Source organism: Medicago sativa, chromosome 7, assembly GCF_051527215.1.
Source record: "Medicago sativa cultivar Bolivia chromosome 7, Bolivia_mono, whole genome shotgun sequence".
NCBI classification, from domain to species: domain Eukaryota; kingdom Viridiplantae; phylum Streptophyta; class Magnoliopsida; order Fabales; family Fabaceae; genus Medicago; species Medicago sativa.
Genome location: NC_140755.1, coordinates 28,757,178 through 28,828,297, shown reverse-complemented (window position 1 = coordinate 28,828,297; position 71,120 = coordinate 28,757,178). Strand labels below are relative to the sequence as shown.

At 34.2% G+C, this 71,120-nt stretch overlaps 7 protein-coding genes and 3 pseudogenes across 19 annotated transcripts in view; 1 reads left to right on the top strand and 9 right to left on the bottom strand.

Moving 5' to 3' along the window:
- LOC146905398 (plant/protein) overlaps window positions 1–8,360 on the top strand; it is an 8,617-nt gene extending 257 nt beyond the window's left edge. Inside the window, exons 2-7 of the mRNA XM_085723569.1 lie at window positions 1–37; window positions 743–800; window positions 2,202–2,295; window positions 3,531–3,615; window positions 3,722–3,787; window positions 8,041–8,360. The exon at window positions 1–37 is cut by the window's left edge and continues 4 nt beyond it. Coding sequence (XP_085579695.1) covers window positions 1–37; window positions 743–800; window positions 2,202–2,295; window positions 3,531–3,615; window positions 3,722–3,787; window positions 8,041–8,154 — 454 coding nt within the window. The 3' untranslated portion in view covers window positions 8,155–8,360. The remainder of the gene's footprint in view (window positions 38–742; window positions 801–2,201; window positions 2,296–3,530; window positions 3,616–3,721; window positions 3,788–8,040) is intronic.
- Window positions 8,361–9,274: 914 nt separating this feature from the next.
- Window positions 9,275–10,292, bottom strand: LOC146905397 (arabinogalactan O-methyltransferase 1 pseudogene; annotated as a pseudogene).
- A 3,435-nt stretch (window positions 10,293–13,727) lies between these two features.
- LOC146905396 (uncharacterized) lies at window positions 13,728–17,021 on the bottom strand. Its single transcript, XM_085726821.1, has 4 exons — window positions 16,682–17,021; window positions 16,505–16,572; window positions 15,387–15,585; window positions 13,728–14,472 (listed from the first exon to the last, which is right to left on the bottom strand). Exons 1-4 carry the CDS (start codon window positions 16,805–16,807, stop codon window positions 14,104–14,106), a joined length of 762 nt encoding a protein of 253 aa, XP_085582947.1. The 5' UTR covers window positions 16,808–17,021; the 3' UTR covers window positions 13,728–14,103.
- A 5,120-nt stretch (window positions 17,022–22,141) lies between these two features.
- On the bottom strand, window positions 22,142–28,767 carry LOC146905394 (protein TRANSPORT INHIBITOR RESPONSE 1-like). Of its 6 annotated transcripts, XR_015019180.1 has the most exons (4): window positions 26,851–28,767; window positions 24,517–24,714; window positions 23,467–23,889; window positions 22,142–23,147 (listed from the first exon to the last, which is right to left on the bottom strand). XR_015019180.1 is itself a non-coding variant. In XM_085726799.1 (2 exons), exon 1 carries the CDS (start codon window positions 28,647–28,649, stop codon window positions 26,886–26,888), a length of 1,764 nt encoding a protein of 587 aa, XP_085582925.1. In that variant the 5' UTR covers window positions 28,650–28,767; the 3' UTR covers window positions 23,338–23,889; window positions 26,851–26,885. The 6 variants fall into 6 exon arrangements, 4 of the variants coding, with proteins under 4 accessions (XP_085582925.1, XP_085582924.1, XP_085582923.1 ...); XR_015019179.1 differs by lacking the exon at window positions 22,142–23,147 and having other exon boundaries at window positions 23,338–23,889; XM_085726799.1 differs by lacking the exons at window positions 22,142–23,147; window positions 24,517–24,714 and having other exon boundaries at window positions 23,338–23,889.
- LOC146905395 (uncharacterized) lies at window positions 23,338–25,865 on the bottom strand (annotated as a pseudogene). The gene is made up of 3 exons (XR_015019192.1): window positions 25,758–25,865; window positions 24,517–24,770; window positions 23,338–23,889 (listed from the first exon to the last, which is right to left on the bottom strand). The product of XR_015019192.1 is annotated as an uncharacterized LOC146905395 (transcript).
- Window positions 28,768–31,955: 3,188 nt separating the features above from the next.
- LOC146905393 (F-box protein At1g47056-like) lies at window positions 31,956–36,134 on the bottom strand. 4 transcript variants are annotated; one of them, XM_085726808.1, is made up of 2 exons: window positions 34,193–36,134; window positions 31,956–34,027 (listed from the first exon to the last, which is right to left on the bottom strand). In XM_085726808.1, exon 1 carries the CDS (start codon window positions 35,863–35,865, stop codon window positions 34,198–34,200), a length of 1,668 nt encoding a protein of 555 aa, XP_085582934.1. In that variant the 5' UTR covers window positions 35,866–36,134; the 3' UTR covers window positions 31,956–34,027; window positions 34,193–34,197. The 4 variants fall into 4 exon arrangements, with proteins under 4 accessions (XP_085582934.1, XP_085582933.1, XP_085582936.1 ...); XM_085726807.1 differs by having other exon boundaries at window positions 31,956–32,219; XM_085726810.1 differs by having other exon boundaries at window positions 32,523–32,880.
- LOC146905390 (F-box/LRR-repeat protein 14-like) lies at window positions 31,956–55,595 on the bottom strand. The gene is made up of 2 exons (XM_085726819.1): window positions 53,747–55,595; window positions 31,956–32,219 (listed from the first exon to the last, which is right to left on the bottom strand). The coding sequence occupies exon 1, from the start codon at window positions 55,411–55,413 to the stop codon at window positions 53,782–53,784; it is 1,632 nt and encodes a 543-aa protein (XP_085582945.1). The 5' UTR covers window positions 55,414–55,595; the 3' UTR covers window positions 31,956–32,219; window positions 53,747–53,781.
- Window positions 42,279–45,660, bottom strand: LOC146905392 (uncharacterized). 3 transcript variants are annotated; one of them, XR_015019190.1, is made up of 2 exons: window positions 43,306–45,660; window positions 42,279–42,688 (listed from the first exon to the last, which is right to left on the bottom strand). XR_015019190.1 is itself a non-coding variant. In XM_085726816.1 (2 exons), exon 1 carries the CDS (start codon window positions 45,506–45,508, stop codon window positions 43,877–43,879), a length of 1,632 nt encoding a protein of 543 aa, XP_085582942.1. In that variant the 5' UTR covers window positions 45,509–45,660; the 3' UTR covers window positions 42,279–42,688; window positions 43,856–43,876. The 3 variants fall into 3 exon arrangements, 2 of the variants coding, with proteins under 2 accessions (XP_085582942.1, XP_085582943.1); XM_085726816.1 differs by having other exon boundaries at window positions 43,856–45,660; XM_085726817.1 differs by having other exon boundaries at window positions 44,524–45,660.
- Window positions 47,115–70,699, bottom strand: LOC146905389 (uncharacterized; annotated as a pseudogene). Its single transcript, XR_015019191.1, has 6 exons — window positions 70,336–70,699; window positions 68,846–70,225; window positions 50,879–51,964; window positions 49,614–49,783; window positions 48,017–48,957; window positions 47,115–47,607 (listed from the first exon to the last, which is right to left on the bottom strand). The product of XR_015019191.1 is annotated as an uncharacterized LOC146905389 (transcript).
- LOC146905391 (uncharacterized) lies at window positions 48,582–50,980 on the bottom strand. The gene is made up of 4 exons (XM_085728528.1): window positions 50,908–50,980; window positions 49,614–49,783; window positions 48,934–48,957; window positions 48,582–48,818 (listed from the first exon to the last, which is right to left on the bottom strand). The coding sequence occupies exons 1-4, from the start codon at window positions 50,978–50,980 to the stop codon at window positions 48,582–48,584; spliced, it is 504 nt and encodes a 167-aa protein (XP_085584654.1).
- Window positions 70,700–71,120: the final 421 nt, after the last annotated feature.

Here is a 71,120-nt window from a genome sequence, read left to right as displayed (position 1 = left end):
GAAGAAAAGGATTGTTGATGCTGTTCTGGATAAGCAGGTAAATTTCTTCTGGGTATTTTGTCTTTTGTTGTTCTTCATTTTTTCTGTGTTCTTCTTCAATGTTAGGTAAAATTTCTATTTGAGTTAGCATATATTCCAGTTTCCAGAAAGATTCTTCATTTTTGTTTATGGGAGGTGATAAAAATATGCACTTTTGAGTAACTAGAACACTCTGTGTGTTTCCAGATCTGAGTCTGTATTTGAAAATAATTGGCAATAGTCATAAACCAAACAGGGCAATGGTGTTAAGTGCTTGTTTACTCAAAAACATTTTAAGTTTTTAATTGGTAATGGTAATAAACCAAACAGGGCATAGTGTTAAGTGGTTGTTTTTGGCTAAAATGTGTTTTTTTTAATTGCTAATGAGATGGAAGACTCTTATGTAGTGAATAATTGTGATAGAGAGAAAATAGAAGTATAAATAAAGAGAAAAGTGTTGAATCTGAATCTATATTTTATCATGTTTATTAGTTGAAGTGAAAATGAAAATACGAAACATGGAAAAGAATAGTTTTGGCTAGCATCTTTGTGTTTTGGTTGGCCGTAGTTTTACGGATAGACTATCTGAATGCTTTTCTTGACAAGTCTATTTGAATTTAAGGTATCAGATAAATGTGCAAGTCGGTTTCACATTATACTTATGTTATGAAAGTCAATTTGTAATGTGTGGTGTTGACATTTCTCTGGAAGTACTGATGAGCAGGAAGCTGTTGCTGTGACCACTGCAATACAGGAAGAAATATTTTTGGAGATGGGTGTTGGTATGTTTTTTGTATTGAAATATATAAGTTATTGGTTGTACTTTGGGTTTGGAGTATTGGTGCTTTATTTTTCATATAATTTATCTGTGTGGAATCATGATAAACTAATTGTTTAATTTCAACATAGCTGCCTGCTATGCTTGTCTCACAATGCATTCTTTCCTGAAAGTTCATCTCTACAGTGTGTGTGTGTGTGTGTAGATAGGATATTTCTTTTTTAGCAGTTGAAGAGATGCACAAATGATAAAATTTTGAACTAGTCATTGATGGATTATGATGTAGTATTAGGTTTTTGAGGCCACGGGCTGAGTTATAGCAGCCTCTTAAAGGCGTACAAACCTCCCTTTTTGTTGTATCTACATCGACTGAAAGTTCAAACCCTGTATGAGGTTTTATTTTCTCAACTGAATCTTTGGTTTTCCATGTATTCTTTGCTTCAAAAAAATTTTCTATCCCCCCCCAATATTTCTGTCATTTCGAAGCTTGAGCTTGTTGTATTGGGGTACTCTGCATTAGTGTAGAAGCTCAAATTTATTTATGTGAAGCTTTATTGTAGTTCAAGTATTAGTTTATTTTCTTACATGAATTTTAGTTTTGGGGATTTTTGGTTCTGCACAAATTACCCTTGACAACACTTGAAATAAAGGGTGGTTTCAGTTATCTACAGTTTAGTTCTGAACCTGTGAGTTTCAGTGGATTTAAATGGTGTTTTTATCAAAAGTTATTGTATTGAGATGAGCTGCGCTGGCTTGAGTTTTGGAAACAGAATTTGATTTTGAATAAGTAAAGCATTTAAAGATAAAAATGATGAAAAACAAGCGAAGTGCAAAAGATCCAGTCACTAATTATGTGATTTATGGTTTTCTGATTTTTCTTTGTCAGTTATAATTTCCTATTTACCATCAAACACCATCAGGTTAGAAGTTCGGTAACAGATGAGTTAGAATTCCTTGCTCCTGTTATTAGGATGTCGGGACATCAAATTTCATTAAGTTCCATGTTGCAGTGATTGCAACAGATGCAGTTTATAAAAAATTGAAATACCGGATTATGTACTACTACTGGTATAAGGTTATAGAACATATATCAAGAGAGTACAGTTAATTGAATTCTTTCACTGGAAAGATAAGGGATAAACTTCCCTAGATCTGTTTCAATTCCCTCAAGTTCCCTCCCAGTTTACTTTTATTGACTTGTTTCCTTCATCTATGTAACTAACACCTAACTATCACCAACAACCTCCCAGCTATGGGTTATGGGAGCGACTAACACTTCGGCCCCGTTTCCATTAGTGGAGCTCTACCTATTTTGATACACAGATTGTTATATGCAGAATCTATGTTATCTTCTATTTAATATGTCTATTTATATTTATTTTTCTATTATTTGTTTATACAACAGACCCAGGATTTGGTATTTCATGTCTGGGAAAAATCAGTACTGTATATGAGAATGACCAAGATTTGGTGATTCAATTCTATAAATTCCTTGCCCAGTAAGTTCTCTATCTTTTTGTGTAGCATTAACTCATTTTTATCCTGTTTACATTTTGTCTTCATTTCTTTGAGCAATTCATGAAAGTACATACCATGCCAATATATTTTCTAGCTGAGTGGAAAAATGAAAGGTACTTACTCACAAAGGTTTTTGTTTGGAAGAAGTTAAATAAAAAACGCAGGGAATCATCTCCCTAGTCCCTAAGCAAATATGACTAAAGTTATGTTGAGTGGAAGTGGGGAAGAGAGTTTTAGAATAAATTTATGCACTAATTTATGTCTTTTTTAAACATACAGTGGGAGTTTCTTATGCTTAGGTTACATATCAGGACAGCACTTTCATTATTTGACACCACAGATTCCTCATATTGGTTGGAATAAGTTTAATGTTTTTTTTTTTCTTCATGTTTGAGGGCTTTCGAAGATGGTCGTGTGCAGTTATGCTTATCTTTTATTTATGGGTTAATTATGTTTCTAGTCCCTATAAAATAGCGACCTTGTAAGTTTAGTCCCTACTTAATTTTAATAGCATTTTTAGTCCCTATAAAAAAAAAATTACTTATAATTTTAGTCCCTGCTAAAACAAAGTTTGATTAATTATCCTTAAACTCTTAAATTTTTGAACGATTTTTTTGAGACAAGATTAGAACACTATGAAAGGTTCGTTTACTAAAATTTAGAATTTTCTGACATGAAATGAATTAAATATGAATTTTTTAAAACGACAAAAGTTAAAGATAAAAAGTAATAAAATCTGGATGTAGAAATCAAATTTTGCAATAATTTTTTGCGGACGAACTTTTAGTAATGTTCTAAACATGTCTGCAAAAAATTGTTCAAAAATTTAAGAGTTTAAGCATAAATTAAACAAATTTGAATTGAGTAGGGACTAATACTCAGTGCAGAAAAACAAAATTAGGGACTAAAAATGCTATTAAAATTAAGTAGGGACTAAACTTACAAGGTCGCTATTTTATAGGGACTAGAAACATAATTAACCCTTTATTTATTTTAGTATTCTGGATCAGTCTGTGTTCTAAACAACTAATCTGGAGTTTTTTTTTCCAAAAAAAAAAAAAAAAATCAATCTAAAGAGAAAGCGCCTAAACTTTTCGAAGTTATCTATATTCTCTTCAGTCATTCTATACTTTTTCTCTTATCTCTACACAAAAAAGGATTAGCAAACAGTTTTTTATGCAAAAAGGGCCTTATACTAAGAATTGTGAAATGTCAGAGAAGAGATGGCCTGCGATGAAGCAGAGCTTGGAGAAGAAGAATTTGCAGAAAAAATGCGCCATCAACAAAACTTACAGGAACATGTAAGACTTTCAACTTTATGTTGAACTTTTCTGACTTACATGTGTACACTTAGATAGAGATGCTGCAGCAAAATTGTCACTAATAACGAGAGAGTAATCTTGACAGCAACTAGAGATGCTGAAGCACATGCGCAACTTTAACTTGGATGATCAATCTGCCATCCTTGAGAAGGTGAACACTAGTCTTCAAATTACAAGCACTGTTTTTATTGAATTATATGGATTATCCAACGGAGTAAATCTTCATAGTCAATTAACGCAGAAATCTGTCTTTTGGTTGCTGTCATTTTATATCATATTATTGCATGGTATTTGATTTTGGTCCATAAATATCAAATGCATCTGATGGTTTACAAATTACAAGTATTTCTGTGAATGGGTCTTAAAATATTATTTAAATAAATGTAAGAGCGATTGGTGATGGGACAAGTAGTTATAAATAGTCTACTAGGATTTGTTCATTTGGGCTTTCATAGTTCAGTTAGGGTCTGTTTGGATTGATTTATTTAGCTTATCTAGTGCCGTAAGAACTTGTGGGACTCTTTGGGAGAACTTATGCAATAGCTTACATCCTATGCATATTCTTCACTTCAAACTTAAAAGCTTGAAGCCAAAGCTGAGATTATGGAACAAAAGGGTGGTGGGGGATTTTCATCAGAGGGTGCACCTGGCCCAACAACAACTTGCTGAAGCTCAACTGGCAATTGACCAATTGGGATTTAGTGAGAGATCTTTGGAGGAGTTAGCCTGTTTAACCAGTTACAGTCAGGCCCTGACTTTACTGAATAGTTTCTGGAAGGATAAAAACAAAAACACTAGATTCCTTGAGGGGGATAGAAACACTGCCTTTTTTTCATAGAAATGCTAAAGTTAGAGAAGCCAAAAACTTTATCAGCCTTCTGAAGCATGGGGAGGAAACTTACACCAGTACCACTGACATTGAAGCACATGTTCTCAGCTATTTCACCAACATTTTTGCTGCCCCTGTCCAGTATGAGGAAAATGACCTCCCTAATAGATACATTCCACAGATTGTAACTGCTACAGAGAATGACACACTCATTGCTGTGCCTCAGTATGAAGAAATCAAGAAGGCAGTCTTTGATTTGAGTGGTGATGCTGCTCCTGGTCCTGATGGTTATCCAGGACACTTCTACCATCAGTTTTGGCATATAATTGGTACAGATGTAGTGAATTCCACCCAATACTTCTTTATGCACAACTACATAATGCCAAACTTAAATTCCAATCTCTTGAACCTCATTCCTAAGGTGCCTGGTGCCAACAAACTGGATAACTTCAGGCCAATTGCCCTTGCAAACTTTCAGTTCAAAATTGTTACCAAGATAATGGCTGATAGGCTGGGATTGATAGCTGCTAGAATTATCTCTATCTATCAAAGGGGATTCATACCTGGCAGACACATACAAGACTGCATCCTTATAGCATCTGAAGCAACTAACTTGTTACATAAGAAAGCTTATGGAGGCAATATTGCTTTAAAAATTGATATAAGGAAGGCTTTTGACACTTTGAATTGGAAATTTCTTGTTCATGTGTTACAGTGCTTTGGCTTTCATAAGGTCTTTTGTGACTGGATTGTAACCATCTTACACTCAGCAAAGCTCTCTATAAGTGTCAATGGAAAAGCAGTTGGGTTCTTCAGCTGCACCAGAGGTGTGAGGCAGGGGGACCCCCTCTCACCCCTTCTATTTTGTCTGGCTGAAGAAGTCATCAGCAGAGGTCTTGAAGCTATGGTGATAGAGGGACAATTGTCTCAGATAAGGGCTACTAAAAACCTTTACATTCCTAGTCACTGCTTGTATGCAGATGACATCCTCATTTTCTGCAAAGGCACTCTTGCCAACATAAGGAACATCATGAATCTCTTTGAGGCCTATGGCAGTTACTCTGGCCAAATTGTAAATGCTCAAAAAAGCAAATTCTACACTGGGGTTCTAACGCTATCCAGAATTCATGCCATCACATCTATAACTGGTTTCAGCCATGGTAGTTTGCCTTTCAATTATCTAGGCATTCTTCTGTTTAAGGGGAAACCCAAAGCTTTGCATCTTAGACCTGTTGTGGACAGAATTCAAGTGAAACTCAATGCCTGGAAAGGAAGACTGCTCACAATAATGGGCAGGGTTCAGTTGGTTAATGCTGTGATCAGCAGTATGTTAACTTACTCTTTCCATGTTTATAAATGGCCTGCAAGTTTGTTATCTGAAATAGCAAGGTGCATGAGAAATTTCATTTGGAGTGGTGTTGGCTCTCAGCAAAAAATATGCACCGTTGCTTGGTTGAAGGTTTGTCAACCCAAAGATTGTGGGGGGCTAGCTGTGAGGGACCCTGCTACTGTTAACAAAGCTGTTCTTCTGCTCACGTGGAAGCTCATTACTTCAGAGGAGCAATGGGCTTTAATCTGCAGAGATAGGTTTCTTCATAAACACAAACCTAAAACCCATCATATAACTTCATCTGTGTGGCCTGGAATGAAAAACCACATTAGTTTCATTTTTGAACATGCTACTTGGTCTATTGGAAATGGTCAGAACATTAGTTTCTGGTCTGATAGGTGGATGGACACCTCTATAGCTGATCAATGGAGTATCCCTTCTGACTTTCTTCCTGCCATAGAGTTAAAAGTTGCTGATTTGCTTGAACAATGGAACCTGGTGTCTGCCTGATTATATTGTGCAAAAGGATCCTGATTTGGCTGCTAGAATTCAAAGACTCACCCTGCCAGCTGAGGAGATTCCTGATCAGCTCAACTGGATTATGTCAACTGATGGTCAATTGACCAGCAAAATTGCTTATTCTTGCTTCTCTGGCCATCACCAGAGAGTTCCTTGGGCTGACCTGCTATGGAACTCATATATTCCACCCTCTAGGGCCTTTATTACCTGGAGGCTTATCCACAACAAAATACCTACTGATGAAAATCTTAGAAAAAGAGGATGTTATATTGTGTCAATTTTCTGTTTCTGTTGGGAACATGCAGAATCCTCCCAGCATATTTTCTTTGAATGTAGGGTCACCACCAGATTGTGGGAATGGCTTGGCAAAGGCACTGATGTTCCTATAGATCATACAGACTGTATTAGCCTGCTTTTGGGAGTTACTGGTAGAGGCAGCAAAATGGTGCAACAGGTTCTCAATTCAGCAATTATTCACACTATTTGGGCTATATGGATTGAAAGGAATCTTAGATACTTTCATGATAAATCCAATACCCTCACCACCATGTTTAATTCCATTTTATCTGAAGTCAAACTCAGCTATAGTTTGGTCTTGGCAAAAGGCAACTCTAACATGCTTGACTACAAGGTCTCAAGGCTTTTCAACATTCCTATTCACACTAAGAGAGTCACTATCAGACAGGAAGTCAAATGGTGCCCACCTTCCTCTACTGCGGTCAAAATTAACTTTGATGGTTCTGCTATAGGAACTCACCCTTGTGGTTCTGTTGGAATTGTGTTTAGATATTCCAATGCAAATTTTTTGGGTGTTATATCTAGTAACATTGGGCATGCTTCAGCTTCTGAAGCTGAATTCTCAGCCTGCATGATGGCTATTGAGAGGGCCAAAGAGATGCAGCTGAATAATATTTGTTTGGAATCTGATTCTTTGCTGGTTGTGAATGCTTTTTATAAGAACGCAAAGATTCCTTGGAAGATGCGTGCAAGATGGTTCAATTGCAGAAAGTTTTGCAATGGCATTTATTGTTCCTGTTTGCATGTGCTAAGGGAAGGCAATCAAGTGGCTGATGCCTTAGCCAAGAATGGTCAGGGCTTAGCTATGTTCTCCTCCCAATGGTGGGAGGCCCCCCCATCTTTTCTGCTCCCTCTGCTTGTTAGGGATAGCACAGGGTTACTTTACTCTAGATTGGCCATTGATTGAACCATGCCTAGTCTGTTTCTTTGTATGTCTGTTAGTTTTGGCTTCTGTTTGTTTTGTTCTGGATTTTTGATGTAATATGGTTCAGGCATCTCCTGGTTGATTAATAAATTTTTAGCTTAATCAAAAAAAAAAAAAAAAAAAAAAAATTTGTGGGACTCTTTTGTAAAACAGTTTGACTTTATTTTTATCTTGCAATAGACATAACTTGTACATTAGCACTTACATGATAAACGCTAATTAAACCGTTTATCTAAACAAGGGTTTAGTTCATCTGAATTACATTACTTATATTCTCATCGAAATGATTAATATCCTTGATTGTTGAATCGTCAATGGTCAGTCTACGTTGCTTTTTCTAAAAGTTCTGTATAATATTCAAATATTTCAACTTGGTTTAGTTTACTTACTTTGCAGATAGTTTCACAGCTTGACAATATTTATGCATGAGTTTTTCTTGTTGAAAAGTATGTACAAAGTTAAAGTAGTTGAAATGAAAACAAATTATTTCGATGAATTTTCCAGTTGCACCAGATGATGGAAAATGGGAATTATGAAAGTGAGACATCTATTTTGTCAGCTGAGGAGATTGAAGAGATAGTTCAAAGGAAGGTTACCCCTCTGTTTAGCCCAAGTTAGACCCAGAATCCGCCCTTTGGTTATATCATGTTAAGAGTTTGTATTCCAAGTGTAATTAAGTATCATGTGTTAACTGTTTTGTATTGGACAAATCCATAATCCATGATATGTATTGTTTACTTCACCTATCAGCCAGATGCATATTATTCCATGATGGGTTGTTGTATTATTCACTTCACTTCATTTAGACTTCTTACATTATTCAATCTTTTGTTCGTTTTTTTTCCTGTATGGTCTTTTACACGCTTTGCAGACATTGCAGTAATCATCTTGAGGACATGTTTGGATGTCTTCAGTTTTTCTATTTTGAGAACAAAAACTTGAAAGTTAGAGATTGACTTAATAGACAAATTCTTCCATTCTTCGTCATAATCGCTAGAACATGAATGGTTTTCATTTACCTAAACCACGCCTCATTTTTAAGATTTGTCTTATCCTATCAACTTATCAAGTATCAATGGCTGAACGATGCATTTACCAAATAAGCTGATTTACAGAAACTTGTTAATTTATTTTATTTTAAAGGAGTTTTGACGACACGAGTCTCAAACTCATAATGAAATCAGTTTCAAGAGATTCAATTTACATTCTTAAACAATTAATTTATTTTATTTATTGATGAAGATTTTGCAATGGAACTCAAATTTGTTATCCTATGATTTGTGGACAAATTTTTTAATCCATCCAATCATGTTTGGCATTTATAGTTTAGACAGTTTCCAAAGCAAACATTCATTACATGATTTACGAAACACTCATAAGAAGTAAATTTAACTTTGTATCAAACATTTGGTGGCGTTGGAGCTGCAGGATTCAAAACAGAAAAATAAAGTACTCCCATAGTAAACAAATATGAGTTTATCCACTCTTTACATTAGATCTCACTTCTAGAATCTGAGGAAAAGAAGAGTTTGTAGTATGTGATTTCTTTTGCATCGATTTAGCCCAATTTCTGATGATACTATGAGGTCGTTGCACTCAATCTTGGTGCTTGTCATAATATGATATATCTCGATATTTGTATTGTCGTAAGAAATTGTATAAACATCGCTTTGTTTTTCACAGATACTTTAGAAGACACAGCAAATGTTAGAACAAACTCTTCAAAGAAAAAAAGAAATTAACAACATAACTATTCATGCACAAAATCCAAGTGCAGTATCAGTAACATTTACAGCAGGTGGTATAACAAAATGCCAAAGTCTCCTAATACCACCAACTCTATATTTCATGCACAAAAACTCTTTAGCATAAAGTTTCTCAACCTCCCTATCCACATCATGAAGAAACACGTGTGTCACACCGGCTTTTTTCCTCCCACGTGCCATCACTGCCGCGGAATATATCACCCCCATCCTCCCTGGAGCCGAGGGAAAATATCCCCTTGGTGCATCGATCATAATCACATCCCAATCCCGATCGTACACCTCTTTTGGTAGCTCGCCCAATGCAAGCTTACACCGACGATCATCTTTCAGAGGGTGACTGTCTGCGGTGATGCCACCACAATCCTTCTTGTAGGATGAGAGAAGTGCTTTAGCCTCACTGAGGCGGGTGTTATAACGCACGGTATGTGCACGTAGGACAGGAAAGCGTTTGAAGGCAGAAATGGTCCACTTAGGATCTTCTTCGAGATATAGCGTGATGCCACGTGGATTAAACGAATCCCACATGAGCGCGTCGTGACCAATTCCAAACACGAGAAAGTTGCATGGCGCTAGGGATTGTAAAACGTCGAATGGTCTTCGGATCTCGCCTTTAGACAGTTGGGGAATGTCACGCGTCGTTGCATAGTGGAAGATTGTCACGAGAGGGATCGACGTGGTGTGGAATTCCTCGGCAATGATAGTTTGGGCTGTCGTGAGGGATCCGGCCGTGGAGCATAAGTGTGTGGAATCTGAATGCCATGAATAGAATAAGAAGAGGATGGTGGCTGCTGCAGTTATTGCTATGACGTAGAGATACCATTGGTTGTTGGAATGGGATGTGTTTGGGTGTTTCTTTTTATAGAATGATTTTGGAATTAAAGATTGCATAATGTTGATGAGTGTGTTGTGTTGGATGAATATTTGAGTATGGTGAGGTTTGAATGAGTGAGTAATGTGATGATGGAGAAACAATGCATGGAGATGAAAACCGATTTCTTAGGTGTTAAGAGTTAGAAGTGGCAATTTTTGTTGATGGTTATGACTTTTTCTAAAATTAGCTTCATTTAGACATTGTCACCTTAATTTGTGGGATGAACAATTTTTTTAAAATGTGAAACTTAATTTTATAATTTAGTTTAAATATGTTTATAATCCTATAAATTTTTTAATTAATTTCTATTCTCTATGTTTATGCACGGCCTAAAAGTATCAAATTTTTGTAAAATATGAAGGCAAATAATTTGATAATTTTTAGACTAAACTCAAAATGTTCTTCAGATCAAGTTCTGTTGCTTAAAATGTTCTTCATTAGTATGTTAATAGTTCAAACTCTTTCAAATAACATAGCACAACTACTTGAACTATGCCTATAAGAACAATTAGTCCACTCAAAAGATGTAAGAGACACGAAAGTGATAGTTGAACAAAGCCAAAGAAAACTGTATAACAGATGATATAACTCTTCAACAAAAACTGTAATACATACATTTTCATTTTCATTCCTCTTTACGTGATAATTCATTTTTATCCCAACGCTAAATTTGATCATTAGACGTATAAATAAATAAATAAGATAAAGAAAAAATATTACCGTTGATGGCTTGGGCGGTTTTCACTTGAATGCGAAATCAGGTTCGTATATGAATTTCAAATTTGATCTAGCATTGCTGGTCACAAAGGGCAAAGTTGAACCAATGGCATCATACTTGAATCTTATATGCAAATGCAACGAAATGTTGCACTCAAACCTAGAAAAACCCTAGGTTTGCCTATGACTTTTTTTACTAAAATGCTCCCACATGCACGCCAAAATGCAAGTTCATATGACATTTCTAACCATCGATGATATCCAACAATCAAACCATATTTGAAATTCAAATGTAAATCTTATTATTATCCAAATCTTTGATGCATTCTTAAGCAGCCCTAAAAAGATTTTGTTAGCCTAGATAAGAAAACTATGATTTCGTTGTCACCCTATACATAAAGGCTACATTTAGATATAGTTAGGTCCATTGTTCTATGCACCTTTATAACCACCCTATACATAAAAGCTACATGGTAGACTTTCATTTTAGTTAGAAAAATCACAATATTTCAAGTTTAAAAAAAGGCTATACATCTAGACAGCCAGGGGCGGAGCTACAGCAAGCATTCTGTGGGCACATGCCTGCACTAAAATTTTCATTCTAGTTCTAGTATATATGGTATTGTGTTATGCCAACTAACTGCCGCCATTACTTGAGTATAAAAAAAATACCCATCGTATCAAAACTAGTCCAAATTCTTTTTCTTGAGTAATCTATTCCAATTACTTAATATCTAATAGATCAATTAATCATAATATATATTTCTTCCATCTTATAATGAGTGATTATTTGTAATAAAAAATTTGTTACAAATTGAATAATCTTTTCAATGCAATCTTAATTACTTCGACTGTCTTAAAATGTCTAGTCTAGTTGAAGGTTTCAAATATGTCAGTCAATACATAATTTTGATCTTTAATAATTATAATTATCTATTAGCAAAAATTATAGAAAAAGTTAATATTTTAAAAATACTCATCGAGACAAATATAATCTCTTATATGCAAACATTTGTCTTTACATATATTAGTAGGAAAATAGAGTCAAAATATGTTATGTGAATATTGTATATATATCAAACAAGGCCGGTCATTTTAGGACCGAAGGAGTACTTTTTATGATAGTACACTAATACTTGCATTGTTCTCAAGTCAATAACTTCCACTTTGTATTTATTACGAAAATTTTAATACATCAATACTTGATAAGAGTAATTTTTATAAAAGTATTGTTATTTCTCTTTCATTTGTATATTATGGTAAGGTGTTTATTTTACTCTCAGCTTAACAAATCTCAAATACCATGCACGTAGTTTTTTTTTTTTTTTTGGTAAAATAATATTTTAAGTATTAAAGTATGTCAATATTGCCCCCACAATTTAAAATTTCTGGCTCCGCTACTGTAGACAGCCACAACTCTAGGTGTATTGGATTGGGGGCAACTGCCCCCACTACACTTCCGGTTACATTTGTTAAATTTTTAATATTTTAATGATTGCCTCCTCTTAAAATAATAGATTGCCCCCATTAAATGAAAATTTATACCATAGAAAAGAGTTTCGCTAAAGAATTTTATAAAATCAAATGTGTAAATGTATTTGAGATGAAATTTTGAAATAATTTCTACCATATTTTTTAAATATAAAGACACATAAAGAACAATTTTAATTTGTAGATATTGATGAATCTTTAATTTTTCTAATATGTAATCGGATAATGTTTATAATCTCGAGTATTTTGCTTAATGATAGTGATATTATTATATCACTTTTGCATTGATAAAAAATTTCTATAAATATTTATCATATAAAATCTTGCCCCCGCAAGTCAACATTTCTGGATCCGTCACTGCATCTAGACAGAGTTTGCAATCAAACCATGTCATTTGTATCAAAGTTTTTTCTATGAAAATCATTAGGCAAATCTTATTATTATTCAAATCTTTGAGGCATTCTTAAGCAACCATAAAAATTAATTTAGATAAGAAAACAATGATTTTGTTGCCACCATATACATAAAGGTTACATCCACATAAAGATAGGTGCATTGTTCTATGCACCTTTATCGTCACCTTGTACATAAAGGTTACATGGTAGACTTTGACTTTAGTTAGAAAAATGACAATATTTCAAGTTTAACCTGCTTTTAATTTATTGTGCTCATTTATTGTGTTCATCATTGACCCGTACGAAGCACAGTTGCGCCATCTAGTTGAATTAAAAACAATGGTAAAAATAGTGGATTGTTTCCACTTGATTTTATAAATGACTTTTTTTTTTTGCGTAATCCGAAAATCATGTGTGCACAACGATTAATCCCGCGAGTCGGAAGGAATCGCAATGAGTGGCAAAACTCTCTCTCAAGAGATTTTACAATGCATTATTTCAACGGTTGAATTCGAACCCATGATCTTTGATTAAGTTGGAAGAGATATCTTACTATCTTATCCAAGTGATATTGGGTTGAAAACAAAACCAATGACCACCGTCATTTTAATATATATTAAAAAAAAATCCAATATATTCAATATATCCATGGTACGTTCCTAAATTATCCTTAAGTTAAAGTTCTAAGATATAAACAACACTCTAATATTAATTATATTTACTTCATTACTTCAAAAAAAATTAAATATAGTCAAGTTTGGAATTACAAAGTAAATTAGTAATACTTTTATTTAAGAATATATTTAAAAAATAATAAATATATCTAGTAATTTGAGAATGGACTCATATTACATATTAGGTAGTATAGTAACCTCTTGTAAGAATATAAGAATGCTGAAATTACCAGGAGTATTAATAATCACAATAAATGTCAACAAGAAGCTGGCACCATTTGCAAAGCTTAATATTCATTTGCAAAGACAGACAAACATACAAAAAGCTGTAAGAGTGATTTCTTTCAACTATAATAACAAACTTGTTATTCACCAAAGAGAATATGAGTTAAACAGAACAACATCAGTCTAAATAGAAACTCAAAAACTCCACATCATTAGCAGATATAATTTGAATGGGCACAAAACCTATGTTAGGGACACTTACATAATAAAAGCATGCTGTTCTTACATCCTCCAGCATGATTCTATTTTCTGATCTTCAACTTAATCATCTTTTTTCAACCCTGGTATAGAGCAATTTTGCAACGGGACAGCATCTGAAGATCGATCATTAATCAATCACATTAATGCAGATTGATTAGAGTGTAAGCTTATTTCTTAGTAACGGATGAGCCCGAATTAGATCCCTTCCCGCGCTGAACAGCTCGAGGGACAAATGACATGCCTTTGGTGTTACGGCGACCAAAGCTGATGGAGGAAGGAGTGGTGTCCGAAGTATTTAATCTAGATACTGCTGAAACAAGGTCATCCATAGCTGCATTTTCCACTTCCATCATTCCTGAAGTATCCTCCTTTTGAGAAGGTTTTTTGCGTTGAGACTTTATCCTGTGTTTCTTTGAAGGCAGAGCCTTCTTGAAAAACTCAAATGACGTCGGGAATTTATGCTTGTCAACTAGATGCTGCTGCCTACTTTTGTAGCTTTTGAATTTCAAACCGCACCCTTCCACTAAACATTCATACTATATGACAAAGACATAAGAACCATGTTATAGAGATTGTCATTTGTCGCCTAATAGAGAAAATTCATATGTGAATTCAAAAAAGTAATAAGTTAACTTAGATTACACAACAACAACAACAACAACAGAGGCAACCAAAGCCTTTTCTCATCAGACGAGGTTAGTTACATGAATCAAATGACATCATAATATCCCTATCATTAATTATCTATAACGATAGACCATTTAATTTGAAATCCTTCTTAATGATTTGACCTATAGCTCTCTCTAGTCTCCCTTTACCTCTAACTATTGGACTATCTTCCATTTGGTCTACCTTCTGACAAACTCAACTATGAACTTTAAACATAAACTAAAATAGTAAACAAAAAGGATAAAAGAAAGAGAGAAATTCATCAACATGGGTTTTTAGTGATTGTTATTACGTAGAGATAATATGGGTTGTTGGAATGTGGTGTGTTTGGGCGTTTCTTTTTGTTGAAGGGTTATTGGAATGATTTTGAAATCAAAGATTGGGTGTATCATTAATTATCTATAGCGACTGAACATTTGATTCCAAATCCTTGATGATTTGGACTATAGTTTTCTCTGGTTTCGCTTTACCACTAACTAATGGACTGTCTTTGCTTTGATCTACCTTCTAAGAAACTCAACTATGAGCTCTAAACATTAAATTAAATAGAAGATATAAAGGATGTAACAAAGGAAGAAGGATATTCTGAAGATTGTTTGACATAACCAAATTATAAAAAAGGTCTTTCTTGTTGCAATTTGTAAGATTTTAAATTAAGGTAGGAAAAAACATGAGTACTTCACTGTAAAGAAATTTGAAGAAACAAAAAGCGAAATTGAATATCTTACAACTACCATGTCATTAAATTAAATCATATTCAGAGTTTAGACATATACACTACCATGTCATAGCCACGAGCAACTTTTGCCTGAAAGAAAGAATCATGAGCTTCGGATACATGTATGCTGAGCAAACGTGATGTGGGGTAGACTCTAGAACACACAGAACAGGATGCAGTATGTCTTGCATTATAGTGATTTTCAAAATTCTCAATTGAAGCCAAACGCGCTCCACACCCAGCAATGGGACAGAAGACTTCCCTGCACAAAGCAATATGTTACAAAATGAGGCGTGCATGCTACCATTTTATAAGTATAAATTCAAAGCCAAAGATTAACTTCTAGGAAAAATCACAATCTTCAACAAAGGTGAGGCCATGTTTGAATTCGCGGTAAGTTTGGCAAAATTACAACATGTCACCGTTATGTTGATAAAAGATACACTTTGGAGCTTCAACAAAATCACGGTGCCATTGTGATTTCGTCAAACTCATTGTTATTTGAAACATACAATGGTGTAACACAAATCAAAATGTGTTTTTCCACATAAATGATTACAGATATAAAGTAAACAATTTCAAGAACTATAAGAAAGGTAAGCAAGTAGTATAACAGGATACTATAACTAGAAATGACAATCCATCATTAACTGTTCTCAAAGGGTAATGATCTCAACAACTTCTATCGAACATCACCTGAAGTTTGAGTAAGACCTAATAACAGTGTATTAAATCAACACGCCTTATTCTTTTTTTATTTTTGAAGAAGCTAAGCTAGCCCACCCAAATTGACACTGGGAAGAATCGAATCAGAGACCTTAAGGAGGAGCATATTCCAAGGTCCCGAGCAAACACCACCAGGCCCACCCAAATTAGCACGCCTTATTCTAATGCCTATTATTTTGGTCTTAACTCCAAACATTCTAGTTCTCAAGAAAAGTTTAGCTAGTACACCCAAATTGGCACCGGGAAGAATCGAATCTGAGACCTTGAGGAGGAGGGGCATATTCCAAGGTCTCGAGCCAACACCACCATACCCACCCAAATTAAGGTTTTTTAATGTCTCTACAACCGAGATTGAGGTCGAATAAGCCACATTAATCGAGAATATAAGGTCAAATACTATTACTATTAAGAATATGAATAAGAAAAGAAAAAAAAACACTAATGAAGATCAATACCTTCCATCCTCTTGTATCAAATCCTCAAGCTGTTCCTTCTCTTGTGTTAATTCAAATTCCAACGCAACCTTTTCAAATTAAAACGCAAGTAACAATTCTCATTTCAAAACTAAAAATAAAAAAAATAAAAAAATAGCATAAAACAAGAAACAATTTGAATGAAATAAAAATAAGAACCTGTTTGACAAGAAGTTCTCGTTCGAGGTTACCGATAGCGAAGAAAGGTGAATCGGGTTGGAACTTACGTGAAATGGGTTTCCAAAACGGAAAATTTGAATCCGGATTTTGATTTTCCACTTCCATCGCTAGTTCAACCAGCAAGGAAAATGAGAATGGAGAAGTGATTCTGACAAAGAAAATTAGTTTTGAATTTTGATTTGTTTCAATTTTTTGAATTAAAATTTGGATTTATGGATATTGGGTACCCGTTACTTTACGGGTCATTAGTGTCGGGCCCTCTGCATTTCTGGGTCACATTAGTTTGGGAAATTGCTGAAGAGCCCCTGCATTGCTTCAAATTCAATTAAAACACCTATTGCTAGTTAAGTTAGTTCCGATAGGTTGAGCAAATTTTTTTAGGTCCTTTTGTCAAGAATTGAATCCTGAACTGTTAATTTCTCAACTATTTTAATCTCCTAGCTCAAAACAGTTGAGCTATCCAACACATCAAGTGTTCGTAAAGCTAGAACCACTAGTTTGAAGTTTAATATCATTTGTATTGTTTTTCGATTCGACTATGTCGCCTTCTGAAAATTTGTGTTTCGCTTCTCAAACTCAACAAAACAATATCATTTGTATTGTTATTATTTTGATTGTAAAAGAAGTAACAATTATCACCTAAAACTCAAATACAACAGTAAGGTCTTGGGTATTCGGATAAATGTGTTTAATCTAACAATATTGGCGTTGTCATTTGATCTCAATCCATTTGTATATTAAATGTGTTGTTTTTTTTTTTTTTTTTTTTAAAAAATTTTGCGCATGAAAAACAAGTTTTATGTATGGTTTTCTTTGAATTGATTTATCAAAGAAGGACATAAAACTAGTTGTTCAATCAAGATAGATAGAACTACAATTGTAACAATATGTTTTATAATAGTCTATGAAATTTCATCATCACGAACGAAAAGGTTCAATTTAGATGAAGTAGTGATTATAAAAGTGTTATCTACCCTCCTTTTTAATTGGCAATGATCAGTAGCAACCTTTTACAAATAAACTTTTACGCACACAAAAACTACATTGAGTTTGGATTTAGCCACAATTTTTGAAGTCTTTTACATCGTTTGTGCCTGCTAAATGATGATAAATAAACCTGTCACTGCTCATGGTAAAGGGGGAAAATGCTATTTGTAAATCTGACTTGTGAGTTTATTGGAATAACTAGTTCCATTCATTCTGAAAATGTATATATTGTCACAGACTTCATTGCAACATCGCAGGTTGCTGATAAAGAATTTATATCGTCAATGAACAATGAGATATTCATAGGCAAAGTTGAAGGATCTGAGAACAATGCAGTGAGAGGTTGTCCAATATGCATCGACAGAATACTGCATGTTCCCTGAAACTCTTAAACTAAGTTGAACAAAGAGATGCATTGAATTTATAGCTTCAACAATTAACAACATTGTAGGAGCTGTTTGCAAAGTATAGCTTTAATTATAAAATACAGAAAACAAATTACAATTCTACTTCAATCAACATGAAATTTATCATTGTCAATAACAGTGCCATACCCCAACTATCCCAAATATCTACTTCAATCAACATCCTAGAAAGCAAACATATTATTATTAAATATCAGTCGAGTATGAACTTATGTATCAGTGTCAAGTAAACACGACTAAGACGAAGGGCATTTAAGTATTTACGCACAAGGGAGTATATAAGCATTTTTGGGGTGGAAATCTTCATAATTTCCTTCACTTTCTCTCTCTAGGTTTTGGGAAGAAAGTTCTCTCCTCCTTCTCTCTAGGAACCGCCCTCCCTCTCCTCTCTTAATCATTCAAACTTCATCTAAAACATGGATTTTGGTAGCTTGGTAAGCAAGATACACATGGAGGAAAAGATTAAAGCAAGGTTTGGTTGAAAAGCTTTGGATCAAGAATGATGGGGAAGCTAGGGTTTGATGCTTGAAGCTTGAAGATATGCAAGAAACATGATTAGGTGAGTTCCATAGATAGTTTACCTTCCTTGGGTTGTGTAAATTCCATGTTTAAAGTATAGATTTATGTTTATGAGAGGTTTAGAACCCTAAAGGACTTTTGATAAATTCTTGTTGATTACTTGTTAGTTTGCCATGAAATATGTTTATAAATGTATGTATATGTTGCTGGATGATTATGGTGCATTGCAGGATCAAACTGAACAAGTTTTGGATCAAAACTGGAAATTTTGTACCTCAGACCCGAAGAACCACGCTATTAGCGAAATCTACGCTAATAGCGAAATTCTCAGGATGAGCCACGCCCCAGCTGAGCTATTAGCGCAGCTCTCTGGACTTGGCCAACTTGCTTTGGCCTGTTGGCCCAGTTCAGGGTCCGTGGTGCATTCCGAGGCTTTTCTTTCAACGTTTTACAACTTTATAACCTTAAAACAACATCTATGCAATGCACATAACATCAAACGATTATTGAAATGAAAATCATGGCAAACTTAATAAGAATGGCAAGAGTGATTCAAGAGAGTTTAAGCCGATATTACTCGGGTAGCTATGAATTAAGAAAGGGAATGAATGTAGAGCCTCGACATAGTGTTGAGAACTAGAATGATAGAATGAATGATTAGTAAGGCAATTATAGGATATGATTCTCTAGAATGATAAGACGCGAAGTGTATTCTCTTCGCATATGATCAAGTATGTTAAGTTGTGGATAGGTAGTTAATCTCTCCACCATGGATAAGTATGTACAAGCATGAGCAAGTATGATTAGGTTTAACCTATACGAACGACAAGACTATGACTTAATAAGTGTAGGTGGCATGCCTCTTGCTATCCACCTCAGGGGGGATACAAGGGGTTCTCATGATGGGAATGGTTCAAGCCGTAAGGGACCCACATGTCACTGAGTAATAAGACGTAGGTGCTCGTGTCTCTTGTTATCCACGCCAGGGGGATACGGGAGGTTCTCGACCTAAGGGGAACGGTTCAAGCCGCAAGATAATGACTGTTTTTTCAACGCTAACCTAATGAATGAACTTAGATACGTTTATGTATGATATGATTATGATTATGTTATGTTCATGATTATGCAAGAGTGAATCCATACAAGTTTATGTTTAAGAATAAGAGCATTAGATGCTGCAGGATAAGTACAAGGCATGGATTAGAGCAAGTAAAGAACATGATACCGATGACGATCTTAGGTTCCCCTAATCGTCCGGTTTAGATTAGTGTCATGATATGTTATGTTTAGGCCTCGATACGTAGAGCGTATCTTTGGCAATGCGGTCCTAGATTCCCCCTTGACCGCCATGACACGTATAGGAAGTGAAGCCTATAACAAGTTAAGATAAGATTATGACGGCTCTAGTAAGCACTACTGTCTAGGTATGCAAGTCCCCACACACGTATAATCAACCGTCAGGTTGTAATGTAGACACGTGGTGACCGTAGGTTTCCCTTGAGGTTGCCTATAGCCTAGGATTTAGGGGAACTCACTGAGACATTATGTCTCATCCCAATCCTTATTTGTTTCAGATAAGCAGGACGTTATGCCAGCTTGAAGTCGGATGGATGTTTCAGCAATTGTGCGTTCGTGTCGCTGCAGGATGCTTTGGATTTTAAGGATGAAAATTATATGTATGGTTGATATGTTTATGTGATTTGTGTACGAACGCAATTTGTTGTATAAATATTCATTCGTATGTAATTTATGTTGTAAATTTTAATGTATCCAGTACTAATAATAACATTCGTGCCAGACTTTCTAGATACATCTGGTATGGGTGTTACAGTCCCTGACATTAAACACGAAATTCCTAACCATAACGGTGAAGAAATGAAGAAAAAAAAACCAGTCTTTAGCCTAGAAATTAACAAAATAAAGATGCAGGCCAAATTGCAGCCAACAATCAAATTCATAAAAGTTAATATGCTTTTTTCACTGTACTAATTTGTTCGGATCTACCAAAAATGGAAAAAAGAAAGATAGTATTTAGATTAAAAAAATAGAAAAAATTTATTTTTGTTAAATCATAAAACAAGTATGTTTATCATTGATCAACAATAAAATTATAAAAATAATATTCTACTTTATGTTTATCAATTTTTGTGATCATTAAAAAAAATTACATAGTTTCAGAAAAGTTAAACATAGATATTTCTAAAAAAAAAAAAAAAAAGGAGTTTTAAGTTTTTAGTCTTCCAAAACAATAATTTAGAATAGTTTCTTTTTGTTTGCCAAGAAAATCTTCATACTAAACTATTCATTTCATATAAAAACACTAAACTAATGCATACTTATATATAAGAAACTTAACGACGATCAAAGTTATTGTATTATCCTTGCCTAATACTTTGGTTTGCTTTGATAACTCAGTTTTGAGGATTAATTCTAAAATTTTCTAATAAAAAATCTAAGAGTTTATAAAAATATTATCTCATTTTTTTCTCTCAAAAAAAAAAAAAATATTATCTCATTTAGTTTACGTGGGATATATGTTATGTGTAATATTTATAACTATTTTAATGCAATTTACATGCATGTCTATTAAGTTCAACTATTATTTAGTACTAGATCACACACACACCATTACAAAAAGTCACACACCTCACCGCGTGCTGCAACGCGGCGAAGCCGCGCTACCCGTGCTGTAGCACGGGTATCTCGACTAGTTTAATAAAAAAAACATGTGAAAAAAAAACACTCACGAGACACCGTGGTATTGCAGAGCAACGAGAGGGAAGAAAAGTAAATATTATCACACATTTTAAAATCAAATTATCCATACCACCCTGACACGGTTGATCACCTCTATGTTTCTTCAAGAGAAGTAGCTTAAGGTTAAATTTTGGTTTGAAACTATTTTATGTAAATCGTTGTTTTACTTTCCTTTTATTTAAATAAGTGATTTTCACATATATTTTTTTTATTTTTATTTGTGATTTTGTTGTCTTAGTGCAAGGTTTGATTTGATCTTGATGTGGTGTTGTTTTACTTTTCTGTCTCGTTGCGTTATCTGTCGATTCAAATCAATACATATTTAATCAATGTCTTTGTCATCTTCAACGTTGTTTGAAGATATGAACATTCAAGCCACTTTAATTTCGTCAAATTTGTAGTAACTTCAATCAATGTATTTGTTATCTTTAACGTTATTCAAAGATATAAGCATTCTAGACAATTTAATTTCAATCGTTGTGCTAGAAGATGTGACCCTACCATTTCTCTTCTATAAATTTAAATGAATATACGCTTTTTTTAGTAAAAAGAAAAATGAAATTTAATGTTTTTTTAAGGGATGTGAGATTCAATGCTACGTTTTATTTTATAAGGTTGCTTTGGCATTAGTTTATTTGCTTTATATTATTAATAGTTTTTGAATGAGTTGAGTTTGGTTGGATTCTCATGACTATTCATAACATATTATAGACGTAGTAGCAAACTGACTATTCAGTAAAGAGGCGAGAAGTTAAGAGAACAAAATCAGTCAAAAGCTTCATATCATTAGCACAATGTCTATGTAGGGGACACTTACAAGCCCAAGTGAGAGTACAAAAAGATATATATAAAATATAAAAGCATGTTGTTATTACATCATCAACATAATTCTACTTACGGATCTTCAACTACTTCAACTTTGAGAAAGAAGACATCCACAGGGATCATGTAACGGGACAACATCCGAAAATGATCATTCAGCAAACAAGAATGCAAATTGATTTGAATGAAAGCCTGTTATCTTTTTGTAAGGGAAAAACCCGAGTTTGATCCCTTCCCATGCTGAACAGCTCGAGGGACAAATGACATGCCTTTAGTCTTACGGCGGCCAAAGCTAATAGAGGAAGGAGTTGAGTCCAAAGTATTCATTCTTGAGACTGCTGAAACAAGTTATCTATGGCTTTTGAATTTCAAACCGCAACCTTCCACTAAGCATCATACTTTAACGCCAAAAAGTAACATGCTAACTAGACTACACAGCAACAACAACCATTTAGGTCAGGTGAGTTACATGAAATCATAATATCGCATGAGTTACATGTAAAACGGAACTGAACATTGTTCGAAATAACCAAATGGTAAGCAGGGTTTTTCTTGTGACAATTTGTAAGATTATATATTTAAGTAAGAAAAAAAAATATGGGAGTATTTTACCAAGCAAATTTGAAGAATCCAAAAGCTAAGTTCAATATCTTACAACAAAGAAGAGAAGAAACACCCAACTAGTTAATTCTTCAATCACAAACTGAAGTGTATGATAGAAACAATAATGTATAAAATTGTTTCATGACATCACATCGAATAATATTTAGAGTTTAGACATATACTAACCTTGTCATAGCCACGCACAACTTTTAGCTTCGGTGTCCCTAGAACACTAAGAACAGGATGCAGTGTGTCCTGCATTATAGTGATTTTCAAAGGTCTCCATTGAAGCCAAACGCGATCCACACCCAACAATGGGACAGAAGACTTCCCTGCACAAAGTGCTAGGCTTCAAAATGAGGTGCACACACTGTCATTTTATCAGTATAAGTTCGAAGTTAAACACTGCCTTCTTGGACAAAGCACAGTCTTCAACAAAGGCAAGGCCTTAGTGCATGTTTGGATTCGTGGTGAATTTGATAGATTCACAATGTGTTACCGTGATTTTGGTAAAAGATATAATTTGGTGCTTCAAGAAAATCACGATACACCGTGATTACGATAACTCTCTGTGATTCCAAATATGTATTACTGTAACATCCATCAAATTTTGTTTATACACAAAAATGATTATTTAATGGGACAACATACGTAAATTATCTTTCAGCAAACAAGAATGCAGACTGATTTGAATGAAGCCTGTTATCTTTTTGTAACGGATAAACCCGAGTTTGATCCCTTCCCACACTGAACAACTCGAGGGACAAATGACATGCCTTTGGTGTTACGGCGACCAAAGCTGATAGAGTAAGGAGTTGAGTCCAAAGCATTCATTCTAGAGACTGCTGAAACAAGGTTATCTATGGCTCCATTTTCCACTTCCATCATTCCTGAAGTATCCTCCTTATGAGAAAGTTTTTTGCGTTGAGACTTCATCCTCTGTTTCTTTGAAGGCAGAGACTTATTGAAAAAGCTCGAATGATGTTGGGAATTTATGCTTCTTTGAGTCCAGATGCTGCTGCCTACTTTTGTAGCTTTTAAATTTCAAACCACACCTTCCACTAAGCATTCAACCTATATGACAGAGAAAAGAATCATGTTAAAAGGGGAAATTTAACGTGAATGCAGAAAAGTAACATGCTAGCTAGACTAAACAACAATAAAAACAATGGCGACAACCAAAGCCTTTTCTCATTAGGTGAGCGACAAAAATCACATGAAATCGTAATATCGCTATCATTGATTATCTATAACAATCGAGTCTTTAGTTCCAAATCCTTGATAACAATTTGATCTTTAGTTTTCTTCGGTTTCCCTCTACCTGAGTCTCTAGCTATTGGACTACCTTGCATTTCGTGTACCTTCTTACAAACCCAACTATGAGCTCTAAACTAACAAAAAAACAATAAAAACGATGTAAAAATAAATTCTGAACATTGTTCAAAATAACCAAATTGTAAGCAGGGTTTTCTTGTTGCAATTTGTAAGAATATAAATTTAAGAAAAAAAATATGGGAGTATTTTACTAAGGAAATTTGAAGAAACCAAAAGCAAAGTTGAATATCTTACAATAAAGGGAAGAAACACCCAACTATTTATTTCTTCAATTACAAACTGAAGTGTATGATAGAAGCAATACTATATAAATTTGTTTCATGACATCAAATTGAATCATATTTAGAGTTTAGACATATACACTACCATGTCATAGGTACACACAACTTTTGCCTGAAAGAAAGAATCAATTGCTTTGGATACATGTATGCCGAGCAAATGTGAAGTTAGGTAGACCCTAGAAACACAGAAAAGGATGCAGTATGTCTTGCATTATGGTGATTTTCAAAGTCCTCCATTGAAGCCAAACACGATCCACACCCAACAATGGGATAGAAGACTTCCCTGCGCAAAGGGAAAGACTTCGAAATAAGACGCAATCAGTCATTTTATCAGTATAAGTTTGAAGTTAAACATTGCCTTCTTGGACAAAGCACAGTCTTCAACAAAGGAAATTCCTTAGTGCATGGTTGGATTCGTGATGAGTTTGATAGATTCACAATGTATTGCCATGATTTTGGCAAAAGATATACTATGGTGCTTCAAGAAAATCATGGTCCACCGTGATTTTGTTAACTTTTCGTGATTCCAAATATACAGTTATATAATACCCATCAAATGTTGCCTTTATGCATAAATGATTGTATATAAAGTAAACATTTTCGAGAACTATAAGAAAGGTCTTTCACTGAGAAGCATGTAGAATAACAGAAAACTACAACCAGAAATGAAAATCCATCGTGGACTGTTCTCAAAGGCTAATAATCACAACGGCTTCTACAAATATCAGCTGAGATTTGAGTAAAGCCTAACAGTGCCATAAATTATCATGCTTTATTCTAATGTCTATTTTTTTTTGTCTTAACACTCTAATTCAGAGGGACAAGGGACCCTTGTAATCCAGAGTCTAGCCGATAGGTAAGTAAAATTTAGTAAAGAATTGTTCCAGCTAGGACTCGAATTCGGAAATTCTCAATCAATTGACTTTAACCGAAGCTCATTAACCATTTGACCCAAATCACATGGTTCCTTATTCTAATGCCTATTGAATATTATGAATCATATATCTAAGTAATGAGTTTTTAAAAAGATCCATGAATGCAGCCAATACAGCCTCGATCGCGATTATGTCGCAGACTATTATTTAAAACTCTGAACATGAGAACATATTAAAACCAAGTTGTTTATTTAAGCTCAGCATTTGAAAATCATATATTATCATTCATGCTTTAATCAACAATAGTAGCTCAAAAACTATTAACAATATAAAGCAAGTAAACTAAGGCCAAAGCAACCATATAAAATAAAAAGAATAAGTAACAATCCGCATTAAAAAAAAGCACAAAATAAAAAAGAATTAGAATGAAATAAAAAAAGAAGATAAAAATAAGAACCTGTTTGACAAGTTCTTGTTCGAGGTTACCGATGGCGAAGAAGGGTGAATCGGGTTTCCAAAACGGAAACTCTGAATCCGGATTCTGATTATCCAAATCCATCGTTACTTCATCAAGCGAGGACAATGAGAAGAAGTGATTGTAAACATAGGAGGATGAACATGTAACAGTAGCCACAATAATGTTCAATGTAACTTGCAATAGTGACTGAAATTTGTTTATATTTTTTTGCTTATATTAGTGACTGAAATTAGTAATTTGCAAGTTGCAACTACATCATATTATCTCAAAAACTATTCTGCTTAGATAGGAATCTCATAACCCTTCTTTATCTCAAAAACTATTTCCTAAGACACACAATGCCTAATCTATACAATAACATCATATTATCAACAATCACTGAGTTCAGATTTAGCCGAAATGTTTGAAGTCTTTTACCTCGTTTGTGCATGCTAAATGATAAGTAAACCTGTCACACCTCATAATAAAGAGGGAAAATGCTATTTATAAATCTCACTTTTGAGTTTATTGGAATAACCGGTGCCATTCATTCTGAAAATTTATATATTGTCACAGACTTCATTGCAACATCACAGGTTGCTGATAAAAATTTGAGTATGTTGTCAATGAACCATGAGATATTCATGGGCAAAGTTGAAGGATCAGAGAACAATGCAGCGAGATGTTGTCAAATGTGCATAGACAGACTACTGCATGTTCCCCGAAACTTTTAAACTGAGTTAATTAAGAACAAATAGATAAATTGAATTTATAGTTTCAACATTGAAGGAGGTGTTTGCAAATTGCAAAGTATAGCTTTGCTTATAAAATACATAAAACAAATTACAATTCTACTTCAATCACCATGACATTTATATCATTGTCAATAAAAGTGTCATACCCCAACTATCCCAAATATCTACTTCTATCAACATCGTAGAAAATGGTCAGGTCAGGTCACAATACTTAAAAAAAATCCGCAATTTTGTAGTTTTAGCACACTCCTAACATCCATGCAACAACACACGGAGACATTTTAAAATATTAATTTCACATAGAATGAAATCTTAAAACAAAAACAACTTACGAAGTTCAAAATTTTAGCACAACAATTTCAGAATACTAGTGATGAATGTATCCATGTTTTCTCAGTTGTGGGCAGTTTTTCTTCACATGTTTCACTCCTTTCTCTGTGACATCATTACAATCGTCCACAAATAGTTCCAAAAGTCCGCAACAATTGTTTGAGATCACATAGAGTGTTTCATCATCAACCTTTGTATCTGACAACTTCAACACCTCCAGCTTGGGAACTACAAAGTTCACTCCAAGTAGATTCACGCTTGAACAATGGGCTAAGTTTAAATGCGTAATATTAGAACACCTCCTTAAAACTTGACAAATGCCTTCCGATATGTGATGGCAAGAGTTCAAGTCAAGCAGCTCCAAATTGGGAAAAATGGAAGCAAACATTATGATGTTTTCATCGCTTAACCATGAATTCTCAGCCAAGTAGAGATACTTTAATTGAGGGTATACACCAAAATCCGGCAAAGAATTAGAATTCTCTACACTCTTGCTCCCAATACTTTCCATTTTGATCTCATTGAGTGAAGGACAATTCCTAACGAGTGCAAACAAGGCTGAATATGTGATCTCCCAACAGTGACTAAGGTTTATAGACACTAAATCACCTATCAACAAAGACAACTCATCAACATGGTGATCATTCAGAAAATTGGTATGTTGAAGATCCAAATGTCGCAAACCTCGACACTTAGATAACAAACCAAAGATTCCAACATAGCTATAGTCCGAGCAATTTCCGAGGACAAGCCTCGTCAAAGGTAGACCTTCCCGAGCAATAGAGTAGAGTAACTCATCAGAGATAATCAAAGACAAGAAAGCAAGAGAAGTCAAACCCTTTAAACTCACCAATGAGTCAATAAAATGTGAAGTAACTTTAAAATGTAAATAATCGTCGTCTTCTTCTAGATTAACATGATTACTGCAAAATGAAAAAGACCTCAATGTTGGTCTCTCACGGAGAGCAGAAGCAATTCCAGCAATAGTTATTTGATCACACCAAAACAAGATAACCTCCTCAAGAAGCTTACAATTGTTGAACAAGTGAAAAAGCGATTTATCGCTCAGGGGAAAGCCAGAAAGATCAACCTTACGGAGTTTGACAAGTGCAAGTGAAAGAGCCTCGACCCCATCACAATAGTTATTGTAATTTTTATCTTTATTTTTCCAATCTGAAGGGAAACTGAGGTTGAGTTCTTCAAGCAAAGGAAAACATTCCGCGATAAGAAACGTGTAAGTAGTATTAAAATCAGCAATGTAGGAACAAGTGAAAGAGGTCAAAGTTGTAATGTTTTGAGCGAAAACTCGCAAACCATTTGCGGGAATGGTGGGTTGGTTGGAAATATCGAGTGATGTGAGTTTCTTCAAAGGAAAACGAGAGATTTTGCAAAGAATTTTGTCAAGGTCAGGGTAAAGGAAAGGATAGTTGAATTTGAGAGAGGTTATGTCGGTGAATCTTTCGAAGATGGGACGTATACCTGAAGTATAGTTGACGGTGAGCGATAATCGAAGACAGTTGGTGATTGAGAGGAACTGTTTGGAGACGAGTGATAGTGAATTCAAGATAGAACCTGTGTGAGAATATAAATGGATTTTGTCCTCGTTAACGATGAATCTGAATATCAATTCCCAACATTCATCAGGTAAATCTGAAGAAATCATTTGTTGTGATGATTTCGTAGAAGAACTTCTCTTCCTTTTCCTTTTCTGTTGTGATGATTTGGTAGAAGAACTTCTCTTCCTTTTCCTTTTCATCGTGGATGTATGTGAAATTAGGGTTTTGAGGAGACGTGAAAACATTAGAAACAATGAAAAATGGATGAAAGGTTGAGGTTGGTGATTTTGGAGGAAGATGATGATGATTGTGAAGCTTTGCGTTAGGGTTTGGAAAATCACGATTCAAGACAGTGAGATGCTGCAAGCGCAAGCACTCACTTCTACTGCTTTTCAATTAAACGATGTCGTTTTCTCCACCATGTTCTCATTTTTTATTTTTTATTTTATTTTACAGAAATTCTAACCAAAACGTGTTTAAATCATTTTATGATTCTTAATTCTTAACCATCATTTCTATATTTTTTTATTTGTTAGTATAGTATATATTTCTATATTTTTTTTGAAAAAAAAAACTAATAATAATGTGAAAAGATGAATAAAAAAAATGTGAAAAGCACTTGTGTTTGGTGTTCACCTCTATATATTCTTCAGCAAGAAGAGTAGTTTAAAGCCAATTTTTGGATAAATTGCTTTATACTTTTCCTTTTATTTCAATGAATGATTTTCACATGTATTTAGTTTTTTATTTATGAGATTTCGTCGTCTTAGAACAACGTTTGATTTGTTGGTCGGTCTTGATGCAAAGTTGTTTTACTTTTCCTTCTCGTTCGGTGTCATTTCAGTTCAAATCGACATATTAACTCTAAGGCAGTGCAGATTCAATAAATGATGTTATCGTCTTCAACTTTATTCGAAGAGATAAGTATTTCAGAGACTTTAATTTCATTATGCTTTACCATAATTGTATAGTTCGATATATATACTTGGGAAAATTACACCCAGCTCCCTTAAGGTTTACTAAAATGACACCAACACCCCCTTTAGTTTTCAAACTTACACCAACCTCCTTTAAGTTCTTTTTAAATAGACAAACACCTCCCTTTTCTATTAACACCGTTAATTTTCCGTTAACCTTTTTTCTTTTAGAAATTTTTGATCAATATTTAATGGTGATTCTTGAATTGCTAGGGAGATGAAAAAAATGGCAAAAGCACCGTAAACACAACTGATAACCATTTCATTGTTGTAATCAACCAAATCCGATTCAAAAAAAATCAACCAAATCCATCATTGATAAAACTAAAAGCACTGTTAGTGCAATCAAACACAGCCGTATCAACATTATTTGTAGCAATTTAATATAGAAAAAAGCGTACAGTAGCAGATGTTGAAACATCAGTAAGGAAGCCAAACACCGACACAATTTCTCCATTGCAAATCAAAGTTATGCATAAAAGTAACTCAACACAGTTCAACAAATTCCCATGCTAAAACAGATTTTTACTCGTATTTAATTTGGTTCAACAACCTTCACTGGGGAGTTTTTTTTTTTTTTTTTTTGATCCAATTACTTGTATTTAGATTTAGTTGATTGATCATCAATGGTAAGTTTAACAATGAAGATTTTTTTTCCTGGAAAATTCCCTCAAAAAAATAAAGTTAATGGAAAGTTAACGGTGTTAATAGAAAAGGGAGGTGTTTGTGTATTTCATGAGAACTTAAGGGAGGTTAGTGTATGTTTTAAAACTAGAGGGGGTGTCAGTGTCATTTTAGTAAACCTTAGGGGAGGTGTGTGTAATTTGCCCTATATACTTCTATCAATTTGAATGAATGAATCCTTCTAAAACTAAACTAAACCAAACCAATCCGATCAACAATGAGTTGAGTTTCGTTGGAGTCATTGATTCTGCATAAAAATATTCATTCTAGTCACTGAACAGCTCGAGGGACAAATGACATGCCTTTGGTGTTACGGCAACTAGAGCTAATAGAGGAAGGAGTTGAGTCCAAAGTATTCATTCTAGAGACTGCTGAAACAAGGTTATCTATGGCTGCATTTTCCACTTCCATCATTCCTGAAGTATCCTCCTTATGAGAAAGTTTTTTGCATTGAGACTTTATTCTCTGTTTCTTTGAAGGCTGAGACTTATTGAAAAAATTCGAATGATATGTCAGGAATTTATGCTTGTTAACCAGATGCTGCTGCCTACTTTTGTGGCTTTTGAATTTCAAACCGCAACCTTCCACTAAGCATCATACTATATGACAAAGACATAAGAACCATGTTGAAGAGATTGTCACCTAAAAGAAAGATTTCATATTTTAACGCCAAAAAGTAACAGGCTAACTAGACTACACAGCAACAACAGCCATTTAGGTGAGGTGATTTACATGAAATCACAATATCGCATGAGTTACATGTAAAACGGAACTGAACATTGTTCGAAATAACCAAATGGTAAGCAAGGTTTTTCTTGTTACAATTGTAAGATTATATATTTAAGTAAGAAAAAAAAATATGGGAGTATTTTACCAAGCAAATTTGAAGAATCCAAAAGCTAAGTTCAATACCTTACAACAAAGAAGAGAAGAAACACCCAACTAGTTAATTCTTCAATTACAAACTGAAGTGTATGATAGAAGCAATAATGTATAAAATTGTTTCATGACATCACATCGAATCATATTTAGAGTTTAGACATATACTAACCTTTTCATAGCCACGCGCAACTTTTGCTTGAAAGAAAGAATCTTGAACTTCGGATACGTTTGTGTGTTGTGTTTTGTGTGATGGGAATCCCGAGTCGGCGGCACACTTGTTCATTCATTGTGCGTTTGCAATGGAGGTGTGGAATGGTGTGCTGAGATGGCTTGAGGTTCCTTTTGAACTACCGCAGAACTTGTTTCTGATGTCGGAGGGTTGGAATGAGGTTAAGGGGAATAATAGAATTCAGAAAGGTTTTCGTTTGAATTGGCATGCTGTCGTGTGGAGTTTATGGAGGGTGAAAAATGATCGAATCTTTAAGAATTCTATTTGTGGGGTGGATGATGTAGTGGAGGCTGTGAAGGTGCTGACATGGAGATTGTCTTTAAGCCGTTTGAAGGTGCCGGCTTGTTTGTTTTACGAGTGGTGTTGGAATCCAAAAGTGTGTCTTTTGCGGCATTAGAGTGTGGTTCGGGGTTTTGGCTTTGACAGGGTTTGAGGCTGGGGTATGCTGTGTTTTTGGCTGAGAATTGTACTGGTTTGCTGCTAACAGGCATATGGCAGCCTAAGTTTTCTGTTTTGGAGCGTTTTTACTTTTCTCCCCTCTGCTGTTTGCTCTTTTGGTTTGGTTATTTTCCTGTTTTTTGCTGTCTGCGGTGCTCTTCACAGCCTGTGGAGTTTCGGGGTTTCGGCTACATCAAAGCCCCTTTGTATTTTTCTTATTTGTGGCTGCAAGTTTTGTTGTGCTTCTTGCACACACTAGTCCTGAATAAATTTAACCGTTTCTAAAAAAACTAGTTGGGTGTTTCTCCCCTATTTTGATCAGAGAACAATGCGGCGAGATGTTGTCAAATATCTACTTCAATCAACATCATAGAAAACGGTCAGGTCACAATTATTATGTTATAAGCAAACATAGTTATAAAACTGGAAAGCTTGATTTAAAATATATTCAGACGATGCACTTTATAGTGTATGGACATAAAGAAAAACACTTGAAAAATTTCCGCAATTTTGTAGTTTTAGTACACTCCTAACATCCATGCAACAACACACGGAGGCTGAGACATTCCTTATGCTTCCTTCCTTTATCCGAAAGAAGAAAATATCTGCAAATAAAGTACAACTTTCAGGTTATTGTTATTTCAGCAGTAGCCTAAAATAAATATTTATTTGTAATTCACCTTGAACATAATAATATAAACATGATCAGTGAGTGGTGTGTGAGATTCCAATATCACTCAATCAATACATTAATTGCTTTCAGAGAAACAAAAGGAATTAAAATCACAACAATTGATCTCAAATTACATTGTATTCAAAAGATTATCTACACAACCAGAGTTCCAGAGAAGTATGTGTCGATAGTAGAAATGAAGTTGCAATACTATTTTTAATTGAATTTGGGAAATACTGAAACTATGTTTCTATTATTAATTAAAAATTCAGATTTCTATATGGAAAAGATAAAGAAGCTTGTATAACACGTTCTTGCAGAAAAGTCAGCATGTAAAATTTGCACAGGTGTACAATTTATAGTTAATAACAATAAATATATCCATTGAGTTGCAGGAATCATGTAAAATTTGCACAAATGAGCAATTTGGTTATCCCTGCTAATGAACTACTGAAGAAGGAGAGGAGACTTAAACTTCACCAAAATCTGATTTGAAACATGGCCAGATGCAGTAGTTGCAAAAACAATTTGAGAAGTCTGATCTTGTGATTGTGATATTTTTGTTACTCAAAGTTGAACAATTGTCATTTGCCCTATAATAATTCACCAACTACTCAAATGGAACTAAGGTAAAGAGACGAGATTTAGAGCTAACATTTCAAAGATAAAATAGGGAAGGAAGCAATGTGTCAAGACTTCAGGGATGTCCTTTAGCCGTGGGATCTAGTGGCTTGCCAATGGAATAAGCTATAAATCTAATTTTTATGTCTAATGTGATAAGTATAAGAGATGCTTTAATAATTAAACAACATGTTAATGTTTCTAACTGTTATTGTTGGTGAAAACTATGAACTCTCGAGATCCTATTATTTGCTGGTTCGATCAAGAAAAGCTTAAAGAAAATGTCGTAATTTTGTTACTATCACGATAATCCAATAGATATATGAAGCAAGTTAATAGTTTGGACACTTCCCAAGCCTATAATTAGAAAAGAAATAGTAATTCTAATTCTAAACATAAAATTCTCAAAAACCAGCCCTTTACAGTGACAACAGAGGAGCATTTCAAAATCTATAATTGCCAAAATTGAAAGTGAAGGAAGTGCAACTAAGGAACCTTAGTTCTATCTAATTAACCTTAGTTCTAATTGCACCTTAGTTCATAAAAAACTAAATGTTCAACATTGAAACATCTTTGTTTCACATATATTTGAATTGAATGTAGAATTTTACTCACACCTCAAGATACTTTGATTTTGAGTTCACTAAGACTGCCTATATACTCACATGTATGATATTTCAAGCAAAGCAAAATACATTATTTTTGTTATATTCACTTGGTAACTTCAAGAAACGTAATTGCTGCACGGAAAAAGTGTTGCAGGCTAGAACTAATCAGTTCAAGGAGGACAACCAATTTAGTGAAATATATTAATCAGATTTAGCAAACCAAAGCTAGCACACACAAACTATCTAACATCAAATAACATTGGAAAAAGTGTAAAACTCATGCAGCCATTGAGTCGTCACTTATGCAATTCAAGGCAAAGAGAAGAAAAACAAAACAATTTAAAACTGCATAAAACACCCAAGTGTTGTTGATGGCGGAAAGCTAAAAGTCCGCCATATAAACACGCAATTGCAGCGTGTCAGCGTGGAGGGCATCAAGATTCCTTCAAAAATTGCCTATGGCTGTTGTTAAAAATCCGCCAATGCACCATGACGCCGCCATTTAACAACACTGCAACCAACTGTTTGCATTACACTATACATTATATCAAAAGATTACACGGATATATTTAGGGAATTATCATGCACAAATTGATGAGTAAAAGCACATTTGTAAGTTGACATTTTAAAATTTTCATTTCTCATAGAATTAAATCTTAAAACAAAAACCACTTACAGAGTTCAAACTTTCCGCACAACACTTCCAGAATAGTGACGAACGTATCCATGCTCCCTCAGTTGCGAGCAGTTTTCTTTCACATGTTTCACTCCTTTCTCTGTGACATCATTACAATTGTCCACAAATAGTTCCAAAAGTCCGCAACAATTCTTTGAGATCACATACAGTGTTTTATCATCAACATTTGTATATGACAAGTTCAACACCTCCAGCTTGGGAACTACAAAGTTCACTCCAAGTAGATTCACACTTGAACAGTGGGCTAAATTTAAATGCCTAATATTAGAACACCTCCTTAAAACTTGACAAATGCCTTCCGAGATGTGATTGCAAGAGTTCAAATCAAGCAGCTTCAAATTAGGAAAAATGGAAGAAAACATTATGATGTGTTCATCACTTAACCATGAATTCTCAGCCAAGTAGAGATACTTTAATTGAGGGTATACACCAAAATCCGGCAAAGAATCAGAATTCGCTACACCCTTACTCCCTATATTTTCCATTTTGATCTCACTAAGTGAAGGACAATTCCTAACGAGTGTAAACAAGGTTGAATATGTGAGCTCGTTACATTCACTAAGGTTTATAGACACTAAATCACCAAGAAACATAGACAACTTATCAACATAGTGATCAGTCAGAACATTAGCATGTTGAAGATCCAAATGTTGCAAACCTCGACACTTGGATAACAAATAAAAGAATCCAGCATAGCTACAGTCGAAGCAATATCCGAGAACAAGCCTCGTCAGAGGTAGACCTTCCCTTGCAATAGAGTAGAGCATTTCATCAAAGATTTTAAGAGACGTCAAAGAAAGAGAAGTCAAACCCTTCAAACTCACCAATGAGTGAATAAAATGTGAAGAAACGGACTTTTCAGAGTGTGTTCGATTGCAAAACGATAATGACTTCAATGTTGGTCTCTCGCGTATAGCAGAAGCAATTCCAGCAATAGTTATTTGATCACATCGAAACAAGATGACCTCTTCAAGAAGCTTACAATTGTTGAACAAGTGAAAAAGCGACTTGTCGTTCAGGGGAAATCTATAAAGATTAACCTTACGGAGTTTGACAAGTGCAAGTGATAAAGCCTCTACCCCATCACAGTAGTTATTGTAATTTTTATCTTTACTTTTCCAACCTGAAGGGAAAATGAGGTTGAGTTCTTCAAGCAAAGGAAAACATTCCGCGATGAGGAACATGCCAGTGGTACTGAAATCAGCAATGTTGGAACAAGTGAGAGAGGTCAAAGTTGTAATGTTTTGAGAGAAAACTCGCAACCCATTTGCGGGAATGGTGCGTTGGTTGGAGATGTTGAGAGATGTCAGTTTTTTCAATGGGAAACGAGAGATTCTACAGAGAAACTCGTCCAGGTCAGTGATAGCTTTCAATATGAGGGAGTTTAGGTTGGTGAATCTTTCGAAGGGACGGATGTCTGTTAAATAGTAGAGGGTGAGGGATAATCGAAGACGGTTGGTGATGGAGAGGAACTGTTTAGAGACGAGTGATAGAGAATTCAAGATATATAATGAGTGATAATCTAAATTGTTTTCGTCGTTGAGGATAAATCTGAAGATCAATTCCCAACATTCATCAGGTAAATCTGAAGAAACCATTTGTTGTGATGATTTCGTAGAAGAACTTGTCTTCCTTTTCATTTTCATTTTCATTGTGGATGTGAAATTAGGGTTTGCAGTGTAGAAATTTGGGAAAATCACGATTCAAGATGGTGATTCTAAAAATGCTTTACAATACAGTGACACTAAATATAGTAGTATCAAATCAAATGAAAATAAGAACCTGTTTAACAAGAAGAAGTTCTCGTTCGAGGTTGCCGATAGCTAAGAAAGGTGAATCGTGTCGGAAACTCTGAATCCGGATTCTCATTTTCCACATACTTCCCTAAGTGGATTCTGATTTCTGAAAGAAAAGAGTTTCTGGTTTGTTTCAATTCTGATTTTGTTAAGTATGGATTTTATGGATATGGGGTACCCGTTTCTTGCCGGGTCATCTCTGTTGGGCATACCTTTTCCGAACTTCAGCCAAGTCAAGTCCATTTGTATGGATTTTGCTCTTCTCACTTTCAAAATTGCTCATTCACACGATATTAACTCCAGCGGCAGTTAAGTTAAGGCTCTGTTTGGTAAAAATAGTGAATAGTTGATAAGATAGCTGATAGCTTATAGCTGATGACTGGTAGCTTATAAGCTAATTGAAATGCTTGGTAAAATTAACGGTTCAACTAGCTGATAAATGTAAAGTGACATTAAAGGGCATTTTTAATTCATAATAAAATTTATATCAATTGATATTTAAATTAATTATGAATTAAAAATACCATTTGTATCTAAAATATCATTTGACCTTCATCCATTTGTATCTTAAATATACGATTTATTTTTATAAAAAAAAAATTGCGCATGAAAATAAAAGTTTTATGTATGGTTTTCTTAGAATTGATTTATCAAAGAAAAACATAAAACTAGTTGTTCAATGAAGATTATATAACTACTGATGAAACAATATGCTTTATAAAAGTCTCAACGAAATTTCATCATCACTAACGTAAAGGAAAACTACAATTGCTTTGCTTGAAAGCGTAAAGAGGGACAAAATTAAAATAATGGAGAGATCATAAATGGTTCGTTTAAGCTTTGTTTGGGAGTTTGAAGGAGAGGAGAGGGGAAGGTTTTGGAAGGTTGAAAATATAGGAAAAACTGGTAAAATCTTTCACATTTTTTGTAAGAGTGATTTTTTTGAGAATGATAAAATTAACGCTTATGATTAATATATGTTTAATTTTAAAAATATTATAGCTACATAGATTAAGATGCATCACAACAATAGATTTAATTCAAGTTGTTGGAAGATGCATATAGGATTGTGTTGGTAGCCAAGAACAAGATTAAGGGTTAAGAGAACCCCTAAAATATGAAGGTGTCATGATGAAAGTTGAAGATATGAATCTTCTACTTCATTCGGAACAATTCAGTGTAGCATAATATCAGACAAACGATGTTTTACTACGACATTCGTTTTTAGTTTAGATTTGGTATGGAATTGATTCTATTTTTAAATGGTGTAGCATAATATCAAACTTTTTGATATGTATATTTCTATAATGAGTTTCTTAACACGTGCTCTTGAGAGCACAAATTAGCATTTGCCTAATGTAAAATTGAATTGCCACGCAATATCAACAGCGACAGGAAACTCAAAATCAACATAGTGACACACTCACCCTTTTCTTAGTCATCATTTTTTATCAACTTTTATAAATTTTTATTTTTTGAGCCAAATTTAAAAATTGAAATTAGGGGCCAATTTGCAAATTTCAAAAAATTTGAGGGGTCAAATTGCAATTTTTTGAAAATTTATTGGGGTCAAATTGAAACTTTTGGAAAAGTTGAGGACCAAAATTATAAATCTAAGTAAGAAAAAATAGGGGCTACTTTAGTAAGGAAATTTATTGGTGTAAAATCTGACCATCAACAGTTTTTTTTTTTCATCTTTCGACAACGATATAGAGGAACAAACTCTACATAAAAAAGCTATTAATATTTCAAGCTATATATTCAATCATAGTTTTGTTGTTGTTGAAGGTATACAGAGATATAAAATTTAGTTATATGTTAGTTGGATTATTTAGGAGTTACTTGACATGATACTCGTTAGTAACCAATATCATTTCTAGATTTCCATTTCATTTTTCTATATTTTTCTCTCAATTATAAGCTCTATCAAGAATTTAAATATAGTATTAGACTTTGGTTATGCCAACTAAGTAGAGTGGTCTAACTAACATGTAACTAACTTTTATATCTCTAATATCTTCATAGTTGATTAAGATGTATCGCAACATTATCAACAAATATATTTAATTTTAGTTGTCGGAAGATGCATATAGGGTTGTGTTGGTGGCCAACAACAGGATTAAGGGTCAAGAGAACCCCCTAAAATATGCCTCAATCAGCCACACCCCATCCAAAATTTGTTACGCACGTTGTGACAAGTATTGATAGAACTTGGTACATCAATATCAAAGGCGCTCATAGTCATAGGCTCTCTGTGTTCTTTAGAACTTATGTCATCTTTTTATGATACATTTTTCACATATTTAGAGTCCGAACTAGTTTAAGGTGTCATCATGAAAGTTGAAGATATGAATCTCATACATTATTTGGAACAAATTTTATAGCTATTTGACACATGTAGCTTCATATATGACCCAAACACTATGGAATCATGTTGTCAACTTGTAGAAATTTCACTAACTTAGAGATTGATTCGAGTGTCAACTTCTTTATGAAAGTTCTAGAGAATTTTTATATTGTTCAAACATAACTAATTATCATTTGATTTGGCATGAGTTTAGCTTTATATATGATCATAGTGTGCGTGTGTACGTTGGAAATCTTCACATGGTCTTTAATTCTTATAAAATATGCTTCATCTTTATTTGCCCCAACACCTACTATAAAACACAATCAACACCAACCAAATACTTCCAGCTTAAGATCATCTAAATGTAGCAATGCAACTGAAAGACACTTAAGAAACACAAAATAAAAAGGAATGAGGACAAAAACAAGATCAAAGTCGAGTTAATGATAAAAATCACACCGAAAGCAACACAGTTAATGACAAAATTCCAGGTTAATAACAATTGTGTTTGTAAATCATGAGTCTGCAAAAGTGAACTATAATAAAAGTTTGTCTCCACTTTGCAGTGTAATAAGTAGTTGTTATATGAAAATAACTTTTATGCAAGAATTAGATATGAATAGATAGATAGATAGATAGCAAATTACTATGTCAATAGGAAAAAAAAACACAGTAGTCCCTCTAGTCACTATTATCAGAAGAAAAAAAAAAACTTCAAATCTCAAAAACATTTCATGCTAGTAGTTGAGTGTGTTTTACATTAAATATCAACAAGATACTATGGTAATTTTAACCATAGTCACATAATTCGTGCATCCTCCTGGGAACCGCGAATTGGTTCGTGCGTACCGGTTCCCGGTTCTTTTACGAATTGGTTCGTAAGAATTCGCACCTGAATTCGGTGAAAACAGCAAACCAGTGAACCATGCCCAACAACTGCATTCTAACCTCTGAGATGAGATTTTTTTTGTTTCGTTAGATGTTTTGTTGTTCCTGTTTCTGCAAGATGCCATGAAATTTTTAAGTTTTGTAGCCTTTCTGTCGTCACTTTATTGATAGGTTGAAGATGAAGGGTAATTTGGGCTTTAAAAGGCCATCTTCTTACCCTAACCCGAGTCCATTAACTCTGCTTTTGTTACAGGCCAATGTACTTAGTGTCCCTGAAGAGTTTCGGGAGAGAAAATTGCTTTTTTGACAATACTTCCAATTGACACATAGAAATGACCTTAATGCCCCCAGCGGTAGTTAACAACCGCTGGTATAAGCGCCGGTAGTTAACTACCGCTCAATACTCAACACAACATAGAAAAAACAGCTTCAGCCGTGAAGCATCAAAATTGTTCATCAGAGAGTAACCAAACACTTCTTCTTGAATTAACACTTCTTCTTTTTCTTCCTCCATAAATCATAATAAAAATCAAAGAAAAAAAATCAACATTCAATTCCAGCAACCCATGAATCAAAGCAAAATCAGTGCAAATACTTATGGGTTGTCTCAATTGTCCCTCTACTTTTTCCTTTCATCTTGTTCTGTTCACAAATAATTTTGCAGAAATGAAAAAATTCTTTGATTTTGTTCCACTCTTTTGAATGTATTTTAACATGAAATGGGTTTGATGTTGAAGATAAGATTTGAATTAAAGGTTTCTATTAGCAGTACATGGGCATGTACTGGACTTGGGACATGATATTGACAATAACATAGGATTAGAACAAAACCATGGTCAAGAAGGTGATGATGGTCAGACTTATGAGCATGAGCTAACCATGGAATAAAAATCTGGGCATGATGGTCACAGAGAAGCAAGACTGCCAAAAAAATAATGCTCCAGCTCCACTGTAGTTAACTACCGTTGGAGCAATTTTTTATTTTTTTTTTGTGCTAAATACATGGAACGGTAGTTAACTACCGCAGGATAATCCAACGGCAGTTAACTACCGGCGCTTATACTAGCGGTTGTTAACTACCGCTAGGGGCATTAAGGTCATTTCCATGTATCAATTGGACGTATTCTTTGTCAAAAAAACAATTTTCTTCGGGAAATGAACGAGTATAGGAAAGGTTTTGATGGCACGTGGTGTTTGGGTTAGCTAGTACCACTTGAGTTACATAGGAAAAGAACCTATTGTTTGGAATTGATTACTATTATTTAATATTAATTTCATTGTCACTTAAAAATCCTTTACAATTAATACTTGTTTGTTATGGATAATTAACTTCACTTGCGGTGGTTCTTTTTTTCATGATGAAATACAATTATTTGCATTGCCACTTAAAAGTTTTATTTTTGAAAAAAAAAATCTATTTATTTATTGTTAATTAAACATTTTTTAATTAAGAACGTACCGATTGTTATATTTGAACGTATTACGAACCCAAACAGCGAACCGACTCTATATACCCCCCACGTACCAAATTTTTTGACAGTCGCGAACCACACACCCGAATTCGTACCACGTACCAAAGCGAATTCCGAACCGTGTGACTATGATTTTAACCAGTGTTTTACATGAAATCTATAAAATTAATTGCACATAATTTTTTTTTTAAATCCGTGAAATTAGTTTGTATTTTTAAGGTTTGGTTAAAAGACACATACCTCCCCTCTAGTTTCAAAAATACAATAACCTCCCCTCAATTTAACTCTGCTAACCATCCGTTAGTTCTGACTTACACTAGATAGCCTTAGTGTTATGAATTACTACTCCCTATATGATTGAGTGCATCATCACCTCTGCAACTAATTCAACCCGGCAATATTAATCCAAATCTTTAGACATGGCAAGAAGCAATGATGTGATGACACTGTATTCCTCTTCAACTTGTTTTCATTTATAATTTTGACAGATTATGCCGACCCGAAAATACAAAAACAAGATAACACAGTAAAAGGGAGCAGCAAAAATAACAGAAAACCAAGATGAGGTTCAGTCAACGTGATCTACGTTTTTTTGATGAGAGCAGCTCTACTGTCAATCAAAGAAATATGGTTATTCTATGAAGCAAACAATACAATACAAAGCACACTTGCCTTTCTCTGATTCTTGAATTTTTCTGCATTTTCCCTCCTTTCTTTTCTCTATACAAAGTACAAACCATACATTAATGCATAAGAAGCAAAAATCCTAACACTAACAATACAATCGTGAAGGCGTGAAACTTTGTTTCATACCCAAAAAAATTTTTGAGCATATCTGTGACCTGTCATGATGGAGAGGGTTCATGATTCATTACCGTGGCAGATATTAAAGGGAGTTAATTAATTCGCAGGTTCAATGGGAGGAGGTATCTTCAAAATAGGAAAATAACTTGAATGGTCAAAGATCGTGAGAATTTCAGTTTCAAATCTATTTGCATCCTAACAGGAAGATAACAGTGTTAAGGAGTGTTAAGAGAGAAGGGAGGTATCTATATATTTAATGAAAACTTAAGGGATGTTAGTGTCTAATTTAAAACTAGAGGGGGTGTCTCTGTCATTTAACGAAAACTCAAGGGAGGTGAGTGTAATTTTCCCTTTTTTTTATAATAGTGACCAAAATAAATAACTTGCAAGTTGCAACTACATAGCATCAACTTGTACATACAAAGACAATTCTACTTAGATAGGAATCCCATAACCCTTATTATCTCAAAAACTATTTCCTAAGATACACAATGCTTAATCTATACAATAGCATCATATTATCAATAATCATTGGAATAAATATACCTGTCACTGCTCATAGTAAACAGGGAAAATGCAATTTGTAAATCTGACTTGTGAGTTTATTGGAATAACTGGTGCAATTCATTCTGAAAGTGTATATATTGTCACAGATTTCATTGCAACATCAAAGGTTCCTGATAAAAAAATTAGTATACTGTCAAATGTGCATAGACAGACTACACACAGCATCTTTCCTGAAACATTGAAGGGGGTGTTTGCAAAGTATAGCTTTGATAAAAAAAAAATACAGAGAACAAATTACAATTCTACTTCAATCAACATGACATTTATATCATTGTCAATAATAGGGTCATACCCCAACTATCCCAAATATCTACTTCAATCAACATTAGAGAAAATGGTTAGGTCAGGACACAATTATTATGTTATAAGCAAACATAGTTATTTGAAAGTATGAATAAAACAGGAAGCTTTCATAAAACTGAAAGCTTAATTTAAAATATATTTAAAGGGTACACTTTATAGTGTATGAACATAAAGAAAAACACTTCAACATTTCCCGCATTTTTGTAGTTTTAGCACACTCCTATCATCCATGCAACAACACATGGAGGCTGAGAATAGCTTATGCTTCCTTCCGTATTCCGAAGGAAGAAAATATCTGCAAATAAAGTACAATTTTCAGGTTATTGTTATTTCAACAGTAGGCTAAAATAAAGTGTTTATTTGTATTTCACCTTGAAGATAATAATATAAAGTATAAACATGATCAGTGAGTGGTGTGTGAGCTTCCTATATCACTCACTCAACACATTAATTACTTTCAGAGAAACAAAAGGAATTAAAATCACAGCAATTGATCTCCAATTACATTGTATTCAAAAGATTATCTACACAACTCGAGTACAATTTTTAATTGAACTTCGGAAATACCGGAACTATGTTCTTGCATAACATGTTCTTATGGAAAAGATAAAGAAGCTTGTATAACATGTTCTTGCAGAAAAGGCATCATGTAAAATTTGCACAGATGGCAATTTGATTTGAAACATGGCCAAATGCAGTAGTTGCAAAAATCATTTGAGAAGTCCGAGCTTGTGATTGCGATATTTTTGTTATTCAAAGTCGAACAATGTCTAGTTATAATCGATTGACGTGTTTCATGCTTGTGAGTATCACCAATGTCATTTGCCCTATAATAATTCACCAGCTACTCAAATGTAACTAATGTAAAGAGACAAAATTAAGAGCTAATATTTCAATGATTTGAAAACATACCTAATGTAAAGAGACAAAAAAATAGGGAAGGAAGCAATATGTCAAGTCTACAGGGATGTCATTGAACAAAGGGGATCTTGTGCCTTGCCAATGGAATAAGCTGTAAATCCAATTTTTATGTCTAAAGTGAAATGATTTAATAAGTAAACATGTTAGTGTTTCTATCTGTTATTGTTGGTGAAAACTATGAACTCTCAAGATCCTACTATTTGATGGTTCGATAAAAAAAGCTTAAAGAAAATGTCCTAATTTTGTTACTATCACAATAATCGAATGGAGATCTGTGGTAAATTCTAATTCCAATCTTTATAATTCTAAACATAAAATTCTCAAAAACCAGCACTTTACAGTGACAACAGAGGAGCATTTCAAGTGAAGGAAGTGCAACCGAGGAATCTTAGTTCTAATTAACCCCATATCACTCTATATGTGATTGCAGCGATTGCCCCATCAGAACAATGTCCATAAAAAGCTAAACGCATATTTGTAAGTTGACCGTTTAAAATATTAATTTCTCAAAGAATGAAATCTTAAAACAAAAACAACTTACGAAGTTCAAAATTTCAGAATACTAGTGATTAATGTATCCATGTTTTCTCAGTTGTGGGCAGTTTTCTTTCACATGTTTCACTCCTTTCTCTGTGACATCATTACAATCGTCCACAGATAGGTACAAAAGTCCGCAACAATTCTTTGAGATCAAATAGAGTGTTTCATCATCAACCTTTGTATCTGACAACTTCAACACCTCCAGCTTGGGAACTACAAAGTTCACTCCAAGTAGATTCACGCTTGAACAGTGGGCTAAGTTTAAATGCCTAATATTAGAACACCTCCTTAAAACTTGACAAATGCCTTCCGATATGTGATGGCAAGAGTTCAAGTCAAGCAGCTTCAAATTGGGAAAAATGGAAGAAAACATTATGATGTGTTCATCACTTAACCATGTATTCTCAGCCAAACAGAGAGACTTTAATTGAGGGTATACACCAAAATCCGGCAAAGAATCAGAATTCTCTACACTCTCACTCCCAATATTTTTCATTTTGATCTCACTAAGTGAAGGACAATTTCTAACGAGTGTAATTAAGGTTGAATATGTGAGCTCCTTACATTGGCTAAGGTTTATAGACATTAAATCACCAAGAAACAAAGACAGCTTATCAACATAGTGATTAGTTAGAAAATCAGCATATTGAAGATCCAAATATTGCAAACCTCGACACTTGGATAACAAACAAAAGATTCCAGCATAGCTATAGTCAAAGCAACATTCGAGGACAAGCCTTGTCAAAGGTAGACCTTCCCGTGCAATAGAGTATAGCATTTCATCAGAGATAGTCAGAGACATCAAAGAAAGAGAAGTCAAACCCTTCAAACTCACCAATGAGTAAATAAAATGTGAAGAAACGGCTGTTGGATTAAAAAGAGTATTGCAAAACGATAATGACTTCAATGTTGGTCTCTCGCAGATAGCTGAAGCAATTCCAGCAATAGTTACTTGATCACACTTAAACATAACCTCTTCAAGAAGCTTACAATTTCGTAACAAGTGGAAAAGCGATTTATCGTTCATTGGAAAGCAAGAAAGATTAACCTTACGAAGTTTGACTAGTGCAAGTGAAAGAGCCTCTATCCTATCACAATAGTTATTGTAATTTTTATCTTTATTTTTCCAATCAAAAGGGAAAATGAGGTTGAGTTCTTCGAGCAAAGGAAAACATTCTGTAATAAGTAACAAGTCGGTGGTATTAAAATCAGCAATGTTTGAACAAGTGAGAGAGGTCAAAGTTGTAATGTTTTGAGCGAAAACTCGCAACCCATTTGCGGGAAAGGTGGGTTGGTTGGAAATATTGAGTGAGGTGAGTTTCTTCAACGGGAAACTAGAGATTTCGCAAAGAATTTTGTCGAGGTCAATGTAGAAGGCTGTGAATTTGAGAGAGGTTATGTCTTTGAATCTTTTGAAGATGGGACGCATGCCTGTAGAAGATGGGACAGAGAGTGATAATCGAAGACGGTTGGTGATTGAGAGGAACTGTTTGGAGACGAGTGATAGAGAATTCAATATATAGAATGAGTGAGAATCTAACCAGTTTTCGTCGTTGAGGATGAATCTGAATATCAATTCCCAACATTCATCAGGTAAATCTGAAGAAACCATTTGTTGTGATGATTTGAGAGAAGAACTTCTCTTCCTTTTCATTGTGGATGTGAAATTAGGGTTTTGAGGAGACGTGAAAACCGTAGAAACAATGAAAATTGGGAAGAGAAAGAGGTGAATTGGAAAAATGGATGAAAGGTTGAGGTTGGTGATTTTAGAGTTAGGGTTTTGAAAATCACGATTCAAGATGCTGTAAGCACTCACTTCTACCGCTTTTCAATTAAACGATTCGTTTTCTCCACTGATTATTTTCTATTTCATTTTTCTTTTACAGAAATTCTAACCTAAATGTGTTTAAATCATTTTAGGATTCTTACAGAGGTTAACCGTCACTTTATTCCATGAATATGTAATTGATTAATCACAATAGTCTTTCAATGTATCAAATTTTTTAAAATATATAATCTATGATTGTAAATTTTATTAGTTAAATAGTTCATTATGTTAAAATGTTTCATTAATATTGTCATTTAAGTTCTTATATGAAAAGAGTTATTGTGAATATTGAGAGATTATTTCAGCGTCAGAGACTATTTTGACTACCGGAGTGCACAATCAAAAACTATTTTGAAATGATACATTGAGATACTATTGTGACTTATCATTACATATTCAATGACCAAAGTGACTATTACCCTTCTTAAAACATCCACATCCATGATACTCACTTTTGCATCTTAAATGACCCCTCCTAATTTTTTTATATTAATTTATGTTTTTCAATTATTTAAACTATTTAACTACATTTTCTAAATATGAACACAACCAATAAAAAAGTCTCACCGATCCTACTATATACCCACCTAATTTTTTTTAAGAGATATACCCACCTAATTTGTTATTCTCCTTGATGTTTAATACAAAAAACATGTGAAAAAAAAAACACTCACGAGACACCGGTATTGCAGAGCAACGAGAGGGAAGAAAAGTAAATATTATCACACATTTTAAAATCAAATTATTCATACCACCCTGACATGGTTGATCACCTCTATGTTTCTTCGAGAAGTAACTTAAGGTTAAATTTTGGTTTGAAACTATTTTATTTAAATCGTTGTTTTACTTTCCTTTTATTTAAATAAGTGATTTTCACATATATTTTGTTTTTTTTATTTGTGATTTTGTTGTCTTAGTGCAAGATTTGATTTGTTCTTGATGTGGTGTTGTTTTACTTTTCTGTCTCGTTGCGGTATCTGTCTGTTCAAATCAATACATATTTAATCAATGTCTTGTCATCTTCAACGTTGTTTGAAGATATGAACATTCAAGTCACTTTAATTTCGTCAAATTTGTAGTAACTTCAATCAATGTATTTGTTATCTTTAACGTTATTCAAAGATATAAGCATTCTAGACACTTCAATTTCAATCGTTGTTCTAGAAGGTGTGACCTACCATTTCTATTCTATAAATTTAAATGAATTATATATATGCTTTTTTTAGTAAAAATAAAAATAAAAATGAAATTTACTGTTTTTTTAGGGGAAGTGAGATTCAATGCTACGTTTTATTTTATAAGGTTACTTTGGCATTAGTTTATTTGCTTTATATTATTAATAGTTTTTGAATGAGTTTACTTTGGCATTAGTCTATTCATAACATATTACAGAGGTAGTAGCAAACTGGCTATTCAGTAAAGAGGCGAGAAGTTAAGAGAACAAAATCAGTCAAAAGCTTCATATCATTAGCACAATGTCTATGTAGGGGACACTTACAAGCCCAAGTGAGAGTACAAAAGGATATAATGTAAAAGCTTGTTGTTATTACATCATCAACATAATTCTACTTACGGATCTTCAACTATTTCAACTTTGAGAAAGAAGACATCCACACAGGGATCATGTAACGGGACAACATCCAGCAAACAAGAATGCAAATTGATTTGAATGAAAGCCTGTTATCTTTTTGTAATGGAAAAACCCGAGTTTGATCCCTTCCCATGCTGAATATCTCGAGGGACAAATGACATGCCTTTAGTCTTACGGCGACCAAAGCTAATAGAGGAAGGAGTTGAGTCCAAAGTATTCATTCTTGAGACTGCTGAAACAAGTTATCTATGGCTTTTGAATTTCAAACCGCAACCTTCCACTAAGCATCATACTATATGACAAAGAATAAGAACCATGTTGAAGAGATTGTCACCTAAAAGAGAGATTTCATATTTTAATGCCAAAAAGTAACATGCTAACTAGACTACACAGCAACAACAGCCATTTAGGTGAGGTGAGTTACATGAAATCATAATATCGCATGAGTTACATGTAAAACGGAACTGAACATTGTTCGAAATAACCAAATGGTAAGCAGGGTTTTTCTTTTTACAATTTGTAAGATTATATATTTAAGTAAGAAAAAAAATATGGAAGTATTTTACCAAGCAAATTTGAAGAATCCAAAAGCTAAGTTCAATATCTTACAACAAAGAAGAGAAGAAACACCCAACTAGTTAATTCTTCAATTACAAACTGAAGTGTATGCTAGAAGCAATAATGTATAAAATTGTTTCATGACATCACATCGAATCATATTTAGAGTTTAGACATATACTAACCTTGTCATAGCCACGCGCAACTTTGCCTGAAAGAAAGAATCATGAGCTTCGGATACATGTATGCCGAGCAAAGGTGAAGTTAGGTAGACCCTAGAACACTGAGAACAGGATGCAGTGTGTCCTGCATTATAGTGATTTTCAAAGGTCTCCATTGAAGCCAAACGCGATCCACACCCCACAATGGGACAGAAGACTTCCCTGCACAAAGTGCTAGGCTTCAAAATGAGGTGCACACACTGTCATTTTATCAGTATAAGTTCGAAGTTAAACACTGCCTTCTTGGACAAAGCACAGTCTTCAACAAAGGCGGGCCTTAGTGCATGTTTGGATTCGTGGCGAATTTGATAGATTCACAATGTGTTACCGTGATTTTGGCAAAAGATATACTTTGGTGCTTCAAGAAAATCACGATACACCGTGATTACGACAACTCTCTGATTCCAAATATGTACTACTATAACATCCATCAAATTTTGTTTATACACAAAAATGATTATATAATGGGACAACATACGTAAATTATCTTTCAGCAAACAAGAATGCAGACTGATTTGAATGAAGCCTGTTATCTTTTTGTAACGGAAAAACCCGAGTTTGATCCCTTCCCACACTGAACAACTCGAGGGACAAATGACATGCCTTTGGTGTTACGGCGACCAAAGCTGATAGAGTAAGGAGTTGAGTCCAAAGTATTCATTCTAGAGACTGCTGAAACAAGGTAATCTATGGCTCCATTTTCCACTTCCATCATTCCTGAAGTATCCTCCTTATGAGAAAGTTTTTTGCGTTGAGACTTCATCCTCTGTTTCTTTGAAGGCAGAGACTTATTGAAGAAACTCGAATGATGTCAGGAATTTATGCTTGTTGACCAGAGTCCAGATGCTGCTGCCTACTTTTGTAGCTTTTGAATTTCAAACCACACCTTCAACTAAGCATTCAACCTATATGACAGAGATAAGAACCATGTTAAAAGGGGAAATTTAACGTGAATGCAGAAAAGTAACATGCTAGCTAGACTAAACAACAATAAAAACAATGGCGACAGCCAAAGCCTTTTCTCATTAGGTGAGTGACAAAAATCACATGAAATTGTAATATCGCTATCATTGATTATCTATAACAATCGAGTCTTTAGTTCCAAATCCTTGATAACGATTTGATCTTTAGTTTTCTTCGGTTTCCCTCTACCTGAGTCTCTAACTATTGGACTACCTTGCATTTCGTGTACCTTCTTACAAACCCAACTATAAGCTCTAAACTAACAAAAAAACAATAAAAACGATGTAAAAAATAAATTCTGAACATTGTTCAAAATAACCAAATTGTAAGCAGGGTTTTTCTTGTTGCAATTTGTAAGAATATAAATTTAAGTCAGAAAAAAAATATGGGAGTATTTTACTAAGGAAATGAAGAAACCAAAACCAAAGTTGAATATCTTACAATAAAGGGAAGAAACACCTAACTAATTATTTCTTCAATTACAAACTGAAGTGTATGATAGAAGCAATACTATATAAATTTGTTTCATGACATAAAATTGAATCATATTTAGAGTAGACATACATACTACCATGTCATAGGCACACACAACTTTTACCTGAAAGAAAGAATCAATTGCTTTGGATACATGTATGCCGAGCAAAGGTGAAGTTAGGTAGACCCTAGAAACACAGAACAGGATGCAGTATGTCTTGCATATGGTGATTTTCAAAGTCCTCCATTGAAGCCAAACACGATCCACACCCAACAATGGGATAGAAGACTTCCCTGCGCAAAGGGAAAGACTTCAAAATAAGACACAATCAGTCATTTTATCAGTATAAGTTTGAAGTTAAACATTGCCTTCTTGGACAAAGCACAGTCTTCAACAAAGGAAATTCCTTAGTGCATGATTGGATTCGTGATGAGTTTATAGATTCACAATGTATTACCATGATTTTGGCAAAAGATATACTATGGTGCTTCAAGAAAATCACGGTACACCGTGATTTTGTTAACTTTTCGTGATTCCAAAATATACATTTCTATAATACCCATCAAATATTGCTTTTACGCATAAATGATTATATATAAAGTAAACATTTTCGAGAACTATAAGAAAGGTCTTTCACTGAGAAGCATGTAGAATAACAGAAAACTACAACCAGAAATGAAAATCCATCGTGGACTGTTCTCAAAGGCTAATAATCACAACGGCTTCTATCAAATATCAGCTGAGATTTGAGTAAAGCCTAACAGTGCCTTAAATTATCATGCTTTATTCTAATGTCTATTTTTTTTTGTCTTAACACTCTAATTCAGAGGGACAAGGGACCCTTGTAATCCGGAGTCTAGCCGATAGGTAAGTAAAATCTAGTAAAGAATTGTTCCAGCTAGGACTCGAATTCGGAAATTCTCAATCAATTGACTTTAACCGAAGTTCATTAACCATTTGACCCAAATCACATGGTTCCTTATTCTAATGCCTATTGAATATATATATATATATATATATATATATATATATATATATATATATATATATATATATATATCTAAGTAATGAGTTTTTAAAAAGATCCGTGAACACAGCCAATACAGCCTCGATCGCGATTATGTCGCAGACTATTATTTAAAACCCTGAACATGAGAACATATTAAAACCAAGCTGTTTATTTAACCTCAGCATTTGAAAATCATATAGTATCATTCATGCTTTAATCAACAATAGTAGCTCAAAAACTATTAACAATATAAAGCAAGTAAACTAAGGCCAAAGCAACCATATAAAATAAAAAGAATAAGCAACAATTCGCATTAAAAAACAAGCACAAAATAAAAAAGAATTAGAATGAAATAAAAAAAGAAGATAAAAATAAGAACCTGTTTGACAAGTTCTTGTTCGAGGTTACCGATGGCGAAGAAGGGTGAATCGGGTTTCCAAAACGGAAACTCTGAATCCGGATTCTGATTATCCATATCCATCGTTAGTTCATCAAGCGAGGACAATGAGAAGAAGTGATTGTAAACATGGGAGGATGAACATGTAACAGTAGCCACGATAATGTTCAATGTAACTTGCAATAGTGACTGAAATTTGTTTATATTTTTTTGCTTATATTAGTGACTGAAATTAGTAACTTGTAAGTTGCAACTACATCATATTATCTCAAAAACTATTCTGCATAGATAAGAATCTCATAACCCTTCATTATCTCAAAAACTATTTCCTAAGACACACAATGCCTAATCTATACAATAACATCATATTATCAACAATCATTGAGTTCAGATTTAGCCGAAATGTTTGAAGTCTTTTACCTCGTTTGTGCATGCTAAATGATAAGTAAACCTGTCACTGCTCATAACAAAGAGGGAAAATGCTATTTATAAATCTCACTTTTGAGTTTATTGGAATAACCGGTGGCCGGTGCCATTCATTCTGAAAATTTATACATTGTCACAGACTTCGTTGCAACATCACAGGTTGCTGATAAAAATTTGAGTATATTGTCAATGAACCATGAGATATTCATGGGCAAAGTTGAAGGATCAGAGAACAATTCAGCGAGATGTTGTCAAATGGGCATAGACAGACTACTGCATGTTCCCTGAAACTTTTAAACTGAGTTAATTAAGAACAAATAGATAAATTGAATTATAGTTTCAACATTGAAGGAGGTGTTTACAAATTGCAAAGTATAGCTTTACTTATAAAATACAGAAAACGAATTACAATTCTACTTCAATCAACATGACATTTATATCATTGTCAATAAAAGTGTCATACCCCAACTATCCCAAATATCTACTTCTATCAACATCATAGAAAATGGTCAGGTCAGGTCACAATACTTAAAAAAAATTCGCAATTTTGTAGTTTTAGCACACTCCTAACATCCATGCAACAACACACGGAGGCTGAGACGTAGCTTATTCTTCCTTCCTTATTCCGAAAGAAGAAAACATCTGCCAATAAAGTACAATTTTGCAGGTTATTTGTTATTTCAGCAGTAGCCTAAAATAAAGTATTTATTTGTAATTCACCTTGAACATAATAATATAAACATGATCAGTGAGTGATGTGTGAGCTTCCAATATCACTCACTCAATACATTAATTGAATTTAGAGAAACAAAAGGAATTAAAATCACAACAATTGATCTCCAAGTATATTGTATACAAAAGATTATCTACACAACTGGAGTTCCAGAGAAGCATGTGTTAATACTAGAACTATGTTATCATTAATTAAAAATTGAGTTGATACTGGAACTATGTTATCATTAATTAAAAATTGAGATTTCTATATGGAAAAGATAAAGAAGCTTGTCTAACATGTTCTTGCAGAAAAGTCATCATGTAAACTTTGCACAGGTGTACAATTTATAGTTAATAACAATTGGTGATATGCCTAAGTGTCTAATTATATCCAATGAGTTTCAGGGATCATGTAAAATGAACTGTTGAAGAGGGAGAGGAAGACAAACAACATCAAAATCTGATTTCAAACATGGCCAAATGCAGTAGCTGCAAAAACGATTTCTAATCGATTGACTTGTTTCATGCTTGTGAGTATCACCAATGTCAATTGCCCTATAATATTTCACCAGCTACTCAAAGGTAACTGATGTAAGAGACAAAAAAAAATAGGGAAGGAAGCAATGTGTCAAGTCTTTAGGGATGTCCTTGAGCAATGGGGATCTAGTGGCTTGCCAATCGAATAAGCTATAAATGAAATTTTTATGTCTAATGTGATAAATATAAGTGATGATTTAATAATTAAACAACATGTTAGTGTTTCTATCTGTTATTGTTGGTGAAAACTATGAACTCTCAAGATCCTATTATTTGATGGTTCGATCAAAACAAGCTTAAAGAAAATGTCGTAATTTTGTTACTATCACAATAATCCAATGGAGATCTGTGGTAAATTCTAATTAAAATCTTTATAATTCTAAACGTAAAACTCTCAAAAACCAACCCTTAACAGCGACAACAGAGGAGCATTTCAAAATCTATAATTGCCAAAATTGAAAGTAAAGGAAGTGCAACTGAGGAATCTTAGTTCTAATCAGAATTAAATAAAAAGCTAAATGTTCAACATGGAAACATCTTTGTTTTACATCTATTTTAATTGAATGTAGAATTCTACTCACACCCCAAGATACTTTGGTTGAGTTATCAAGGCAAATGATGATAATGATAACTCTGAAAGACTGCCTATATACTCACATGTATGATATTTCAAGCTAAGCAAAATACATTATTTTTGTTATATTCACTTAGTAACTTCAATAAATGTAATTGCTGCACAGAAAAAGTGTTGCAGGCTAGAACTAAACAGGTCTAGAATTGCTTTCAATATCAGTTCAAGGAGGACAACCAATTCAGGGAAATATATTAAGCAGATTTAGCAAACCAAAGCTAGCACACACAAACTACCTAACATCAAATAACATCGTAAAATGTGTAAAACATGCAATTGCAGCGTGCCAGCATGAAGGGAAACGACATTCCATCAAAAATTGCCTATAGCTGTTGTTAAAAATCAACCATTCCGCCAGGCACCGACATTTAACAACACTGCAACTGACTGTTTGAATTACATTGTACATTATATAACAATATTACACTAATATATTTAAGGAATTATCATGCACAAATTGTTGAGTAAATGCACATCTGTATGTTGACATTTTGAAATATTAATTTCTCATAGAATTAAATTTTAAAACAAAAACAACTTACAGAGTTCAAACTTTCAGCACAACACTTTCAGAATACTAGTGACGAATAAATCCATGCACTCTCAGTTCTGAGCAGTTTTCTTTCACATGTTTCACTCCTTTCTTTGTGACATCATTACAATAGTTCACAGATAGTTTCAAAAGTCCGCAACAATTCTTTGAGATCACATAGAGTGTTTTATCATCAACCTTTGTATATGACAAGTTCAACACCTCCAGCTTGGGAACTACAAAGTTCACTCCAAGTAGATTCACTCTTGAACAGTGGGCTAAATTTAAATGCCTAATATTAGAACACCTCCTTAAAACTTGACAAATGCCTTCCGAGATGTGATTGCAAGAGTTCAAATCAAGCAGCTTCAAATTAGGAAAAATGGAAGAAAACATTATGATGTGTTCATCATTTAACCATGTATTCTCAGCCAAATAGAGAGACTTTAATTGAGGGTATACACCAAAATCCGGCAAAGAATCAGAAATCTCTACACTCTCACTTCCTATATTTTCCATTTTGATCTCACTAAGTGAAGGACAATTCCTAACGAGTGTAAACAAGGTTGAATATGTGAGCTCCTTACGGTGACTAAGGTTTATAGACACTAAATCACCAAGAAACAAAGACAGCTTATCAACATAGTGATCATTCAGAGAATTGGTATATTGAAGATCCAAATGTCTCAAACCTCGACACTTAGATAACAAACCAAAGATTCCAGCATAGCTATGGCCAAAGCAATTTCTGAGGACAAGCTTTGTCAAAGGTAGACCTTCCCGAGCAATAGAGTAGAGCAACTCATCAGAGATTTTCAAACACGACAAAGCAAGAGAAGTCAAACCCGTCAAACTCACTAGTGAGTCAATAAAATGTGAAGTAACCTTAGCGTCTTCTAGATTAAAAAAATTATTGCTAAACGATAAAGAACTCAATGTTGGTCTCTCACGGATAGCAGTAGCAATTCCAGCAATAGTTATTTGATCACACTTAAACATAACTTCTTCAAGAACCTTACAATTTCTTAACAAGTGGAAAAGCGATTTATCGTTGATGGGAAAGCAAGAAAGATTAACCTTACGGAGTTTGACAAGTGCAAGTGAAAGAGCCTCTACCTCATCACAATAGTTATTGTAATTTTTATCTTTACTTTTCCAACCTGAAGGGAAAATGAGGTTGAGTTCTTCAAGCAAAGGAAAACATTTCGCGATGAGGAACAAGTGAGTGGTACTGAAATCCGCAATGTGGGAACAAGTGAAAGAGGTCACAGTTGTAATGCTTTGAGAGAATGCTCGCAACCCATTTGCGGGAATGGTGCGTTGGTTGGAGATATTGAGAGATGTAAGTTTTTTCAATGGGAAACGAGAGATTTTACAGAGAACCTCATCCAGGTTAGTTGTGGCATAGAATGTGAGGGAGTTTAGGTTGGTGAATCTTTTGAAGACGGGACGCATGCCTATAGAACAATAGACGGAGAGTGATAATCGAAGACGGTTGGTGATTGAGAGGAACTGTTTGGAGACGAGTGATAGAGAATTCAAGATATACATTGAGTGAGAATCTAACCGGTGTTCGTCATTGAGGATGAATCTGAAGATTGATTCCCAACATTCATCAGGTAAATCTGAAGAAACCATTTGTTGTGATGATTTCGTAGAAGTTCTCTTTCTTTTCATTGTGAATGTGAAATTAGGGCTTTGAGTTAGGGTTTGTGGTGAGTGACGGTAGAAACAGTAAAAATTGGGAAGAGAAGGAGGTAAATTGAATAAATGAAGGAAAGATTGAGGTTGGTAATTTTGGTGGATGATGATGATGTTTGGCGCTAGGGTTTGGATTTTGGAAAATCACGACTCAAGATGGTGACGGTGTTAAACGTTTGTTCGCTTCTACAGATTCTTTGCATTAAACGATGTCGTTTGCCTCCACCAAAATGTATTTTTTTTTTTTTTGAAAGAACCACCAAAATGTAATGTAACTCGCTATATTTTTCCTTATAACAAAAAATGAAATTATTTAGACACATATACATCAATGAAGAAACCTAAATGATAAATAAATTAGACACATCATTCCATATCATTAAACAAATTTATCTATAAATAAATAAAATAAGCATTTTTGTGAGTGTGTCCAAACTTTTTGCATTTGGGTTGTCCCTAAGCAAGACTTTTTCTTTTTTTAAAACAAAAAATAATTGAAATTGAATGCCACACAGTATCTAGGCAGTGACACACTCACCCCTGAGAAAGTCTCAGATGGATACAACCCCAAATCAAAATGATCTGGGCACACTCACAAAACATAGAAAAATTTAAATAAGAATAAAATTAAATGATATTAATTGATGTGATTGATTTATTTTTGTTTTAATTTTTTTCATTTTATGCGAGTGTGACTACATTAGATTTTCTCCTCACCCCTTTCTCTAAATCTAGCAGTCATCCCTCATCCATTTTTTGTCTTCTTTCTCCACTTAAAATGGGTGATTTATCGTGTTTTGGTAAGACATATTTTTGACCTTATACCAGTTTTTGAGAAGCTAATTCAAGTAGCCGATAGTTTATCACTTTTATCTCAATTTTACACTCCTGCAATCTTAATTGGAGAAAATAAATATTAATCAAACACTAGTTTTTAGAAAGTGGCTTGGAGGGGTGATGTGACATTCATGATCAAATACCCTAGACTTTTTTCTATGTCTAACCAACAAGAAGCATAAGTGGAGGAGATGTGGGAGGTTTCTCCGAATAGCGGGGAATGAAATCTTTGTGTGGGAGTTGGTAGACTTAGTAGGTTTCATGTGGGGTCAAGAAGATAAGTGGTATTGGAGTTTGGAGGAAGATGGGGTGTTTTCGGTTAAGTCTTTGTATGCCAAGTTGGAAGAAGTGATGGTTATGGAGGGTAATAATAATACAGATGGTAAAATATGGGTTTGCCAACTTTAGAAGACTGAGGCACCTTCAAAAGTGGTGGCCTTTTCGTGGAAACTCCTTTTTGATAGGATTTCGACAAGACTTAATTTGGCTAACAGGAATTGTCTACCTGTGGTATGGATGATGCGATTAATTGTGTTTGATGTGCTACAGAGATTGAATCGTCCTCTCAACTTTCTTACATTGTGATTTCGCTAGGAACATTTGGATGCAATTGATGCGGTGGCTATATCTCAATTTCATAATGCCTCCAAACCTATCTATGCATTCGGAGTGTTGGAGTGGAGGGATAATGCATAAGAAGATTCGGAAGGGACTGAGGTGGATTTGGCACACGTCGATTTGGTATATTTGGGAAGCTAGGAACGATTGTATCTTGGATGAGCTAGTTGACTATATACAAGTTTTATCGTGGCATTGGTTGTAGGAAGGTCTACCCGTCTTGTTTGTATTACGAATGACATTGGTCCCCTCATGATTGTTTATTGCGGTAGTGGGCTTTGTTTTGGTGCAGCTGGATGTGGTAATGGCAGGTTCAGTTGGTTCTTCTCTGTGGCTTGGGCTGCTGCGGGAGTTTTTTCCACGTTTTTTGAACCGCTGAGTGGGACTTTTACCTACAGCAGCATGCCAGCGCAGGTGTTGTGTTGGTTCAGTGGCCAATAGGTGTTTTATTTGTTTCGGGGGCCTGCGGTTTTCTCTCTTGATTTTATTTATTATAGAGTGTTTATAGCATTGGTGTTAAGTGTTTCGTCTTTGTTTGGCACTTGTGTATTGTGTCATATTCACGAGCTTTTTAGTGCTTAGTTTGTCACTAATAATATTTGCTGAATAAAAAAAACTTAGTCGTCTTCAATGTTATTCAAAGACATAAATATTCTTGGCACTTTAATTTCGATATATCAATGAGTTGAGTTTAGTTGGATTCTCATGTCTATTCATAACATATTACAGAGGTGACAAGTTAAGAGAACAAAATCAGTCTGAATAGAAGCTCAAAATTCTCATATCATTAGCTGGATATATATTTGCATGAGCACAATGCATGTGTAGGGGTCACCACTTACAGGCCCAAGTGAGAGCACAAAAAGATATATAATATAAAAGCATGTTATTACATCATCAACATAATTTATATTTACCAATCTTCGACTTAACCAACTACTTCAACTTTGGGACAGAGGACATCCACAGGGATCATGTAATGGGTCAACATCCGAAAATTATCATTCAGCAAACAAGAATGCAGATTGATTTGAATGAAGCCTGTTATCTTTTTGCAACAAACAAACCCAAGTTTGATCCCTTCCCACACTGAACAGCTCGAGGGACAAATGACATGCCTTTGGTGTTACGGCGACCAAAGCTGATACATGAAGGAGTTAGAGTCGAAATTCATTCTAGAGACTGCTGAAACAAGGTCATTTATGGCTGCATTCTCCACTTCCATCATATGTCTTCCCTGCGAGAAGGTTTTTTGTGTTGAGACTACATCCTGTATTTTTTTGAAGGCAGAGCCTTCTTGAAAAACACAAAATGATGTCGGGAATTTATGCTTGTCAATCAGATGCTGCTGCCCACTTGTAGATTTTGAATTTCAAACCACAACCTGCCACTAAGCATTCAAACTATATGACAGCGATAAGAATCATGTTAAAGGGATTGTCCTCAAAAAGAGAAATTTAATGTGAATGCAAAATAGTAACATGCTAGCTAGACTAAACAACAACAAAAACAGCGGCGACGACCAAAGCCTTTCCTCATTAGGTGAGTTACACGAATCACATGAAATCACAATATCGCTATCGTTGCTTATCTATAACAATAGTGTTTAATTCCAAATCCTTTACAGTGATCTGACCTTTAGTTTTCTTCGGTTTCCCTCTACTTGAGTCTCTAACTATTGGACTACCTTGCATTTCGTGTACCTTTTTACAAACCCAACTATGAGCTCTAAACAAAAAATAAAGGACAACGATGTAAAAGAAATTCTGAACATTGTTCGAAATAACCAATTTGTAAGCAGGGTTTTTCTTGTTACAATTTGTAAGATTATAAATTTAAGCAAGAAAAAAAATATGGGAGTATTTTACTAAGGAAATTTGAAGAAACCAAAAGCAAAGTTGTATATCTTACAACAAAGGCAAGAAACACCCAACTAGTTAAAATTCTTCAATTACAAACTGAAGTGTATCAAACCATGGCGCTTCAAGGAAATCACGGACGGTACACCGTGATTGTCATTCCAAATATGCACTACTATAACACCCATCAAAATTTGTTTTTAAGCACAAATGATTATATATAAAGTAAACAATTTCGAGAACTATAAGAAAGGTCTTTCACTGAGAAGCATGTAGAATAACAGAAAACTATAACCAGAAATGAAAATCCATCATGGACTGTTCTCAAAGGCTAATAATCGCAATGGCTTCTATCAAATATCATATGAGATTTGAGTAAAGCCTAACAGTGCCTTAAACTAGCATGTTTTATTCTAATGTCTACTTTTTTGGTCTTAACTCTCTAATTCAAAGGGAAAAGGGACACTGGTAATCCGGAGTCTAGCTGAAAGGAAAGTAAAGTCTAGTAAATGATTGTTCCAGTTAGGATTCAAATTCGGATATTCTCAACCGATAGACTTTAACCGAAGCTCATTAACCATTTGACCCAAATCACTTGGTTCCTTATTCTAATGCCTATTGAATATTATGTATCATATATCTAAGTAATGAGTTTTTAAAAAGATCCGTGAACACAGCCAATACAGCCTCGATCGCGATTATGTCGCAGACTATTACTTAAAACCCTGAACATGACAACATTTTAAAACCACGTTCATTTAAGCCCAGTATTTGAAAATCATATCATTCATGCTTTAATCAACAATGGTAGATCAAAAACTATTAACAATATAAAGCAAATAAACTAATGCCAAAGCAACCTTATAAATTAAAAAGAATACGTAACAATTCACATTTCAAAAAAAAAAAAGGAAAAGAATGGCACAAAACACGAAACAATTTGAATGAAACAAAAAGATAAAAATAAGAACCTGTTTGAGAAGAAGTTCTCGTTCGAGGTTACCGATGGCAAAGAAGGGTGAATCGGGTTTCCAAAACGGAAACTCTGAATCCAGATTCTGATTTTCCACATCCATCGTTAGGTCATCAAGCGAGGGAAAGTGACTGAAATTAGTAACTTGCAAGTTTCAACTACATAGGATACATCATCAACTTGTAACCTCCCGTACATACAAAGACAATTCTGCTTAGATATGAATCTCATAACCCTTCTTTATCTCAAAAACTATTTCCTAAGACACACAATGCAATCTATACAATAACATCATATTATCAACAATCATTGAGTTCAGATTTAGCCGAAATGTTTGAAGTCTTTTACCTCGTTTGTGCTTGCTAAATGATAAGTAAACCTGTCACTGCTCATAATAAAGGGGGGAAAATGCTATTTATAAATCTCACTTTTGAGTTTATTGGAATAACCAGTGCCATTCATTCTGAAAATTTATATATTGTCACAGACTTCATTGCAACATCACAGGTTACTAGGTTACTGATAAAAATTTGAGTATATTGTCAATGAACCATGAGATATTCATGGGCAAAGTTGAGAACAATGCAGCGAGATGTTGTCAAATGTGCATAGACAGACTACTGCATGTTCCCTGAAACTTTTAAACTAAGTTGAACAAAGAGATGCATTGAATTTATAGTTTCAACAATTAACAACATTGAAGGAGGTGTTTGCAAAGTATAGCTTTAATTATAAAATACAGAAAACAAATTACAATTCTACTTCAATCAGCATGACATTTATATCATTGTCAATAAAAGTGTCATACCCCAACTATCCCAAATATCTACTTCTATCAACATCATAGAAAATGGTCAGGTCAGGTCACAATACTTAAAAAAAATCCGCATCATTGTTTTAGCACACTCCTAACATCCATGCAACAACACACGGAGGCAGAGACATAGCTTATTCTTCCTTCCTTATTCCAAAAGAAGAAAACATCTGCAAATAAAGTACAATTTTCAGGTTATTGTTATTTCAGCAGTAGCCTAAAATAAAGTATTTATTTGTAATTCACCTTGAACATAATAATATAAACATGATCAGTGAGTGATGTGTGAGCTTCCAATGTCACTCACTCAATACATTAATTGATTTTAGAGAAACAAAAGGAATTAAAATCACAACACAATTGCAGCGTGCCAGCATGAAGGGCACTGACATTCCATCAAAAATTGCCTATGGCTGTTGTTAAAAATCCTCCATCAAAAACTACCTAACATCAAATAACATCGGAAAAAGTGTAAAACACGCAATTGCAGCGTGCCAGCATGAAGGGCACTGACATTCCATCAAAAATTGCCTATGGCTGTTGTTAAAAATCCTCCATGGCGCTGCCATTTAACAACACTGCAACCAACTGTTTGAATTACACCGTACATTATATAACAATATTACACTAATATATTTAAGGAATTATCATGCACAAATTGTTGAGTAAACGCACATTTGAAAGTTGACAGTTTAAAATATTAATTTCTCATAGAATGAAATCTTAACACACAAACAACTTACAGAGTTAAAACTTTCATCACAACGCTTTCAGAATACTAGCGCGACTAACGCATCCATGTTCTCTCAATTGTGAGCAGTTTTCTTCCACATGTTTCACTCCTTTCTTTGTGACATCATTACAATCGTCCACAGATAGGTACAAAAGTCCGCAACAATTCTTTGAGATCACATAGAGTGTTTCATCATCAACCTTTGTATTTGACAAGTTCAACACCTCCAGCTTGGGAACCACAAAATTGATTCCAAGTAGCTTCACTCTTGAACAGTGGGCTAGGTTCAAATGCCTGATATTACATCATCACTAACGTAAAGGAAAACTACAATTGCTTAAATATACGGTTTTTTTATAAAATTGCGCATGAAAATAAAAGTTTTATTTATGGTTTTCTTTGAATTGATTTATCAAAGAAAAACATAAAACTAGTTGTTCAATGAAGATAATATAACTACCGTTGAAACAATATGCTTTATAAAAGTCTCAACGAAATTTCATCATCACTAACGTAAAGGAAAACTACAATTGCTTTGCATGAAAGCGTAAAGAGAGACAAAATTAAAATAACGGAGAGATCATAAATGGTTCATTTAAGCTTTGTTTGGAAGTTTGAAGGAGAGGAGAGGGGAAGGTTTTGGAAGGTTGAAAATATAGGAAAAACTGGTAAAATCTTTCATATTTTTTGTAAGAGTAATTTTTTTGAGAATGATAAATTAACGCTTATGATTAATATAGAACTATCAAAAGTTATCTATAATTCCAAATCATAATATCACTTTAATTTCGTCAAATTTGTAGTAACTTCAATTCAATGTAGATTCAATCAATGTATTTGTCATCTTTAACGTTATTCAAAGATATGAGCATTCTAGACACTTTAATTTCAATCGGTGAGCTAGAAGGTGTGACCTTAACATTTCTCTTCTATAAATTTAAATAAATATATGCTTTTTTTAGTAAAAAAAAAAAAGACTTAATTAATGCTTTGGTCCCTTAACTTATTTTTGGATTTAAATTTGGTCCCCTAACTTTAAACTGTCTCAAATTGGTCCCTTAAATCTTACACCGTTTACCATTTTGGTCCCCTCCGTTAGTTTTTTTCAAAATCTGTTAACCCTTTGCCACATGTCAGTTTTGATTGATGATCAATGGTTGGATCACAGAGGGATCTATTGTAGCTTATAATGAACCACAACCACCTAATTTTTTCTTCATCTTCTTCCCCTTTCAATCTTCTTCATCTGCATCTTTATTCATATCCATCTTAAACAAAATCCAGAAAATTACAAAATTTCATAGCTATTTTTGAGAAACTCCAACATAGCAAATTCCAGAAAAATATTGCAAAACAAAATCAAAACATTCAATCTGTAAAAAAAAATATCAAAACAAAAACTCTACTTCATCTTCATCCTTGAATCTAAGATTGTCAATCTTCATCCCCTTAAATTTAGAATTAACATCACCACTATCATCTAACTCACAATCAAAACTAACACCCATTTATTAAACCCAATTTTTTAGGTTCAAAATGAGTTTGTTTCAACTCCACAGGAAAAGAGAATTATTCTATTCTCCAAACTACTCTGTAATTCTCAAGCTCACCTTTAACAAACGCGCGATTTAAGAAGCTGAAGCCTTTGGATAGCAAAATTTCAAAATTGGAAGAATTGAATTGTGGGTATATGAGGAAAGAAGCCATGGTTCTTTGAGAGCTGTTTCACGAGGGAAACCTATGGCTCATTCTACAGAAGAAGAAAAAAATCAAAACAAAATCCAGTAACAACAATAACACAACACAATAAATCTGGCCCAAATCTGCTCCCCAACAACAACACAACAACAGTAAAATGGGTTCATGTTCATAAAACAATGGGTTTAGATTGGGATTTGAAAGGGTTTAGATTAGATCCAAAAATGGGTTTAGATTGGAATTTGAAAGGATTGATGTTGATGATGAAGGATTGTAATTCGAAAATGAGTTTTTTATGAAAGATTGGAAGAAGAGAAAAGGAACAAAGAGGGAAGAGAATGAACAACAGAAGAGGGAGAAAGAAAGAAGAGGAGGAAAGGAACACGGGGAAGAGAAGAGATTTTTTTTTTTTTTTTATATTTTAATTTTAATTTTTAGGAAATTCAATAGAAATAATCATATGTTGTGAGTCCATTGTATATTTGTGTGCTCTCTAAATCCAGCCATTAATCACCAATCTTAAATGACATGTGGACAAAGGGTTAACAGATTTTGAAAAAAACTAACGGAGGGGACCAAAATGGTAAACGGTGTAAGATTTAAGGGACCAATTTGAGACAGTTTAAAGTTAGGGGACCAAATTTAAATCCAAAAATAAGTTAAGGGACCAAAGCATTAATTAAGCCAAAAAAAAAATGAAATTTAATGTTTTTTTAGGGGATGTGAGATTCAATGCTACGTTTTATTTTATAAGGTTGCTTTGGCATTAGTTTATTTGCTTTATATTGTTAATAGTTTTTGAATGAGTTGAGTTTGGTTGGACTCTCATGTCTATTCATAACATATTACAGAGGCAGTAGCAAACTGGCTATTCAGTAAAGGGTGAGAAGTTAACAGAACAAAATCAGTCTAAATAGAAGCACAAAAGCTTCATATCATTAGTTAGATATATATTTGCATGAGCACAATGTCTGTGTAGGGCACACTTACAAGCCCAAGTGAGAGCGCAAAAAGATATATATATAAATTATAAAAGCATGTTGTTATTACATCATCAACATAATTCTACTTACGGATCTTCAACTTTGGGAAAGAAGACATCCACAGGGATCATGTAATGGGACAACATCCGAAAATGATCATTCAGCAAACAAGAATGCAAATTGATTTGAATGAAAGCCTGTTATCTTTTTGTAACAGAAAAACCCGAATTTGATCCCATCCCATGCTGAACAGCTCGAGGGACAAATGACATGCCTTTGGTCTTACGGCGATCAAAGCTAAAAGAGGAAGGAGTTGAGTCCAAAGTATTCATTCTAGAGACTGCTGAAACAAGGTTATCTATGGCTGCATTTTCCACTTCCATCATTCCTGAAGTATCCTCCTTATGAGAAAGTTTTTTGCGTTGAGACTTTATTCTCTGTTTCTTTGAAGGCTGAGACTTATTGAAAAAACTGGAATGATATGTCGGGAATTTATGCTTGTTGACCAGATGCTGCTGCCTACTTTTGTGGCTTTTGAATTTCAAACCGCAACCTTCCACTAAGCATCATACAATATGACAGACATAAAAACCATGTTGAAGAGATTGTCACCTAAAAGTGACATTTCATATTTTAACGCCAAAAAGTAACATGCTAACTACACAGCAACAGCAGCCATTTAGGTGAGGTGAGTTACATGAAATCATAATATCGCTTGAGTTATATGTAAAACGGAACTGAACATTGTTCGAAATAACCAAATGGTAAGCAGGGTTTTTCTTGTTACAATTTGTAAGATTATATATTTAAGAAAAAAAATATGGGAGTATTTTACCAAGCAAATTTGAAGAATCCAAAAGCTAAGTTCAATATCTTACAACAAAGAAGAGAAGAAACACCCAAGTAGTTAATTCTTCAATTACAAACTGAAGTGTATGATAGAAGCAATAGTATATAAAATTGTTTCATGACATCACATTCAATCATATTTAGAGTTTAGACATATACAAACCATGTCATAGCCACGCGCAACTTTTTCCTGCAAGAAAGAATCAAGAGCATCAGATAGATGTATGCTGAGCAAACGTGAAGTTGGGGTAGACTCTAGAACACACAGAACAGGATGCAGTATGTCTTGCATTATAGTGATTTTCAAAGTCCTCCATTGAAGCCAAACGTGATCCACAACCAACAACGGGACAAAAGACTTCTTGGACAAAGAGAAAGACTTAAAAATGAGGCGTGCACACTGTCCTTTTATCAGTATAAGTTCGAAGTTAAACTTTGCCTTCTTGAACAAAGCACAGTCTTCAACAAAGGTAATGCCTTAGTGCATATTTGGATTCGTGGTGAGTTTGATAGACTCATAATGTATTACCGTGATTTTGGCAAAAGATAGACTACAGTGCTTCAAGAAAATCACGGTACACTGTGATTTTGTTAACTCTTCGTCATTCCAAATATGCACTACTATAACACCCATCAATATATGCATAAAAGATTATATATAAAGGAAACATTTTTGAGAACTATAAGAAAGGTCTTTCACTGAGAAGCATGTAGAATACCAGAAAACTATGACTAGAAATGAAAATGAAGATCCATCCTGGACTGTTCTCAAAGGTTAATAATCGCAATAACTTCTATCAGATATCAGCTGAGATTTGAGTAAAGCCTACAGTGGCTTAAATTATCATGTTTTATTCTAATGTCAATTTTTTGTCTTAACACTCTAATTCACATGGACAAGGGAATCTGGTAATCTGGAGTCTAGCCGAGAGGTAAGTAAAATCTAGTAAAGGATTGTTCCAGCTAGGATTCGAAATCGGATATTCTCAATCGATTGACTTTAACCGAAGCTTATAAACCATTTGACCCAAATCACATGGTTCCTTATACCAATGCCTATTACATTATGCATCATATATCTAAGTAATGAGTTTTTAAAAAGATCCATGAACATAGCCAATACAGCCTCGATCACAATTCTGTCACAGAATATTATTTAAACCCCTGAACATGACAACATTTTAAAACCAAGTTATTTATTTAAGCTTAGCATTTGAAAATCAGATATTATCATTCATGCTTTAATCAACAATCGTAGCTAAAAAACAATTAACAATTTAAAGCAAATAAACTAAGGCCAAAGCAACCTTATAAAATAAAAAGAATAAGTAACAATTCACATTAAAAAAAAAAAAAGCACAGATAAGAAAGAATTAGAATGAAATAAAAAAAGAAGATAAAAATAAGTACCTGTTTGACAAGAAGTCCTCGTTTGAGGTTACCGATGGCGAAGAAGGGTGAATCGTGTTTCCAAAACGGAAACTCTGAATCCGGATTCTCATTTTCCACATCCATCGTTAGTTCATCAAGCGAGGACAATGAGAAGAAGTGATTGTAAACATAGGAGGATGAACATGTAACAGTAGCCACAATAATGTTCAATGTAACTTGCAATAGTGACTGAAATTTGTTCATATTTTTTTGCTTATAATAGTGACTGAAATTAGTAACTTGCAAGTTGCAACTACATAGGATACATCATCAACTTGTAACCTCCAGTGCATGCAAAGAAAATTCTGCTTAGATAGGAATCTCATAACCCTTCTTTATCTCAAAAACTATTTCCTAAGATACACAATGCTTAATCTATACAAAAATTTTTTTTTAATCAGCAAAATTTATTCATCGACGAGAGGGTGAAAGAAACACCAACAACTCGCGGAAAGGAAACAACAATAGAAATCCAACACAAATGACAACCAAAATTACATTCAAAAACAAAATCATGAGGCCGAGGTATACACTATACCACCAAACGAATACCCGTGCATCACATCCTGTCAGACCCGCAAATCACCCAAGGAATACTCAGCTGCCACCAAAACACATAGCTGCTGGAAAAGCCACAAAGCATCTGTGGCAACCAAACCGAACCCAGCAGAAACAAAAGCCAGATAACACAGCCCAGGCCACCAAAACCAATAACACAAACCTGCTGTCAACAAACAGCAACCTGTCATCACAGCAGGCAGTCACGTGGGTTCCATTCCCACTCGTAAAACATGCACGCCGGGACCTGAAAACGACCCAACAACCATCTCCAAGACAAAACCTTAATTTAATCTATACAATAAAATCATATTATCAACAATCACTGAGTTCAGATTTAGCCGAAATTTTTGAAGTCTTTTACCTAGTTTGTGCCTTCTAAATTAAAAGTAAACCTGTCACTGCTTCATAATAAAGGGGGGAAATTCTATTTATAAATCTCACTTTTGAGTTTATTGGAATAACCGGTGCCATTCATTCTGAAAATTTACATATTGTCACCGACTTCATTGCAACATCACAGGCTGCTGATAAAAAATTTGAGTATATTGTCAATGAACCATGAGATATTCATGGGCAAAGTTGAAGGATCAGAGAACAGTGCAGTGAGATGTTGTTAAATGTGCATAGACAGACTATTGCATGTTCCCTGAAACTTTTAAACTAAGTAAATTAAGAACAGATAGATAAATTGAATTTATAGTTTCAACAAATAACAACATGATAGAAACTGAAATCAAAATATAAACGAACAGTAAGATTACAATATAATCCCAAGAAATTCGAGAGTCTTGGTTCTCTCCCTTCCAAGAATTCGAGAGCTTGGTCTCTCCCTACCAATCCTTTATCCCAATCCCTGAATACCTTTCTTTTCCACTGCATCTTATTTATAATACTAAGTCCTATAGCTGTTACATAGAAGTTTAGTGGACAGCAATTACTACACACAAGTAACAATTACTTATTTATAATATTATTAAATAAACTACTATTATTCTATAACTGCTGCCCTTAGGAGTCCTATTACTAACACAACATTGAAGGAGGTGTTTGCAAATTGCAAAGTATAGCTTTAATTATAAAATACAGAAAACAAATTACAATTCTACTTCAATCAACATGACATTTATATCATTGTCAATAAAAGTGGCATACCACAACTATCCCAAGTATCTACTTCTATCAACATCATAGAAAATGGTCAGGTCAGGTCACAATACTTAAAAAAAATCCGCAATTTTGTAGTTTTAGCACACTCCTAACATCCATGCAACAACACATAGAGGCTGAGACGTAGCTTTTTCTTCCTTCCTTATTCCAAAAGAAGAAAACATCTGCAAATAAAGTACAATTTTGCAGGTTATTTGTTATTTCAGCAGTAGCCTAAAATAAAGTATTTATTTGTAATTCACCTTGAACATAATAATATAAACATGATCAGTGAGTGATGTGTGAGCTTCCAATATCACTCACTCAATACATTAATTGATCTTAGAGAAACAAAAGGAATTAAAATCACAACAATTGATCTCCAAGTATATTGTATACAAAAGATTATCTACACAACCGGAGTTCCAGAGAAGCATGTGTTGATAGTAGAAATAGATCATTGCAAAACTGCCTAACATCAAATAACATTGGAAAAAGTGTAAAACTCATGCAGCCAATGAGTCGTCACTTTATGCAATTCAAGGCAAAGAGAAGAAAAACAAAACAATTTAAAACTGCATATAACACCCAAGTGTTGTTGATGGCGGAAAGCTAATAGTCCGCCATATAAACACGCAATTGCAGGGTGTCAGCATGGAGGGCATCAACAGTCCTTCAAAAATTGCCAATGACTGTTGTTAAAAATCCGCCAATGCACCGTGACACCGCCATTTAACAACACTGCAACCAACTGTTTGCATTACACTATACATTATATAAAAATATTACACGAATATATTTAGGGAATTATCATGCACAAATTGATGAGTAAAAGCACATTTGTAAGTTGACATTTTAAAATATTCATTTCTCAAAGAATTAAATCTTCAAACAAAAACCACTTACAGAGTTCAAACTTTCAGCACAACACTTCCAGAATAGTAACGAACGTATCCATGCTCCCTCAGTTGCGAGCAGTTTTCTTTCACATGTTTCACTCCTTTCTCTGTGACATCATTACAATTGTCCACAAATAGTTTCAAAAGTCCACAACAATTCTTTGAGATCACATAGAGTGTTTCATCATCAACCTTTGTATCTGACAGGTCCAACACCTCCAGCTTGGGAACTACAAAGTTCACTCCAAGTAGATTCACACTTGAACAGTGAGCTAAGTTCAAATGTCTAATATTAGAACAACTCCTTAAAACTTGACAAATGCCTTCCGATATGTGATAGCAAGAGTTCAAATCAAGCAGCTGCAAATTGGGAAAAATGTAAGCAAACATTATGATGTTTTTATCGCTTAACCATGAATTCTCAGCCAAGTAGAGATACTTTAATTGAGGGTATACACCAAAATTCAGAATTCTCTACCCCCTTACTCCCTATATTTTCCATTTTGATCTCACTAAGTGAAGGACAATTCCTAACGAGTGTAAACGAGGTTGAATATGTGAGCTCCTCACATTTACTAAGGTTTATAGACACTAAATCACCAAGAAACAAAGACAACTTATCAACATAGTGATCAGTCAGAACAGCAGCATGTTGAAGATCCAAATGTTGCAAACCTCGACACTTGGATAACAAACAAAAGAATCCAGTATAGCTACAGTCGAAGCAATATCCGAGAACAAGCCTCGTCAGAGGTAGACCTTCCTTGCAATAGAGTAGAGCAATTCATCTGAGATTTCAAGAGACGTCAAAGAAAGAGAAGTCAAACCCTTCAAACTCACCAATGAGTGAATAAAATGTGAAGAAACGGACTTTTCAGAGTGTGTTCGATTGCAAAACGATAATGACTTCAATGTCGGTCTCTTACTTATAGCAGAAGCAATTCCAGCAATAGTTACTTGATCACATTTAAACACGATAACCTCTTCAAGAAGCTTACAATTGTTGAACAAGTGAAAAAGCGCCTTGTCGCTGATGGGAAATCTATAAAAATTAACCTTACGGAGTTTGAAAAGTGCAAGTGAAAGAGCCTCTACCCCATCACAATAGCTACTGTAATTTTTATTTTTGCAATCTGAGAGGTTGAGCTCTTCAAGCAAAGGAAAACATTCTGCGATGTGGAACAGGTCAGTGGTACTGAAATCAGCAATGTCGGAACAAGTGAGAGAGGTCAAAGTTGTAATGTTTTGAGAGAAAACTCGCAACCCATTTGCGGGAATGGTGCGTTGGTCGGAGATGTTGAGAGATGTCAGTTTTTTCAATGGGAAAAGAGAGATTTTACAGAGAAACTCGTCCAGTTGGTGAATCTTTCGAACATGCGACGGATGTCTGTTAAACAGTGGACAGTGAGTGATAATCGAAGACGGTTGGTGACGGAGAGGAACTGTTTGGAGACGAGTGATAGTGAATTCAATATATACAATGAGTGAGAATCTAACCGGTTTTTGTCCTCGTTAACGATGAATCTGAATATCAATTCCCAACATTCATCAGGTAAATCTGAAGAAACCATTTGTTGTGATGATTTGAGAGAAGAACTTCTCTTCCTTTTCATTGTGGATGTGAAATTAGGGTTTGGAAGGGATGTGAAAACAGTAGAAACAGTGAAAACTGGGAAGAGAAGGAGGTGAATTGGAAAAATGGATGAAAGATGATGTTGATGATGGTGAAGCTTTAAAGTTAGGGTTTTGAAAATCACGATTCAAGACACTGAGATGCTGTAAGAGTTCGTTCGCTTCTGAAAATACTTTACATTAAACGATGTCGTTTGTCTCTACCAATTGTAATCTAAGTCTAACTGTATTTTGTTAAATATGTTTTTTATCCCTATAAAATTGGAAACTTCTAAATTTATTTCTTACTTAATTTTGATATATTTTTTAGTTTTACAAAAAAAAATTACTTCTAATTTTAGTTTCTGTTACAACAAAGTTTGTTTAATTGTTATTAAACTCTTAAATTTTTGATCGATGTTTTTTGAGACAAGTTTAGAATACTCATTTACTAAAATTTTGAATTTTTTAACATCAAACGAATTAAATATTAATTTTTTAAAACGACAAAAGTTAAAGATAAAATTAACAAAATCTGGACGTAGGAATCAAATTTTGTGACAATTATTTGCAAATGAACTTTTAGTAATGTTCTTAACAATTCTGAAAAAATTGTTCAAAAATTCAAGAGTTTAAATATAAATTAAACAAATTTGAATTGAGAAGGGACT

Coding starts and splice junctions, on each gene's coding strand:
- LOC146905396 (XM_085726821.1), bottom strand. CDS start 16,807: ATGGAAGTGGAAAATCAAAATCCGGATTCAAATTTTCCGTTTTGGAAA. Junction 16,573..16,681: donor GAGAACTTCTTGTCAAACAG/GTTCTTATTTTT, acceptor TAATTTGAAAAG/GTTGCGTTGGAATTTGAATT. Junction 15,586..16,504: donor TTGATACAAGAGGATGGAAG/GTATTGATCTTC, acceptor TGCTTTGTGCAG/GGAAGTCTTCTGTCCCATTG.
- LOC146905394 (XM_085726799.1), bottom strand. CDS start 28,649: ATGTTTTCACGTCTCCTCAAAACCCTAATTTCACATACATCCACGATG.
- LOC146905393 (XM_085726808.1), bottom strand. CDS start 35,865: ATGAAAATGAAAATGAAAAGGAAGACAAGTTCTTCTACGAAATCATCA.
- LOC146905392 (XM_085726816.1), bottom strand. CDS start 45,508: ATGAAAAGGAAGAGAAGTTCTTCTCTCAAATCATCACAACAAATGGTT.
- LOC146905391 (XM_085728528.1), bottom strand. CDS start 50,980: ATGGATATGGATAATCAGAATCCGGATTCAGAGTTTCCGTTTTGGAAA. Junction 49,784..50,907: donor TTCACCCTTCTTCGCCATCG/GTAACCTCGAAC, acceptor CCCTTTGCGCAG/GGAAGTCTTCTATCCCATTG. Junction 48,958..49,613: donor CAATTGATTCTTTCTTTCAG/GTAAAAGTTGTG, acceptor TCTGTCATATAG/GTTGAATGCTTAGTTGAAGG.
- LOC146905390 (XM_085726819.1), bottom strand. CDS start 55,413: ATGAAAAGAAAGAGAACTTCTACGAAATCATCACAACAAATGGTTTCT.